The sequence below is a fragment of the Salmo salar genome, chromosome 01 (assembly GCF_965601325.2).
Source record: "Salmo salar chromosome 01, fSalSal1, whole genome shotgun sequence".
Taxonomy (NCBI): Eukaryota; Metazoa; Chordata; class Actinopteri; order Salmoniformes; family Salmonidae; genus Salmo; species Salmo salar.
In genome coordinates this window covers 164966249-165038337 of record NC_138291.1, presented here as the reverse complement: position 1 = coordinate 165038337, position 72089 = coordinate 164966249, and the positions used below count along the sequence as shown (strand labels likewise).

Sequence of the window (72089 nt, the reverse complement as noted above, 5' to 3'; positions counted from 1 at the left end):
GAACTGCCGGTCTGCGGCCAACAAGGCAGAGTTCATCTCAGCCTATGCTACCCTCCAGTCCCCCGACTTCTTGGCGCTGACGGAAACATGGATTACCACAGAAAACACTGCTACTCCTACTGCTCTCTCGTCTGACCACGTGTTCTCGCATACCCCGAGAGCATCTGGTCAGCGGGGTGGCGGGACCGGAATCCTCATCTCTCCCAAGTGGACATTCTCTCTTTCTCCCCTGACCCATCTGTCTTTCTCCTCCTTTGAATTCCATGCTGTCACAATCACTAGCCCATTCAAGCTTAACATCCTTATCATTTATCGCCCTCCAGGTTCCCTTGGAGAGTTCATCAATGAGCTTGACGCCTTAATAAGTTCCTTTCCTGAGGATGGCTCACCCCTCACAATTCTGGGTGACTTTAACCTCCCTACGTCTACCTTTGACAAATTTCTCTCTGCCTCCTTCTTTCCACTCCTCTCCTCTTTTGGCCTCACCCTCTCACCGTCCCCCCCTACTCACAAGGCAGGCAATACGCTTGACCTCATCTTTACTAGATGCTGTTCTTCTACCAATCTCACTGCAACTCCCCTCCAAGTCTCCGACCACTACCTTGTATCCTTTTCCCTCTTGCTCTCCTCCAACACTACTCACTCTGCCCCTACTCAGATGGTATTGCGCCGTCGCAACCTTCGCTCTCTCTATCCTGCTACTCCCTCCTCTTCCATCCTATCATCTCTTCCCTCTGCTCAATCCTTCTCCAACCAATCTCCTGATTCTGCCTCCTCAACCCTCCTCTCCTCCCTTTCTGCATCCTTTGACTCTCTATGTCCCCTATCCTCCCGGCCGGCTCGGTCCTCCCCTCCTGCTCCGTGGCTTGACGACTCATTGCGAGCTCACAGAACAGGGCTCCGGGCAGCCGAGCGGAAATGGAGGAAAACTAGCCTCCCTGCGGACCTGGCATCTATTCATTCCCTCCTCTCCACATTTTCTTCCTCTGTTTCTGCTGCTAAAGCCACTTTCTACCACTCTAAATTCCAAGCATCTGCCTTTAACCCTAGGAAGCTCTTTGCCACCTTCTCCTCCCTCCTGAATCCTCCTCCCCCTCCCCCCTCCTCCCTCTCTGCGGACGACTTTGTCAACCATTTTGAAAAGAAGGTTGATAACATCCGATCCTCGTTTGTTAAGTCAAACGACACCGCTGGTCCTGCTCACATTGCCCTACCCTATGCTTTGACCTCTTTCTCCCCTCTCTCTCCAAATGAAATCTTGCGACTTGTGACAGCCGGCCGCCCAACAACCTGCCCGCTTGACCCTATCCCCTCCTCTCTTCTCCAGACCATTTCCGGAGACCTTCTCCCTTACCTCACCTCGCTCATCAACTCATCCTTGACCGCTGGCTACGTCCCTTCCGTCTTCAAGAGAGCGAGAGTTGCATCCCTTCTCAAAAAACCTACACTCGATCCCTCCGATGTCAACAACTACAGACCAGTATCCCTTCTTTCTTTCCTCTCCAAAACTTGAGCGTGCCGTCCTTGGCCAGCCCCCTTGCTATCTCTCAGAATGCCCTTTTTGATCCAAATCAGTCAGGTTTCAAGACTGGTCATTCAACTGAGACTGCTCTTCTCTGTGTCACGGAGGCTCTCCGCACTGCTAAAGCTAACTCTCTCTCCTCTGCTCTCATCCTTCTAGACCTATCTGCTGCCTTTGATACTGTGAGCCATCAGATCCTCCTCTCCACCCTCTCCGAGTTGGGCATCTCCGGCGCGGCTCACTCTTGGATTGTGTCCTACCTGACAGGTCGCTCCTACCAGGTGGCATGGCGAGAATCCGTCTCCGCACCACATGCTCTCACCACTGGTGTCCCCCAGGGCTCAGTTCTAGGCCCTCTCCTATTCTCGCTATACACCAAGTCACTTGGCTCTGTCATATCCTCACATGGTCTCTCCTATCATTGTTACGCAGACGACACACAATTAATCTTCTCCTTTCCCCCTTCTGATAACCAGGTGGCGAATCGCATCTCTGCATGTCTGGCAGACATATCAGTGTGGATGACGGATCACCACCTCAAGCTGAACCTCGGCAAGACGGAGCTGCTCTTCCTCCCGGGGAAGGACTGCCCATTCCATGATATCGCCATCACGGTTGACAACTCCATTGTGTCCTCCTCCCAGAGTGCTAAGAGCCTTGGCGTGACCCTGGACAACACCCTGTCGTTCTCCGCTAACATCAAGGCGGTGACCCGATCCTGTAGGTTCATGCTCTACAACATTCGCAGAGTATGACCCTGCCTCACACAGGAAGTGGCGCAGGTCCTAATCCAGGCACTTGTCATCTCCCATCTGGATTATTGCAACTCGCTGTTGGCGGGGCTCCCTGCCTGTGCCATCAAACCCCTACAACTCATCCAGAACGCCGCAGCCCGTCTGGTGTTCAACCTTCCCAAGTTCTCTCACGTCACCCCGCTCCTCCGCACACTCCACTGGCTTCCAGTTGAAGCTCGCATCTGCTACAAGACCATGGTGCTTGCCTACGGAGCTGTGAGGGGAATGGCACCTCTGTACCTTCAGGCTCTGATCAGTCCCTACACCCAAAGAAGGGCACTGTGTTCATCCACCTCTGGCCTGCTGGCCCCCCTAACTCTGCGGAAGCACAGTTCCCGCTCAGCCCAGTCAAAACTGTTCACTGCTCTGGTACCCCAATGGTGGAACAAGCTCCCTCACGACGCCAAGACAGCGGAGTCAATCACCACCTTCCGGAGACACCTGAAACCCCACCTCTTTAAGGAATACCTGGGATAGGATTAAGTAATCCTTCTAACCCCCCCTTACCCTCCCCCCCAAAAAAGATATAGATGTACTATTGTAAAGTGGTTGTTCCACTGGATATCATAAGGTGAATGCACCAATTTGTAAGTCGCTCTGGATAAGAGCGTCTGCTAAATGACGTAAATGTGACAAAGCAAGATCTTAGGCTGTATTTTAAGCCTTATCCAAAAATGAGATTTATGCAAAAAATTAAAGCAATTGTCTGAGGATGGTGCTGGATCATCTGACATAAAAAGGAAAGGGGACGGAGAGTTTTTTGAAAAAGCTACAAAGGTCAAAATCCAGGCATGTCACATGATTGGGCAAAACACAGGACAAAAGTCTTGTTGCTAGACTGGTTGCTATGCAACAACCACAGGCTAGCTAGCAAGCTTACAGTAAATGTATGCAAAAAACGAGCATTAGCGCCACTTCTAGAGTGACTAACACATGCCAATTATTTATTAATGTTTATCTGAATGTTGCCATTTATTGTGCACGAATGAAAAAATTGTCCCATGTTATTGTTTCTGGAAGTATGTTATTATTATTATTGTTATTGGAAGTATGCTTGGGGTCATTGTCCATTAGGACGACCCATTTGCGACCACGCTTTAACTTCCTGACTGATGTCTTGAGATGTTGCTTCAATATATCCACATAATTTCCCTTCCCTGTAGCTCAGTTGGTAGAGCATGGTGTTTGCAACACCAGGGTTGTGGGTTCGATTCCCACGGGGGGCCAGCACAGAAAAAAAAAATATGTATGAAATGTATGCATTCACTACTGTAAGTCGCTCTGGATAAGAGCGTCTGCTAAATGACTAAAATGTAAATGTCATGATGCCATCTATTTTGTGAAGTGCACCAGTCCCTCCTGCAGCAAAGCACCCCACAACATGATGCTGCCACCCTATTCTTCACGGTTGGGATGGTGTTCTTCGGCTTGCAAGCATCCCCCTTTTTCCTCCAAACATAACAATGGTCATTATGGCCAAACAGTTCTATTTTTGTTTCATCAGACCAGAGGACATTTCTCCAAAAAGTACGATCTTTGTCCCCATGCGGAGTTGCAAACCGTAGTCTGGCTTTTTTATGGCAATTTTGGAGCAGTGGCTTCTTCCTTGCTGAGTGGCCTTTCAGGTTATGTTGATATAGGACTAATTTTACTGTGGATATAGATACTTTTGTACATGTTTCCACCAGCATCTTCACAAGGTCCTTTGCTGTTGTTCTGGGATTGATTTGCACTTTTCGCACCAAAGTACGTTCATTTCTAGGAGACAGAAAGCGTCTCCTTCCTGAGTGGTATGACGGCTGTGTGGTCCCATGGTGTTTATACTTGCGTACTATTGTTTGTGCAGATGAACGTGGTACCTTCAGGCATTTGGAAATTGCTCCCAATGATGAACTAGACTTGTGGAGGTCTACAATTTTTTTCTGAGGTCTTGGCTGATTTCTTTTGATTTTCCCGTGATGTCAAGCAAAGAGGCACTGAGTTTGAAGGTAGGCCTTGAAATACATCCACAGGAACAACTCCAATTGACTGAAATTATGTCAATTAGCCTATCAGAAGCTTCTAAAGCCATGACATCATTTTCTGGAATTTTCCAAGCTGTTTAAAGGCACAGTCAACTTAGTGTATGTAAACTTCTGACCCACTGGAATTGTGATACAGTGAATTATAAGTGAAATAATCTGTCTGTAAACAATTGTTGGAAAAATGACTTGTGTCATGCACAAAGTAGATGTCCTAACTGACTTGCCCAAACTATAGTTTGTTAACAAGACATTTGTGGAGTGGTTGAAAAATGAGTTTTAATGACTCAAACCTAAGTGTATGCAAACTTCCGACTTCAACTGTAAGATCCCACAGTTGACAGTGCATGTCAGAGCAAAAATCAAGCCATGAGGCTGAAGGAATTGTCCATTGAGCTCCGAGACAGGAGTGTGTCGAGGCACAGATCTGGGGAAGGGTACCAAAACATTTCTGCATCATTGAAGGTCTCCAACAACATTCCATAATTCTTTAATCGAAGCAGCATTCTTAAATGGAAGACTCTTCATAGAGCTGGCCACAAGGCCAAACTGAGCAATCGGGAGAGAAGGGCCTTGGTCAGGGAGGTGACCAAGAACCCGATGGTCATTCTGTCAGAGCTCCAGAGTTCCTCTGTGGAGATGGGAGAAGCTTCCAGAAGGATAACCATCTCTGCAGCACTCCACCAATCAGACCTTTATGTAGAGTAGCCAGACAGAATCCATTTTTCAGTAAATGGCACATGACAGCCCGCGTGGAGTTTGCCAAAAGGCACCTAAAGGACTCTCAGACCATGAGAAACAAGATTATCTGGTCTGATGAAACCAAGATTGAACTCTTTGGCCTGAATGCCAAGCGTCACATCTGGAGGAAACCTGGCACCATCCCTACGGTAAAGCATGGTGGTGGTAACATCATGCGGTGGGGATGTTTTTCTTTTCAGTGGCAGTGATTGGGGGACTAGTCAGGATCGAGGGAAAGATGAACGGAGCAAAGTACAGAGAGATCCTTGACAAAAACCTGCTCCAGAGCACTCAGCACCTCAGACTGGGATGAAGGTTCACCTTCCAACTGGAGAATGAATCTAAGCACATAGCCAAGACAACGCAGGAGTGACTTCGAGACAAGTCTCTGAATATCCTTAAGTGGCCCAGCCAGAGCCTAGACTTGAACCCAATCGAACATCTCTGGACAGACCTGAAAATAGCTGTGCAGCGACACTCCCCATCCAACCTGACAGAGCGTGGGAAGATCTGCAAAGAAGAATGGGAGAAACTCCACAAATACAGGTGAGCCAAGCTTGTAGCATCATCCCCAAGAAGACATGAGACTGTAATCCCTAGCTCTTAAATGTAATGCAAAAATGTTGATTTCAGCCTAAATAGACATTCCCAAATGTAACTGCTGTTCATGTGTAATTACATGATTCTGACATGCAAACACTTGGTATACTTGTAAAGAAGACATCTGGGAGATTATGAGGAAATTATCAGAAGATAGATAGGAGCTACATAGTTCAGAATATACAAGATCAAGCACACACAAAATAACCATATTTTTGTATTATTTAAAAAAAAATCTTTCATTAACAAATGATACATGAATTAGTGCTGACTAGAGCTGGAAACACATCAGATGGCTTCCACAACAAGTGAAAAATATCAGGAAAAAAATGGGATTGATAGACCTAACAACTAGAAATGGGGAGATGTTTTAGTAAGTGGTGTCAGGTGTGATCACTGAACATTTCCAAGTCTCTGAGCCAGGTAGCGAATAGTTTGCATTACACATAAAAGGTTCTAGGCCCAGGTCAACTCCATATCCCTTATCTCATTAGCTACAAGACTGTCAAGGTGCCATAGTAGCCAATCCTCTTTGTAATGGATGCCTACAGCGCATAAGCAGGCAACATCATATTTTTGATGCGCAAATATATAGTCACTCAGTGGACATTCGATGTTGCCATTAAGTCATACATCATCAGATAACATTGGCAATAGGCTATATGTGTTCCTACCAACCTAAGGATTCATTTCCTGTTTGGTGAAAACGTTGTGTAAAATAAACATTTTGACTCTCGGGGCTGGTGATTAATAACTGTAGGTCACAGGCAGACAAATAAGATATCATATCCTCATGATCTGTGGAGTTCTGGCTTTCGGTGTGTATCAACGTATTCTGTGTTTATTTCATTTCTGCTTCACAACGCTCACCGGAATGTAGGTAGCAGCCATCTTGAAATGAGGTCATCGGCTCAGCCTGCCCTTATAAATTCGTATGCCCATGTATGGTAGCAAGTCACACCATAGATTTGAAGGCCAAGATCAATAGCCAAGATACTCAGCTTTCCGCAGACACCCTGCTTTTGTAGATAGAGGCTACTGTTCTCATACCAGACTGCATTGAATAACAAAAATCAAATAGGATCCCCAAATATGGGGACTTTACATTTAAGAGGTTTTAACAAAGTACTGAGTAAATGATCTGAATACTTATTTAAATGTGATTTTTCAATTTTTTTTTTTTATGAATTTGAAAATGTTTCTAAAACCTGTTTTTGCTTTGTCATTATGGGGTATTGCGTGTAAATTGACAATGTCACGTCCTGACCATATAGAGCCTTTCTATTTCTCTATTTGGTCAGGTCAGGGTGTGATTTGGGTGGGCAATCTAGTTTTCTTATTTCTTTGTTTGGCCGGGTATGGTCCCCAATCAGAGGCAGCTGTCTATCGTTGTCTGTGATTGGGGATCATACTTATGCAGCCCTTTTCCCACCTGTGATTATGAGATCTTGTCTTTTGGATGGTTGCCTGTGAGCACGCCATTTGCGTCACGATTCGGTTGTGCTTTATTGTTTTGTTTGGTGAGTTTCAATTTATTAAACTATTTGGAACTCTACGCACGCTGCGCCTTGGTCTCCTTCTTACGACGAACGTGACAGATAAGGGGGAAAAAATTATTTAATCCATTTTAGAATGAAGCGTAACAATATTCGAGTGATAGGCTGTTTTCATCTTTACAATAAAAAAATAAAGTGACCCTGGAAAGCCAGATGGAGATGTGTAAATTAGAAGCATCTTCAGTCCTTATATAACTGTAGCATAGGCTATGCTGCAGAAACTTTCAGCCTATCTGTGACGAGTAAAAAAAGATGTGCTGTCTGTTCCTACCCTGAGCATTGATGATTGGTCATGCAGATCTCAGAGAGAAGTCCGTAGAAAAGCCACATTTAAACATCATATATCATTTAACAGTTCAAGTTCACGTCATGCTGTTCATAGAAATAATTTATTATACTTTACCGGTTTCTCTCAGTTATCGCAAAAAAATGGAGTGGGTTTGGGCAGTAAATCTCAGTAATTCTTGGTAACCACTATTCAACCCTAGCGTAACTCATAATAACCAACATGGTGATGGGTCATAACTCATTCATAGCTCATGTGTCCATAACTTCATGAAAGGCCAAATGTTCAGTTCAGAGTGTTACATAATCTCCATCGTTGATCCTGTATCATTAAATGATCCCAGGGACTTGCTTTTATTTCTTCAAGTTAGTAGCACCTGCGATACTAAAAAGAGGGTCAACGGAGCTAACCTGATCTAAAGGGTCAATGGAGATCACCTGATCTAAAGGGTCAATGGAGATCACCTGATCTAAAGGGTCAATGGAGATCACCTGATCTAAAGGGTAAATGGAGATCACCTGATCTAAAGGGTCAATGGAGATCACCTGATCTAAAGGGTCAATGGAGATCACCTGATCTAAAGGGTCAATGGAGATCACCTGATCTAAAGGGTCAATGGAGATCACCTGATCTAAAGGGCCAATGGAGATCACCTGATCTAAAGGGTCAATGGAGATCACCTGATCTAAAGGGTCAATGGAGATCACCTGATCTAAAGGGTCAATGGTACTAACCTTGTCTAAAGTCTCAATGGTACTAACCTTGTCTAAAGCCTCAATGGTACTAACCTTGTCTAAAGGGTCAATGGTGCTAACCTTGTCTAAAGTCTCAATGGTACTAACCTTGTCTAAAGTCTCAATGGTACTAACCTTGGCTAAAGCCTCAATGGTGCTAACCTTGTCTAAAGGGTCAATGGTGTCTTCTGATCCCTCCTGTCTCAGCCTCCAGTATTTATGCTGCAGTAGTTTATGTGTCGGGGGGCTAGGGTCAGTCTGTTACATCTGGAGTATTTCTCTTGTCTTATCCGGTGTCCTGTGTGTATTTAAATATGCTCTCTCTAATTCTCTCTTTCTCTCTTTCTGTCTTTCTCTCGGAGGACCTGAGCCCTAGGACCATGCCTCAGGACTACCTGGTATGATGACTCCTTGCTGTCCCCAGTCCACCTGGCCGTGCTGCTGCTCCAGTTTCAACTGTTCTGCCTGCGGCTATGGAACCCTGACCTGTTCACCGGACGTGCTTGTTGCACCCTCGACAACTACTATGATTATTATTATTTGACCATGCTGGTCATTTATGAACATTTTAACATTTTAACATTTTGACCATGTTCTGTTATAATATCCACCCTGCACAGCCAGAAGAGGACTGGCCACCCCTCATAGCCTGGTTCCTCTCTAGGTTTCTTCCTAGGTTTTTGGCCTTTCTAGGGAGTTTTTCCTAGGGAGTTTTTCCTAGCCACCGTGCTTCTTTCACATGCTTTGCTTGCTGTTTGGGGTTTTAGGCTGGGTTTCTGTACAGCACTTTGAGAATATCAGCTGATGTACGAAGGGCTATATAAAAATAAATTTGAAATTTGAATGGTGCTAACCTTGTCTAAAGGGTCAATGGTACTAACCTTGTCTAAAGGGTCAATGGTACTAACCTTGTCTAAAGGGTTAATGGTACTAACCTTGTCTAAAGCCTCAATGGTGCTAACCTTGTCTAAAGGGTCAATGGTGCTAACCTTGTCTAAAGTCTCAATGGTACTAACCTTGTCTAAAGTCTCAATGGTACTAACCTTGTCTAAAGCCTCAATGGTACTAACCTTGTCTAAAGGGTCAATGGTACTAACCTTGTCTAAAGGGTCAATGGTACTAACCTTGTCTAAAGTCTCAATGGTACTAACCTTGTCTAAAGGGTCAATGGTACTAACCTTGTCTAAAGGGTCAATGGTACTAACCTTGCCTAAAGGGTCAATGGTGCTAACCTTGTCTAAAGGGTCAATGGTACTAACCTTGTCTAAAGGGTCAATGGTACTAACCTTGTCTAAAGTCTCAATGGTGCTAACCTTGTCTAAAGGGTCAATGGTGCTAACCTTGCCTAAAGGGTCAATGGTGCTAACCTTGTCTAAAGTCTCAATGGTACTAACCTTGCCTAAAGGGTCAATGGTACTAACCTTGTCTAAAGCCTCAATGGTACTAACCTTGTCTAAAGGGTCAATGGTACTAACCTTGTCTAAAGGGTTAATGGTACTAACCTTGTCTAAAGGGTCAATGGTACTAACCTTGCCTAAAGGGTCAATGATACTAACCTTGTCTAAAGGGTTAATGGTACTAACCTTGTCTAAAGGGTCAATGGTACTAACCTTGTCTAAAGGGTCAATGGTACTAACCTTGCCTAAAGGGTCAATGGTACTAACCTTGTCTAAAGTCTCAATGGTGCTAACCTTGTCTAAAGCCTAAATGGTGCTAACCTTGTCTAAAGCCTCAATGGCACTAACCTTGTCTAAAGCCTCAATGGTGCTAACCTTGTCTAAAGCCTCAATGGCACTAACCTTGTCTAAAGGGTCAATGCCAAATGCCAAATGTCCTTGCATTTAACTGGAATTGCCAGATATCCAGCATAAACTGTAAACGTTATGTACCTCAAACACAAAATATTACTGCTTCCACCAATCTGTTCACTGCAGGTTTCATCGTGGTGTGTCATCCACAACAGGCTTTACTGGTTCCTCTGTGGCACTATGTGTTAATTGGTCAAAGTCCACTGGGAATACTGGCACAGTTTTGATGTGGGCAAGGGTGTGAAATCTCCTGTGTGCACAGATGGCATGCATTTTGTCACCACAGCTTGTGTTTTGAGCATGGACGTGTGTACACGCATGCTCACACACACATACACACACACACACAACTTGACCCTTGGTAGAGTGCCACGGAAATTGTCACAGCGGACCGCTGGTTTAGTACAAGCCTGTCGTCTCCACATGTGAGTATTTGAGTGTGGAAGTATGTGTACTGTATGCATGATAAAGCACAGTCATGGTCACTCATATGTACACAACACACACAAGCACCCACGCAGGGGCACACACACGCACACACACACCAAACACACACAATCAAGTACACACACATACAAATTGTCAGCAGGCACACACAATCTATAATGCAAAATAGCATATGCAAGAATGGATAAGACACAAATACACACACACTCCCATGGCCGCGGAAGTAGGGGTGATGTGGGTGCTGCAGCAAATTAGGCTATAAAAAAATATTTTCCCCCAAATTATATTACTCCTGTCTGAACAGACATAAGTAAAATCATTCAATATACTACACCAGAGAGCATCATTTAGCCACAGAGGATCAATAGCTAAAAAAAATTGCTGTGGATTAAGTTTAATCAGAAGCACTTACAGTTGGAAAGTCTACAATGTGGGCAGTATGTGCGCCAAAAATAGAACAGCTTGTTGCGTTGTGGCCATAGATGTAAACCATAGAAGGACTTTGGAACCTCTAACCCTGGCACTTTGACTGTTAAACTCATGGGTACACTAGCAATGGCTGCCAGACCTGACTTGAATGGGAACTACCGTCTATGGATTATTTTTTTATGGTTGGTTGCGGCTGTCAATTTACCTTTGACAAATTTCTCAATACAATTGCGAGAAAAACGTAGGCCTACCATTTGGAAAGCAAATGCCTACTGCTAAAAAGAGAAGACTAATCTGTCTGTAGAAGAAAAAAGAACACACCTTTTGTTAGATTCTGAGCGAACAGCACTGATTTTCAAAGTTTAGATATTGGCACAAGCACATCAGCCTTCACCGGTGAGTAGCCTATGCTGCATCTTCATCATTGGGTGAGTCAGTGTCACTGGAAAGTTTATTTTGTAGCCTACAATAGCCTATACTATATATATAGGCCTACTATATATCAGGGTTTCTGTTAGGAAAATTAGGCGCCGGACAAGTGACTGAGAAGATTTTACTTTATCGGACATTTGATAAATGTAATGGTCAAATATACATTGGGTGCATAACCCATTAGGGTGTTCACCCACGCAGCCAGCACCATCGATAAACAAGGGATATTCCTTGTGTTTTGATGTGTAGCATATGCAAAACTTTATATTCTATTGTTTTATTGTTTTTTACTTTCCTAAAACAATAATTGTTCACTTCACTGTTCAGTTGATTTGAGCAGAGGTGGGACCAAGTCAATATTATCAAGTCACAAGGTCCAAGTCTCCTGTCGAGTCTCAAAAAAATCTCTACAGGCAATGAGTTGTTCAATTACAGATCTTTGTCTATGTATTGAGGCTACCAGACACCCCTTTTCATTATTTTAACACATTTTTCATTATGTAATAATTTATTTTTATAGAAAGTTCCAAATGCAAACTAAACCAAAAGAACAGTAGGCCTATGCTAGTAATTGTTGCTTTCTGCCCTGTTGCTCGTGAGCTCGCATAATAAACGGTTCATATTCTTGATCAACAAAACATTGTATTTGATAACATTCCACTTACCACGAGCAGGTCCTCCTCCTACCAGCTCTCACAGTCCCACGTCAGAATTAGACGTTCATCCATGATTCTCAAACATCAAATTTCAAAGTTGTTCCAAACGTCAAATTTCAAGTGTTTAAGGTTAAATTAGGCATTAATTCCAAAATGTTAAAGTTAGGGAAAGTTCAGGCATTAAATCCAAATTCTTGAGGTTAGGCAATAACTCCGAATGGTTAAGGTTTGGAATAGGCTTAAAACAAAAATATAAAAAACAACTTTCTATTACTGGATTCGAATGTACAACCTTTGGACTCAGAGGCAGATGCTTTCAGAGGCAGATGCTTATGTCTATCCGCCATCCCCATCCATAACCCCCTTGCAAAACTTAAACCAACTTGAAGGTAACAGCATTTACTGTTGCCCCTAGTGGCTAGTTTCCACGTAATCTCCTGACGTCCTCAGACGTGGATGGATGTCAAATACTGACTTGTATCATAGATGACCTGACTGCCTTCCCAATTAAGGTGCAGTTTACCTCCTGTGCTAGGGACATCATGTCATATCATCACTTCTCTGGTGTCTAAAGCCTGCAGGATCATATGGCCTACCTGTAGGCAGCGGAGGTTTCAGCATCGGATGGAAAGTATGATCTGTCTGTAGCCTTTTTCTTCCTCACAAATATATTCATCCCATTAGTATTGAAGGTAGTGCATTGAAGGTAGTGCAATGTAACAGTTATCTTTAGACATATATCCAATACCACCACTGAGGTATGTAATTATGAACCATCCAAACTAGGCCTATCTGAAATATGAAAATGATCAATGAAATCACCAGGTTGTGGCAAAGGTGCATCTGTAGTAGATTGCAAAATTGTACTTTATATGGACAATATTAACTTTGGTAAAACTACTCTGTTTTGCCAGGCAAAACTGGAGAAAATTAAACAAGAGGTTTCTGGTCGCTAATCTGGAAATGTGCTGATGACTGGTCATTGGTCAACAGTTAAGATGTGCAACTTTTTGGTTATGAAGCACAGATTAGATGTTTTTTAAACAAGAATTTAATGCAATGCGGTAGGCCTATGTTAGTGACCAGATCGAATAAGCAAAGGTATACATATAAAATACAAATGGTAGGCTATATTTAGCCTATTCAAATATATATGAAAATATTTTTCCCAGTCAGTTTCACAGACGCAACCCCCCAAAACCTTTTCACGGCACTAGCTCACACGACTTGTGTCGATTGACAGTTTGCTGGTCCAATCCGAGGGCCAAGTATGCGTTTCACCAACAGATCAGTTTTTTTGACTCTCTGCCACAAAATGAGTGACAAAATGTTACAAAACCCGGCCAGATCATTTAAAGTCTCAAAACAAAGTCGAGTCCCGAGTCTTGAGCTTCCAGGTCCAAATCAAGTCTCAAGTTATTATTTTTTACTTCAATTCGAGTCTCAAGTCATCAATATTGTGACTGGAGTCAGACTCGAGTCCAAGTCATGTGACTCTAGTACACACCTCTGGATTTGAGCACTAAATGCATCAGGGCATTGCATGCATAGGCTTATAGGCCTAGGCGTCCACTGTACGATATTAATATTTAAAAAATAAATATAAAGGAAGATAAGCTTAGGCCTAGCTCCAGAGAGTGAGAGATATGCCGGCAGCATGCTACGATACCAACATACACTTCTTCATCCTTGTCAGATAGGCTACTGCTTCTGTAACAGTGCATTCAGAAAGTTTTCAGACACCTTCCCTTTTTCCACATTTAGTTACGTTACAGCCGTATTCTAAAATTGATTAAATAAATGTTTTTCCTACCCCATAATGACAAAGCAAAAACATTTTTTTTTTACTAAAAAAATATATATATATAATAAATATTCAGGCCCTTTGCTATTAGACTCAAAATTGAACTCAGGTGCATCCTGTTTCCATTGATCATCCTTGAGATGTTTCTGGAACCTGATTGGAGTCCACCTGTGGTAAATTCAATTGATTGGACATGATTTGGAAAGGCACACACCTGTCTATATAAGGTCCCACAGTTGACAGTGCATGTCAGAGCAAAAACCAAGCCATGAGGTCAAAGGAATTGTCTGTAGAGCTCCGAGACAGGATTGTGTTGAAGCACAGATATGGGGAAGGGTACCAAAATATTTCTGCAGCATTGAAGGTCCACAAGAACACAGTGGCCTCCATCATTCTTAAATGGAAGAAGTTTGGAACCACAAAGACTCTTCATAGAGCTGGATGACAAAATGAGCAATCGGAGGAGAAGGACCTTGGTCAGGGAGGTGACCAAGAACCTGAGGGTAATTCTGACAGAGCTCCAGGGTTCCTCTGTGGAGATGGGAGAACCTTCCAGAAGGACAACCATCTTTACAGCACTCCACCAATCAGGCCTTTTTGGTAGAAGGCATATGACAGCCCTCTTGGAGTTTGCAAAAACGCATCTAAAAGACTCTCAGACCATGAGCAACAAGATTCTCTGGTCTGATGAAACCAAGATTGTTCTCTTTGGCCTGAATGCCAAGCTTCACGTCTGGAGGACACCTGGCACCATCCCTACGGTGAAGCATGGTAGTGGCAGTATCATGCAATGGGGATGTTTTTCAGTGGCAGGGACTGGGAGGCTAGTCAGGATCAAGGGAAAGATGAACAGAGCAAAGTACAGAGAGATCCTTGATGAAAACCTGCACAGGACCTCAGACTGAGTGAAGGTTCACCTTCCAACAGGACAACAACCCTAAGCACTGTCATCGACGTGTGTGTCGGTGGCAAGGAAGTCAGGCGCAGGAGAAACCAACTTGGTATAACTGGAGATGTTTAATAAATAATAAACAAACACGAACTCCAAAACCAACGTACATGAAAATAACATGGGTAAAAATACCCATAGCTCACCAATACAAAAATATACAAAATCAATAACAAAACAATCTCGGACAAAGACATGAGGGAAAACAGAGGGTTAAATACACAACATGTAATGAATGGGATTGGAAACAGGTGTGTAGGAAAACAATACAAAACCAATGGAAAATGTAAAATGGATCAGTGATGGCTAGAAGACGGGTGGCTTCGATCGCCGAGCACCACCCGAACAAGGAGGGGCATCGACTTCGGCAGAAGTCGTGACAAGCACACAGCCAAGACAACACAGGAGTTGTTACAGGACAAGTCTCTTAATGTCCTTGAGTGGCCCAGCCAGAGCCTGGACTTGAACCCAATCAAACATCTCTGGAGAGACCTGAAAATAGCTGGATGGAACGCTCCCCATCCAACCTGACAGAGCTTGAGAAGATCTGAAGAGAGTAATGGGAGAAACTCCCCAAATACAGGTGTGCCAAGCTTGTAGCGTCATACCCAAGAAGACTTGAGGCTGTAATCGCTGCCAAAGATGCTTCAGCAAAGTTCTGAGTAAAGGGTCTGAATACTTATGTAAATGTGATATTACATTTTTTTATGCTGAATAAGTTTGCAAACATTTCTAAGAATCTGTTTTTGCTTAGTCATTATCCTGTTGGGGCTAGGGGGCAGTATTTTCACGGCCGGATGAAAAACGTACCCAATTTGAACAGGTTACTACTCTGGCCCAGAAACTGGAATATGCATATTATTAGTAGATTTGGATAGAACACACTCTGAAGTTTCTAAAACTGTTTGAATGGTGTCTGTGAGTATAACAGAACTCATATGGCAGGCAAAAACCTGAGAAAATGTCAAGCAGGAAGTGGAAAATCTGAGGTTGTAGTTTTTTCAAGTGATTGCCTTGACTGTATACAGTGACTTAGGGTTCATTTTGCACTTCCTAAAGATTCCACTAGATGTTAACAGTCTTTAGAATGGTGTTTGAAGATTCTATGGTGAATTTGATGGGAATAACAGCACAAGGAAGTAGGTGTCCCATTATAAGGCATGGGCTCAGTCACGCGCAAGGACTTGGGAGCGAGCTGAGTTCATATTCACTCCCAAAGAGAACGGATAGGTCCGGTTGGAATTTTATTCAAGATATATGATAAAAACAACCTAAAGATTTATTCTATACATCGTTTGACATGTTTCTACAAACTGTAGTATAACTTTTTTGACTTTTCGTCTGGACTAAGTAAGCATGCGCGTTGTGGATTTGGATAGTGCACCTAACGGCGAACAAAATGGATTATTTGGACATAAATATGAACTTTATCGAAGATTTATTGTGGAGCTGGGGTTCCTGGTGAAGTTGGGGTTTCTGATGAAGATAATCGAAGGTAAGTGAATATTTATAATGTAATTTCTTAGTTTTATTGACTCCAAGATATCGGGTTTCAGTTTGCTTGTTATTGGTCTCTTCTGGGCTGTACTCAGATTATTGCAAATTGTGCTTTCGCCGTGAACCTTTTTTGAAATCTGACAAAGCGGTTACATTTAGGAGAAGTGTATCTATAATTCTGTGCATAACACTTCTATATTGATCAAAGTTTATGATGAGTATTTCTGTAATATGTGTGCTCATTGTGCTCATTCACCGACAGGTTTGGAGGGAAAACATTTCTCAACATTACGCGCCAATGTAAAATGCTGTTTTTGGATATAAATATGAACTTTATCGAGCAAAACATACATGTATTGTGTAACATAATGTCCTAGGAGTGTCATCTGATGATGATCGTCAAAGGTTAGTGCATAATTTTAGCTGAATTTCTGGTATTTGTAGCGCCTGTTCTTGCTAGGAAAATGGCTGTGTGGTTTTTCTTGTGTTGGAACTGTCCAAACATAATCTAATTTTATGCTTTCGCCGTAAAGCCTTTTTGAAATCGGACAATGTGGTTGGATTAATGAGAAGTTTATTTTTAAAATGGTGTAAAATAGTTGATTGTTTGAGAAAATGGAATGATGAGATTTTAGCTGTTTTGAATTTGGCGCTCTGATTTTCCACTGGCTGTTGTCAAAATCAATCCCGTTAACGGGATAAGAACGGGAAGGGGTCCCCTAGAGGTTATGGGGTATTTTGTGTAGATGGATGTGAAATGTGAAAAATGTCAAAGGGTCTGAATAATTTCTGAAGGCATTGTATACAGTCATTGGGTTTAAACTATACTTATTATATAAGTAACAGGAAATGGAAAATAACTTAAAACGTTTTACCTTAGTGTGTGTGTGTCCTATTCTTGACAATCAAGCTGTTATTTAGTCTGAAACTATTCTCTCTGTGGATATGTCTGAGAAAATGCTAATTGGGAGGCAGACATTTTGTTTGGTTTGGGTAGCAGATGTTTGAAGTGCTGACAAGGACACATTCTTAATGAAATCAGTGCAGAGAGAATACCAACAGGGACGCTTGAGTTCTCCTTACTTCCCCTTTTTATGGCACCGTAATTAAAATGAATTGATTTTTATGGGTGTTTTTCTCCCAGTACTCTAGCGTTACGGCTCTATTAATTTATCATAGACTGTTATTCCAATCCATGCTGGGGTTGTAATAGTTTAGCTCTGGAAGATCCCCACCGAGTACAAATGGAGTCATAGAGCTGAAGCCTTTATTATTTCTGCTTTCGTTCTGCTGCTCTAAAATTGATGAAATTCAATAGGAAAGGAAAGTAGCCTTGACAACGGAACTAAACAGTGAAATTGGTTCTCAGCCTGTGTGTGTCATCCTTTATTAACAGTGAAAGGAGTCGTAGTAATTGGTAGAGAGCTGCTGATGGAGCAGCTTTAAGACTGTAGGAATCAATGACTGTTTTGGTTCTCTTTACGGCATTAGGATCATTAACCTTTTATAGAACTTAAAGAAATGACTGAGTAAGTTTGAAGACTACAAAGCAGGGGAGAGAGAGTATGCTTTCAACTCGGCCTGTCAGATTAAAACAGACGAAATGAAAGGAGAGGAGACCCGGGACCTGGGACCCGTGCCTGAACCGGGAGTTGTCTGTCTAGCACCAGACCTCCCTGAACAGCAACCCCTGAGAAGGATCCAATACCTTCTTCTTTTTAGAACTGTGTAGACAACAGCCCCTGACAAGCCCCTGCAGCTGTATGTCCCTCAGTATGTTCAGCACCATGGACAACAGCCCCTGACAAGCCCCTGGAGCCGTATGTCCCTCAGTATGTTCAGCACCATGGACAACAGCACCATGGCCAACAGCCCCTGACAAACCACTGCAGCCGTATGTCCCTTAGTATGTTCAGCACCATGGCCAACAGCCCCTGACAAGCCACTATAGCCGTATGTCCCTTAGAATTAGAAGCTACAGTAGGTACTAGCTAGTGTGTACTAGTTTTTATGTACTAGCTAGCTGCACAAGCAACAGTGATTAACATAATGTGCGTAGCACACTGACACACTGGAACAAAGCTATTGACTCATGCGATACACGAGACCAACAAACATCTACAGGTTACGTGCATATACCATTTGAGAAGCAAAAATACCATCAGACTGACGCCCATGCGCTTCGAGGTTCGCAGAAGACTCGGTGTCAGCGCGTATAATCTTCAGCTGGATGCTTCTCTCCGTATGGCCCTCAGTATGGACAGCTCTCCAAAATAAATCCTAAAAGCTGCTTCTCACTCTAATATATAATTTATAGCTGCAGAATGATTTATTTGTCCCTGCATGCACACACACACGTGAACACGCACGCACACACCACTTCTTCATAGATTTCAGTAAATGTCACCACTAAGTGTCTTAGCACTCAGGGGATTATGAAACTTGCTAAACATGGGCATACAGGCCAGGGTCCTTCTCTCTCCACTACTTCCTATCAACTCTACTTCCTCTCTCCTCTCCTCTCTTTCCTTTCCTCCCCTCTCCTTCCCCTATCCTCTCCTCTCCTTCCCCTCTCCTCTCTTTCTCCTCTCCTCTCTTTCTCCTCTCTTACTCATTCTCCTCTCCTCTACTTTCCCTCTCTTACTCATTCTCCTCTCCTCTCCTCTCCTCTCCTCTCCTCTCCTCTCCTCTCCTCTCCTCTCCTCTCCTCTCCTCTCCTCTCCTCTCCTCTCTCCTCTCCTTCCTCTCTCCTTTACTTCTCATCTCCTTCCTCTCTCCACTCCTCTCTCCTTTACTTCTCCCCTCCTTCCTCTCTCCACTCCTCTCTCCTTTACTTCTCCCCTCCTTCCTCTCTCCACTCCTCTCTCCTTTACTTCTCATCTCCTTCCTCTCTCCACTCCTCTCTCCTTTACTTCTCATCTCCTTCCTCTCTCCACTCCTCTCTCCTTTACTTCTCCCCTCCTTCCTCTCACCACTCCTCTCTCCTTTACTTCTCATCTCCTTCCTCTCTTCATTCCTCTCTCCTTTACTTCTCCCCTCCTTCCTCTCTCCTCTCCTCTCCTCTTTACGTCTCATCTCTCCTCTCCGCTCCTTCCTCTCTCCTCTCCTTTCTCTCCTTTACTTCTCTTCTCCTCTACTTCCCCTCTCCGCTTCATCCTCTCCGTCCCCTCTCCTCCTCTCCTCTCCTCTCCTCTCCTCTCCTCTCCTCTCCTCTCCTCTCCTCTCCTCTCCTCTCCTCTCCTCTCCTCTCCTCTCCTCTCCTCTCCTCTCCTCTCCTCTCCTCTCCTCTCCTCTCCTCTCCTCTCTTCTATTCTTTCCTTCTCCTCTCCTTCTACTCTCCTCTGCTTTGTTTGATTGTGCTCCTGGTAAAGTCACAACACATATCTGATGCTTCTCATTTGCGGTAGGCTTTTAACTGTTGAAAAATAACTAGCAAGCGGCATAGCTAGAGGAATCTGGCATACCCAGACAATATGATACAGGAATAGATACAGAACACAAACATGACATATAATTATAAAATTAAATGCAACTGTCAGAGTGCTAGGGGGTATGCTGTGTGTGAGAGAGATGGGGGTAGAGAATGTTGGGGGGTAGATGGAGGGGTGTGGTGCGTCTCAGTGTGTCTGCCAATCACATTCTAAAACATGGTAATGTATTACATTCTTGATTGACAGCACATTGTAACACATACTCAGAGGCCTTGTTCAGAACATGTACTATATATATCTTTCTCCTTCTCACCATCTTTCTCCATCTCTATATGTGTCCTTGTGGAGACCAAGGCTGCATGTATTGGCTATACACTCTCACTGAAAATAGAAGCAAATATTTATTTATTCATTGATTGAAACATCAGAGGACCAAGAGAGAGTGAGAGAGAGTGAGAGAGAGGAAGAATGCCTGAAGGATGGGGACGGAGAAAGAGGGGACAGGAAGAGGGAGGGGAGTGACAGTGCAAGGGTTAAACAGGGAGAGAAGAGAGAGGTAAGACAAAAGGAGAGAGGGAGAGAGGAGAGAAATGGAACAAGATTGGGAGAGTGAGAAGAGTTTGATACAATCAGAGAGGGAAAGATATAGGTGGACATAGAGAAGTCATATCTATTTTAAAGGCAATGTTGCAAGAAAATTTGCCAATATAAACAGAATATTACAAAAAAATTGTTTATTTTTCCCCCAGGGCTGCTAAAGAAAAAAATGGAGGCTAGAAATCCAGGGCTTAAAAACAAAGAAGTCATTGTACGCTGATCGTTCATATTTACTTTAAAATCCACAATTTGGATCCTTCGACAGCCTCATAGATGATCTAGATAATTTTCCTAACCTCTCTTGATTCCAACCAAATTGTGATAAATGTAATATATTACATATTAGATCACAAAAAAATACAACTTTCATATTACCTGGTAGTTTACACATAAAATGGTCTGACGGTGAAGTGGACATACTCGGTATTTATATCCCGAAAGAAAGGAATGATATCATTACCATACATTTTAATAGAAAGTTAACAAAAACCTGGAATCCAGCCTCACCTACGTGTCGGAGGAAACACTGTACAACTGGCGATCAAAGTCAGTGTGCATGCGCCCGGCCTGCAACAAGGAATCGCTAGAGCATGATGGAACAAGGACATCCTGGCCGGCCAAACCCTCCTCTAACGAGGGTCTCCTTGTCACAGCCGGCTGCAACACAGCCTGGGATTGAACCTGTAGTGAATCCTCAAGCACTGTGATGCAGTGCCTTAGACCACTGCACCACTTGGGAGGCTAGGTGTGCATATTTCTATCAGCTCTGTTGGGTTTGCTCTAGTTACCACAGCCACAAAGTCAAAATTGTCCAAATCGTAAAAATGTATGAAAACAAAGTAGATTTTTGGTCTTAATTTAAGGTTAGGTATAAAGTTATCAGTGTGGTTAGGTTAGGCTTAGGTTTAAAATCAGATTTTAAGAAGAGAAATTGTGGAAATAGGCAGGATGTATGACTTTGTCAGCAGGAACATTTATTTTATTTAACCTTTTATTTAACTAGGCATGTCAGTTAAGAACAAATTCTTATTTACAATGACAGGCTTCGCCGGCCAAACCCTCCCCTAACCCTGGCAACGGTGGGCCAATTGTGCACCGCCCTACGGGACACCTGATCACAGCTGGTTGTGGTAGAGCCCAGGATCAAACTCAGGTCTGTAGTAACACCTCTAGCACTGCAATGCAGTGGCTTATCCCGCTGTGACACTCAGGATCATAGATAAGATCTTGCTACTGTGGAAAGGAAAATACCTGTCTACTTCTGGAAAAATTACCCTGATGAACTCTTTAGTCATATCCCAGTTTACTTATTTTCTTATGGCCTTGCCTACACCTAGCGATTTGTTTTTAAATTACACTACCGGTCAAAAGTTTGGACACACCTACTCATTCAAGGGTTTTTCTTTATTTTTACTATTTTCTACATTGTAGAATAATAGTGAAGACATCAAAGCGATGAAATAACACATGTAGTTAACCAAAAAAGTGTTAAACAAATCAAAATATATGTTATATTTGAGACTCTTCAAATAGCCACCCTTTGCCTTGATGACAGCTTTGAACACTCTTGGCATTCTCTCAACCAGCTTCATGAGGTAGTCACCTGGAATGCATTTCAATTAACAGGTGTGCCTTCTTAAAAGGTAATTTGTGGAATTTATTTCCTTCTTAATTCATTTGAGCCAATCAGTTGTTGTGACAAGGTGGGGGGGGATAGCCCTATTCGGTAAAAGACCAAGTCCATATTATGGCAAGAACAGCTCAAATAAGCAAAGAGAAATGACAGTCCATCATTACTTTAAGACATGAAGGTCAGTCAATACGGAACATTTGAAGAACTTTTAAAGTTTATTCAAGTGCAGTCACAAAAACCATCAAGCGCTATGGTGAAACTAGCTCTCATGAGGACCGCCACAGGAATGGAAGACCCAGAGCTACTTCTGATGCTGAGGATAAGTTCAGTAGAGTTACCAGCCTCAGAAATTGCAGCCCAAATAAATGCCCTCTCTGGCGCTCGAGGGCGCCAGGCTACCCTTCTTTACACGCACCTGTCACCATCATTACGCACAGCAGCACTCATTGGACTCATCTGGACACCTTCACATTGTTGATTACCCCCGGTATATCTGTCTGTTCCTCAGTGGTGTTCCCTGTGCCCGCATTAATTGTTGTTAAGTGTTCCTGTCCAGACGCAGTTCCTGTTCCATTTCATGTCCGTCAGCTATTAAACCTTCACTCCCTGTACCTGCTGCTCATCTCCTGGGTCGACCCTTACATGATTGACTCAAATGCATTAAGAAGAAAGTAAATTCCACAAGTTAACTTTTAACAAGGCACACCTGTTAATTGATATGCATTCCAGGTGACTACCTCATAAAGCTGATTGAGAGAATGCCAAGAGTGTGCAACGCTGCCATCAAGGCAAAAGGTGTCTACTTTGAAGAATCTCAATTATAAAATATATTTTTATTTGTTTAACACTTTTTGATTACTACATGATTCCATATGTGTTATTTAATAGTTTTGATGTCTTCACTATTATTCTACAATGTAGAAAATAGTAAAAATAAAGAAAAACCCTTGAATGAGCAGTTGTGTCCAAACTTTTGATTGGAACTGCATATATATATGATTTGATGTGGGGAAAAAAGCAATTGATGTGAAGGGAAAACGATTAGCTATATTTGCTAAGCTATCCCATCTGAAAAGTTGATAAAATAAAAATGCCATTAGCTAGCTAGATTGAAATTGCTGGAGGAAAGTTGGCTAACATTACCATACTCCCACTATCAGTCTGAGTTCACTACCTTAGCTAGCTAAATGAACTGTAGCTAGGTTTCTTGAAAATAACAACTATATATTTGCTAGCTATAATACTGACTATTGTGAAACTACTTCATAGCCCTGCCTGTTTATTGATGCACTGTTCACTGAAAACGTTGGCAAGAAAAATGCCCCTCTTGATTTCATTGCAAATAGGCTGTTGTTTTGGTACAATTGGGCTGAATAGGCTTGTGCACATTTACATTAGTGTTTCATTAGTTAACTAAGTTACTGACTGACTAGGCTAATTCTTATTCATGTTTTTGGTGTTGTTGCATTTCAGATGAAGAGGGAAATAGATCACTAGAAAGCAGTATTCACAAAGAATCTCAAAGTAGGAGTATTGATTTAGGAGCAGTATTGCCTTTTATATCACAATGATTGATTACATTGACAAAAGGGAGCTGGTCGTAGATCACTAGTCCTACTCTGAAGAAGCTTTGTGAATACGGGCCCGGGAAGAAAACTGTTGCCCAATACCTTACACAGCAGTCTTGATCACAGGACCCTCGAGGTATTATAGTCAATGCTTATGAACTGAATATTGTATGTGAATTTCCACTAACAAAAGTATTGAATAGTTCAGCAACATGTGCAGTGAACATGGCCCAGGCCACTACATGCTGTGACATGGGCTTGGATGGTGACACACATCTTCTTCAAGCTTCCTGACTGAATACTGGGGTCTCAGTGGTTCCGGAAGCACTGTAGTTCTGTCCTTGAGCTGTTCTTGTCTTTTAATGTTCTGTATTATGTCATGTTTCATGTGTTCCCCAGGAAGAGTAGCTGCTGCTTTTACAACAGCTAATGGGGATCCTAATGAAATACGAAGGGCCTTACCTGAGAGTACAGAAACAGTCTCTCTGTCTTGCAGCCATTCTGTCAACATGTATTGTATGTAACCACTCAAATTCATATAAAGATGCTACGGACGCAAGCACCAACTTATATTCACTTTGTGCCATTCTTTACTCATGTGGGATATATATTTTAGTTGAGACACCTGTATTATATACCTTAATAAAAAAGAATTCACTCTAAACATGAGACTTGCATTTTCTTTAGACGTTTTAAATCATACGCTCTAAGTGTATTTGTCTTGATGTTTAAGTTATCTCAGAAGTTAGTAAAAAATGTAACACCAACATGACAAATGCTATGAAAAAGCTATTGTTTAGTAATCTTACAATAAAAAATTGAATTGTTAATATCAAACTTTATTGCATTTGGTCATCCCCAAAATGTGTTAATTGAAAGTCTGCAGATAGCTGACAACAGGATGGCAGGTGTTTTAATGTGCTCTCTCTAGAGTTCCATAGCCCAACAAACTCACCTAGAGGAAAGAGGGATGGACACATGTTAGTTTTGAATAAACTCTGGGACTTTTACAGGAAGGAGAGAGCATGAGTTTGAGTGAGTACAGTAAATCCAATCCAACCATTGGTCCTGGATAATGCGTTAGCATCACACAAGCAGACTGCCATAGTGAAGGAGGTTTACACAGTGCATCAAGCATACCAAATATGATTGGAGCTTACTTCTCTGTGTTCTGGAGAGATCGCAGGTAGTTGGTCAGAAGGCTCTGGAGCTCAGAAGGCAATTGGCCCAGCGTCGTCCGGGTTAGGGGAGGGTTTGGTCAGCCAGGATGTCCTTGTCCCATCGTGCTCTAGCGACTCCTTGTGGCGGGCCGGGTGCATGCACGCTGACTTCGGTCGCCAGTTGTACAGTGTTTCCTCCGACACGTTGGTGAGGCTGGCTTCTGGGTAAGCGATCAGTGTGTCAAGAAGCAATGCAGCTTGGCAGGATTGTGTTTCAGAGGACGCATGGCTCTCAACCTTTGCCTCTCCTGAGTCCGTACGGGAGTTGCAGTGATGAGACAAGACTGTAACTAGTGATTGGATGTCACAAAAAAATGGTTTTGATGTATAGTATGTATAAGTTGGAAGTAGAAGCCTAAGAGTTGTTGTCCATTAGTTTACTCCAATTAAGGGAGGGATGGTAGGGTTAGGGGAAAATAATAAAGGAAAATCCATGTGAATGTATAGCTAAGCTATTATTTATATTATAGCACTATGTATCATTTCACTAACATTTTCTACTTTGACTTATTCTATCATGACATCAATGACAAGATGTTCCTTATTTGACTGTAGTTAGCTGCAGATGCAGCCTGTGATTGAGGCTGCATCAGGCTAAGCCAAACTGCGTCCAATAGGGTGATTAGCCTAGGGAGCTGGCTAGCTAAATGATAACACTATTAATTCTAGAAGTATTGACTATTGCTTAAATCAGAAAGTAGGCTTCACCTCTGAGTTACATCTGCAAGCATTAACTCGCTAGCTACTGTCGTGGAAATATTATAGTCAATAATATTTCACAAATACCGGAGCCTGTGAGTTCAAATAGACTTTTACTACGACATAATAAATGCTGAGCTGGTTCATGAAAACAACTAACTTTCCAATCTTGGCACACACTTCTTATACATTTTCCTCATTACGTCACACACAGTAACTCCTCTTAATGACTCATCCCCTCTGGCATTTAGCCACCGTTATCTTTTTGCCTTGCACTAATTTTAGTTTGGTTTCATATTAGGGCATGGAAACTTTAGAGCCACACCAATAGTTCCAAAATACAGACATGTTCTCGCCTAAGACAGGTGCATGCACTCATCTTGCGGACTATCCTGAAATGTATAATGGCCACACATGTTCTGGAAAAATTCCAATACTATGTGAGCTAACTAGCCAACATACATTGTTTTTGACATGCCACAACCCTGCTTACTTGACAGACATTCGACAGATATTTAGCTACTGTAGCTAGTTACAAAATAATGGTTTATGATAATTGCAGTTAGTTCATTATCTAGCTAGCTAACTAAACTCAGCCAAAAAATAAATGTCCTCTCACTGTGAACTGCGTTTATTTTCAGCAAAATGAACATGTGTAAATATTTGTATGAACATAACAAGATTCAACAACTGAGACATAAACTGAACAAGTTCCACAGACATGTGGCTAACACAAATGGAATAATGTGTCCCCGAACAAGGGGGGGGGGGGGGGGGGGGGGGGGGGTCAAAATCAAAGTAATAGTCAGTATCTGGTGTGGCCACCAGCTGCATTAAGTACTGCAGTGCATCTCCTCCTCATGGACTGCACCAGATTTGCCAGTTCTTGCTGTGAGATGTTACCCCACTCTTCCACCAAGGCACCTGCAAGTTCCCGGACATTTCTGGGGGGAATGGCCCTAGCCCTCACCCTCTGATCCAACAGGTCCCAGACGTGCTCAATGGGATTTAGATCCGGGCTCTTCGCTGGCCATGGCAGAACACTGACATTCCTGTCCTGGAGGAAATCACACACAGAACGAGCAGTATGGCTGGTGGCATTGTTATGCTGGAGGGTAATGTCAGGATGAGTCTGCAGGAAGGGTACCACATGAGGGAGGAGGATGTCTTTCCTGTAACACACAGCGTTGAGATTCCCTGCATTGACAACAAGCTCAGTCCGATGATGCTGTGACACACCGCCCCAGACCATGATTGACCCTCCACCTCCAAATCGATCCCGCTCCAGAGTACAAGCCTCGGTGTACCGCTCATGTTGTAGACGATAAATGCGGATCCAACCATCACCCCAGGTGAGACAAAACCGCGACTCGTCAGTGAAGAGCACTTTTAGCCAGTCCTGTCTGGTCCAGCGACGTTGTTGCAGGTGATGTCTGGTGAGGGCCTGCCTTACAACAAGCATCCAAGCCCTCAGTCCAGCCTGTCTCAGCCTATTGCGGACAGTCTTAGCACTGATGGAGGGATTGTGCCTTCCTGGTGTAACTCGGGCAGCTGTTGTTGCCCTCCTGTACCTGTCCTGCAGGTGTGATGTTCGGATGTACCGATCCTGTGCAGGTGTTGTTACACGTGGTCTGCCACTGCGAGGATGATCAGCTGTCCATCCTGTCTCCCTGTAGTGCTGTCTTAGGCGTCTCACAGTACGGACATTGTAATTTATTGCCCTGCCACATCTGCAGTCCTCGTGCCTCCTTGCAGCATGCCTAAGGCACGTTCACGCAGATGAGCAGGGACCCTGGGCATCTTTCTTTTGGTCAGTAGAAAGGCCTCTTTAGTGTCCTAAGTTTTCATAACTGTAACCTTAATTGCCTACCGTCTATAAGCTGTTAGTGTCTTAGCCACCGTTCCACAGGTGCATATTCATTAATTGTTTATGGTACTGTCACAACTTCCGCCGAAGTCGGTCCCTCTCCTTGTTCGGGCGGCGTTAGGCGGTCGACATCACCGGCTTTCTAGCCACCGCCGATCCACTTTTCATTTTCCATTTGTTCTGTCTTTGTCTTATACACCTGGCTTCACTCAACCAATTACTTGTTTATTATTTAACCCTCTGTTCCCCATGTTGTGTTTGTGAGTGATTGTTTATTGTAATTCAGTCCGTCTTTGTGGGCTCGTGATGTTACTTCGTAAATTTGTCTTTTTGAGTAAAGTACGTTGATTACTCATATTTGCTGTCCTGCACCTGACTCTCTACACCAGCTACACACAGGACCCTTACAGGTTCATTGAACAAGCATGGGAAACAGTGTTTAAACCCTTTACAATGAAGATCTGTGAAGTTATTTGGATTTTTAAAAATTATCTTTGAAAGACAGGGTCCTGAAAAAGGGACGTTTCTTTTGTTGCTGAGTTAAGCTAACAAAGTGAAAAACACAGCTAGCTAGCTAGCTAACCTACTAGGCCATTAACAAAGACAGTTTTCTGACCAACTAGACAATACGACTTATTTTTGCCTACTCCCTTCTATAGGTCTTTTTCTAGGTTCAAAATGATATGACTGTCGTCCGATTGAAAAATAGTGGTAGTGTTGTGGTGAATCGAAGGACCATGAATTTAATAAGAAATCTCAGCCAAATACATTTAACCTGATGGGGATAGGGGGCAGTATTTGCACGGCCGGATAAAAAACGTACCCGATTTAATCTGGTTACTACTTCTGCTCAGTAACTAGAATATGCATATAATTATTGGCTTTGGATAGAAAACACCCTAAAGTTTCTAAAACTGTTTGAATGGTGTCTGTGAGTATAAAATAACTCATATGGCAGGCAAAAACCTGAGAAGATTCCTTACAGGAAGTGGCCTGTCTGACCATTCCTTGAGCTTCTTTACTCTGTTTATTGAAGACTGAGGATCTTTGCTGTAACGTGACACTTCCTACGGCTCCCATAGGCTCTCAGAAGGCGGGAAAAAGCTGAATGATGTAATTCCAGCCCCAGGCTGAAACACATTAGCGCTTTTGGCAAGTGCTCTATCAGAGGACAATGGGCGCGTGCACGAGTCGACCCCATGTTTTTATTTTCGTTCGTCTCTGAACCTAAACAGAGATTCCCGGTCGGAATATTATCGCTTTTTTACGAGAAAAATGGCATAAAAATTGATTTTAAACAGCGGTTGACATGCTTCGAACTACGGTAATGGAATATTTAGAATTTTTTTGTCACGTAATGCGTCGTGCTCGTAACCCTTATTTACCCTTTCGGATAGTGTCTTGAACGGACAAACAAAACGCCGCTATTTGGATATAACTATGGATTATTTGGGACGAAACCAACATTTGTTATTGAAGTAGAAGTCCTGGGACTGCATTCTGACGAAGAACAGCAAAGGTAATAACATTTTTCTTATAGTAAATCTGACTTTGGTGAGTGCTATACTTGCTGGGTGTCTAAATAGCTAGCCTGTGATGGCTGGGCTATCTACTCAGAATATTGCAAAATGTGCTTTCACCGAAAAGCTATTTTAAAATCGGACATATCGAGTGCATAGAGGAGTTCTGTATCTATAATTCTTAAAATAATTGTTATGCTTTTTGTGAACGTTTATCGTGAGTAATTTAGTAAATGTTTAGTAAATTCACCGGAAGTTTCCGGGGGGTATGCTAGTTCTGAACGTCACATGCTAATGTAAAAAGCTGGTTTTTGATATAAATATGAACTTGATTGAACAAAACATGCATGTATTGTATAACATAATGTCCTAGGTGTGTCATCTGATGAAGATCATCAAAGGTTAGTGCTGCATTTAGCTGTGGTTTGGGTTTATGTGACATTATATGCTAGCTTGAAAAATGGGTGTCTGATTATTTCTGGCTGGGTACTCTGCTGACATAATCTAATGTTTTTCTTTCGTTGTAAAGCCTTTTTGAAATCGGACAGTGTGGTTAGATTAACGAGATTCTTGTCTTTAAAATGGTGTAAAATAGTCATATGTTTGAGAAATTGAAGTAATAGCATTTCTAAGGTATTTGAATAACGCGCCACAGGATTCCACTGGCTGTTACGTAGGTGGGACGATTTCGTCCCGCCGACCCTAGAGAGGTTAAACTCAGTTTTCAACTGTAAAAAAAATCCCTGTCTTAGGTCAGTTAGTATTACCACTTTGTTTTAAGAATGTGAAATGTCAGAATAATAGTAGAGAGAAGGATTTATTTCAGATTTCATTTATTTCATCACATTCCCAGTGGGTCAGAAGTTTACATACACTCAATTAGCATTTGGTAGCATTGCCTTTAAATTGTTTAACTTCTATGGGCTACGTGGGACGCTAGCATCCCACCTGCGGGACACAGCCAGTGAAATATCAGGGCGGCAAATTCAAAAACAACAAAATGTCATAATTCAACTTTCTCAAACATACAACTATTTTACACCATTTTAAAGATACACTTCTCCTTGATGTAACCACATTGTCCGATTTCAAAAAGGCTTTACAGCGAAAACAAAACATTAGATTATGTTAGGCGAGTACATAGACAAAAATAATCACAGCCATTTTCCAAGCAAGCATATATGTCACAAAAACCCAAAACACAGCTAAATGAAGCACTAACCTTTGATAATCTTCATCAGATGACACTCCTAGGACATTATGTTATACAATACATGCATGTTTTGTTCAATCAAGTTCATATTTATATCCAAAAACAGCTTTTTACATTGGCATGTGATGTTCAGAACATGCATTCCCACCCAAAACGTCAGGTGAATTTACTAAATTACTAATCATAAAGGTTGACAAAATACATAACAATTATTTTAAGAATTATTGATACAGAACTCCTTTATGCAATCGCTATGTCAGATTTTAAAATAGCTTTTCGGCGAAAGCACATTTTGCAATTTTCTGAGTACATAGCTCAGCCATCACGGCTAGCTATTTTGACACCCGCCAAGTTCGGAGCTCACTAAACTCAGAATTACTATTAGAACATTTTTATTACCTTTGCACATCTTCGTCAGAATGCACTCCCAGGACTGCTACTTCCACAAGAAATGTTGTTTTTGTTCCAAATAATACATAGTTATGTCCAAATACCTCCGTTTTGTTCGTGCGTTCAGGTCACTATCCAAAGGGTAACGCGCAAGCGCATTTCGAGACCAAAAAATGCAAAATGTTCCATGACCGTACTTAGAAGCATGTCAAACGCTGTTTAAAATACATTTTTATGGTATTTTTCTCATAAAATAGCGATAATATTCCAACTGGACAATAGTGTATTCATTCAAAGAGGAAAAGAAAAAACATCGTGCTCACGTGAAGGCGCATATCCAATCTCTTTGTCACCAGGCAGACCACTGACAAACTGAGCTACTATACTCTGCCCAGAGACAGAAGATGCCTCAATCCGCTTTCTGAAAGCTTTAGAGAGCCAATGGAAGCCTTAGAAAGTGCAACGTAACCCCACAGATACTGTAGTTTCGATAGAGAATCAAAAGAAGAATTACAAATTCTCAGACAGGCCACTTCCTGCTTGGAATTTTCTCAGGTTTTTGCCTGCCATATGAGTTCTGTTATACTCAAAGACACCATTCAAATAGATTTAGAAACTTCAGAGTGTTTTCTATCCAAATCTACTAATAATATGCATATTCTAGTTTCTGGGCAAGAGTAGTAACCAGTTTAATTCGGGTACGTTTTTTCATCCGGCCGTGAAAATACTGCCCCCTATCCCAAACAGGTTTTAACTTGGGTCAAACATTTTGGGTAGCCTTCCACAAGCTTCGCGCAATAAATTGGGTGAATTCTGGTCCATTCCTTAAGATAGAGCTGGTGTAACTGAGTCAGGTTTGTAGGCCTCCTTGCTTGCACACGCTTTCAGTTCTGCCCACAAATTGTCTATAGGATTCAGTTCAGGGCTTTGTGATGGCCACTCCAATACCTTGACTTTGTTGTCCTAAAGCCATTTTGCCACAACTTTGGAAGTATGCTTGGGGTCATTGTCCATTTGGAAGACCTATTTGCGACCAAGCTTTAACTTCCTGACTGAGGTTTTGAGATGTTGCTTCAATATATCCATATAATTTTCCCTCCTTATGATGCCATCTATTTTGTGAAGTGCACCAGTCCCTCCTGCAGCAAAGCACCCCCACAACATGATGCTGCCACCCCTGTGCTTCACGGTTGGGATGGTGTTCTTCGGCTTGCAAGCATCCCCCTTTCTCCTCCAAACATAATGATGGTCATTATTGCCAAACAGTTCTATTTTTGCTTCATCAGACCAGACGACATTTCTCCAAAAAGTAAAATGTTTGTCCCCATGCGCAGTTGCAAACCGTAGTCTGGCTTTTTTTTATGGCGGTGTTGGAGCAGTGGCTTCTTCCTTGCAGAGAGCCCATTCAGGTTATGTTGATATAGGACTTTTACTGTGGATATAGATACTTTTGTACCTGTTTCCTCCAGCATCTTCACAAGGTCCTTTGCTGTTGTTCTGGGATTGATTTGGACTTTTCGCACCAAAGTACATTCATCTCTTGGAGACAGAAAGCGTCTCCTTCCTGAGCGGTATGACGGCTGCGTGGTCCCATGGTGTTTATACTTGCGTACTATTGTTTGTACAGATGAACGTGGTACCTTCAGGCGTTTCGAAATTGCTCCCAATGATAAACCAGACTTGTGGAGGTCTACAATTTTTTTCTGAGGTCTTGGCTGATTTCTTTTGATTTTCCCATGATGTCAAGCAAAGAAGCACTGAGTTTGAAGGTTTGCCTTGAAATACATCCACAGGTACACCTCCAACTGACTCAAATGATGTCAATTAGCCTATCAGAAGCTTCTAAAGCCATGGCATAATTTTCTGGAATTTTCAAAGCTGTTTAAAGGCATAGTCAACTTAGTGTATGTAAACTTCTGACTCACTGGAATTGTGATACAGTGAATTATAAGTGAAATAATCTGTCTGTAAACTATTGTTGGGAAAATTACTTGTGTCATGCACAAAGTAGATGTCCTAACTGACTTGCCAAAACTATAGTTTGTTAACAAGAAATTTGTGGAGTGGTTGAAAAATGAGTTTTAATGACTCCAACCTAAGTGTATGTAAACGTCAGACTTCAACTGTATATATATATATAAAAATAGCATAGCACCATAATTAAATCATGCTAATAAATGGCTAATCGCTAACAGTCATGCTAAAATGCTCATGCATTCCCATGCAAAATGCTAACACTAGCGGGAGCGCGAGCCAGCTGTGACGACCCTCCCACTCTGTCTGCCGTATTCTCTCTCTTTGCTCTTGTTTCCTTATTAGGATGCCGGTGGGCGGAGTTGGGAGGGTCGTCAGCTACATGGGAAACACCTGGGCCTGGGTGTGTCCCAGGATAAATAGATCTCTGCCACATTCATTGAGGAGACACTCTCCATGCAGACACTATGGTGTATTTCTATATAGGTTACTTTAGTTAATAAATATATATTTTGTTATTCCTTGTCTCCACATTGTCTCCCTTTTGTTACGAGCTTTGAGCCGGTTCGTGACACAGCTAACAAGCTCAACACACGGTGATTGTACACAATAAACCACCAAAATTAGCTCCACATTATATGACACAGATCTCAAGGCACTTACGTTGAGATGCACGAACATTTGAATATCAGACTATCGGGACCAGAGGAGGAAAAGATAAGCAGGAGGGAAAACTGTGGAAGTGCTCATCGTGATGGGGAAAGCAGGTTTCTGACCACACAGACTACACAACTAACTGAAACTGAAGTCCCGGGAATCAAGGCCACTGACAGGCTGAAGGAGATGTGGTGATAAGTACTTGGCGTGACCTTGACCAATAAGACACTAACAAAAGTGTGGGTCCTCTGAATGTGGGGGTCCTGCCCGACTAGAACTAACCAGAAGGGATGGCTAGAATCGGCTGACTGAAACTGTCTGTTTTAACACTGGTGCTTCATTGTCAAAAGAAACCCACTTGCACACTTCCATCTGGTGCAGCCAGGAAGTCCAAAAGTGTTCGCCGGAATCTACGTCAAGCCTGGATAACATTCTATTTCATATTTTTATGGTGCGCATGCAGCCCAGAAGTATATAATCGATTACATCTCCAATTTACAATGTTGGATTGAAAAAATAAGTGACATATCAGATTCTTAAATACATGCACTATTCATTATTGTTTGGGTGGTTTTAAAGTGAAACATGGGCTTTAAACCAAAGCCAAGCGTTGGGATTCTTTAATCTACAGGAAGAGAACATTGATTCTACTTGACCCAGGAGGCTCCACAGATGGTACTGAGAAAACATGACCACCACCAATCCCCATCAGTCTCTCTGAAAGTTTGATCACATAGAATGAATCACTATAATTTATTGTTGCAACAATAATAATAATAATTTGAAAGGGAAATGGCCTTTGAAGTTTTCTGGAATGGTTGGGAACCCACTGTGAGATAAAGAAAATGTTTTTAAAGATGCTTAAAATGAGGTCTATTTTTAATGGGTTACATTGTGCTTTGTGATGTTTGATGTTAGACATACTTTATTATAACACAATTATGACACATACCGGTAATGATGTGTGGCAGATTAGTATTATAAAATACTTGTGTTTTCCTACTGTGTATTTAATGTGACCGACAGGCAAGCAGCTAGTGCATATGAAGAGTAATAATCCTCTATTCTGCATCACTTATCCACATACAGGGAGTTATCAACACGAGGCAATGTATATCCAGGGAGCTATCAACACGAGGTAATGTATATCTAGGGAGCTATCAACACGAGGTAATGTATATCCAGGGAGCTATCAACACGAGGTAATGTATATCCAGGGAGCTATCAACACGAGGTAATGTATATCCAGGGAGCTATCAACACGAGGTAATGTATATCCAGGGAGCTATCAACACGAGGTAGTGTATATCCAGGGAGCTATCAACACGAGGTAATGTATATCCAGGGAGCTATCAACACGAGGTAATGTATATCCAGGGAGTAATGAAGTAATCTCTCTCTCTCATCTGAAGCAGAATGAACTCATGAAAAGACATGACCTCTCAGTATTATTCTTAGTAAGACCCATGATGTGGTCTTATGGTCAGTCAAGCACACACACAAACAAAGACACACACAACAGCCTGATCCTGACAGACACATGCGCTGTTACCATAACCAGGAGTCTGCAACCTGTGGTTCTACTGTAGAGCCCCGTGGGGCTCTTTAACTGCCCCTTTGTGGCTCCATGACGATCAATAATTCAAACTGCGCGAGGAATGAGCTTAGAACAAAGATTCTCTGTTTATTGACACAAATCATTAACTATCTCATCTCAGGTACAACACACGTCCAGCAAAAGCACAAAAAGAGTGAAAAGCCATTGTCCTCTGCAAGGTTTTTTTTTACATTTAAACAGCATTATCCTTTGCTAGGTGAGTGGGAGGGGGAGATACATTTAACAGCATTACCCTCGACTATAAGGGATACTTTAGTTAACAGAATAGGGTGATGATAATTCAGTTGAAGAGAGAAGAGCTGTAGGACTGAACCCAGGTCTCCAGGATACATTACTTGATATATTATATTGTTTTGTAGTCTTCTGAAAGAAATGAGCTGGATATGAGATAGGTTCCTCCCACACGGTCCAACTAAACATAGACAGAGAAGCAAAGCCGGTGCCAACAGCAAGGGGGTGATACAAGAACATTAAAAAAAGCCTCCGACTGGAAAAATAAACGTTCTAAAAACAAACAAGTGAAAAATCTACAATTTTTGCAACCACCCCACATCCCTCTCTTTTATAGGTACAGCATCATATAGCAAAAAGACATTCAGAAGGTAGCAGACCAGAATGGTAAAAAACACTCATGCAAATCAAGGCTGTTTTACACAGTCACAAACAACAGGAAAGTCTTTGGCCGGGATTCAATCCAAGAGGCACGCTGTGGCGCAGTTGACAACGTGGCTTTTAAAGTCAATGTTCCCGCGTTTGCAGAGATTGCATTCACTGAAAACGCTGCCGATATTGACTCAATTGGAAATTCCCTTTAAATGTCAAGTGCGCTACTACACAGCTTTGATTGAATACCGACCTACTTCTCGTACAGTACAACAGTGTGCCCCAACAGTCACTGCCTTCAGGGAGCGTATTCAAAAATCGTCTCAGGGTAAGAGTGCTGATCTCGGATCCGATTTGCCCTTTAAGTCATAATAAATAAGAGGGGGGACCTGATCCTAAATCAGTAGTCCTACTCTGAGACACTTTGTGAACACAGGCCCAGGTCTTCTCATGGATGTTGATGATGTTGTTGTTTACTTGTTTACAGACTTCTTTATTTGCTACTGAAGGGATAAAAGGGATAGAATGTGTGTGTGTGTGACAGACGGTGGTTGTAGGCTCTGTGGTCTTCTGCACACCATATGCTGGTTCACCCCACCATTCTCCAAATAATGTCCCAGTTCTCCCTGTTTTACAAGGTTCTCCCAATTTTTCCCCTTATCTATCGAGGTTCTCCCTCTCTCTGTCCGGGGGCCAATGGGGGTTCCTGCTTGGCAAACAGTTTATAACCAATCTCATAGTCCTTTGCTAGGACCCCACTGATCCCCATAGAGTAAAGTCCAGGAGAGAGAAGGGAGAAGGGAGGAGGGCGTGACAGTACTTCCAGAGACAGACAGAGGCACAGAGACAATCTTCCATGATGGTTACTATCCATTATTTAAAAAAGAAAGGCGTGATATTTTTTTGGCATCTGTTATTTTCAGTCCAATATATAGTTTTGAACTCTAGATGTATCAGGTTCCCTTCCTTTTTAGTAAACAGTTCTCTTTTTAATTTCAATCGATGTGCACATGAATTCACGTTGTAGTTCCAGTCATGGTTGATGTAATCTCTCTAAAGACAGTCTTACGATATTACATACTACATATACTGCTCTTTCCATAAAGTCTTTCTCTTATAGATATACAGTATATTCAAATATAGGATGATCTCTCTCTCTCTCTATTCTCTATATAGTATATTGTATATAGTCCTGTCTCCATGGTTACAATTCCTGTGAGCTGATGACATGGAACAGTGTGACATTGTACAGAACCTGGTGTCCGTTGTTCCAGGCGTAGAGCGCACGGTCCCGAGGGTTGTAGTCAAGCATGGAGATATGGGAGTACTTGTTCTGGAAGGCGATGTCTATGTACTCGTACGTGGAGGAGTTAGTGCTGTAGGCGTAGTACACCTTGGTCCCGCCAGAGTAACCGTTGGTAACATAGAGAGTACCACAGATCATGAAGGCTTCGCCAGCGCTCCTCTTGGGGTGGTTGGTAGTCCAGCTCTTGATGATCTGAAGCGTGCTGGGGTTGAGCTTGCTGATGACGATGTTTCCAGCATTCTGATTGGTGGCATAGACAGCCCAGAGCCCACCCTCGTCCACCATGAGGTCGATGTCGGAGTGGCCGCCCCAGGCATAGTGATACATGTTGTTGTAACCAGCGTTGTCCAGCTGGCGTGACTTGCTAATGGCGGAGGTCTTGAAGTCGAACTTGATGATGATGTGGCTCTGGAATTTGTTGAAGTAAATGGAGCCGTTGTAGACCACCTGACCTGTCCCGGACCACGGGTGGGGGAGGCGGTGAGACGTGAAGTTGTCCGTCATCATGAAGTCCGCCATGGACTTGTACTCCCGCACGAAGCGGTTGTTGTGGTAACCGTCCATGTACCACACCTAACAGCCAGAGATACAGATGAGTAGAGAGTAAATATTAACTCAGAGTCAGTAGCAACTTTATAATACAAACAAGATAAAACACACCCTGCAGTCCTGTTAAAACCCTCCTATCAAACTCCTCAATGCACCATTATGTAGATGGGCGCTATATACATGTGGATCACGCATCATTTCACACTGTAAATCAAATCACGCTGTCAACAGAAAGCCTAATTAAATGGGATGCTTGACTCGGAGCAGAGCAGGGAGCAGAGCTCCTGCCTTCTGCTTCAGAATACAAACAGTCAGGAATGACAGGCAGGTGCAGGCAGGCCGGGGTTGGGGATGAGCCCAGCCCCACAGGGATAATGCGGATCATTCCGGATAAAAGGCTCATCTTTTTTCACCTGTGGCTTTGGCATTAAGGAAGCTTCCAGGGTACCTGCCTAGACCATTTCCTCATTTATTTATTTATTTTTAACTAGGGAAGTCAGTTCTTATTTTCAATGACAGCCTACGAACAGTGGGTTAACTGCCTTGTTCTGGGGCAGAACAACAGATTTTTTTACCTTGTCAGCTCAGGGATTCGATCCGACAACCTTTCAGTTACAAGTCCAATGCTCTAACCACGAGGCTACCTGCTGCCCCATTTCCTCCATCCCCTCATCCTCCATCTCTCCAAGTTCTGACACACCTCAACCTTCCCATTCCCTCTCCAGACAATCTGATTGGCTAATGGATCTTTGAGAGCCCGGATGTAAGGGCCTTAAGGGTCCAGGAAACACCATCGACAACCTTTAATGTTCTCCTCTTACAGAGAGAGAGACCCACACAAACAGACCCCATGGAGCCCCAGTCCTAACCAAATTATGAGAAAGCAAAAAGAGAACTATTTGACACTGGAAAGAATCAACCAAGAAACAGAGCAAACTGTAATGCTATCTGGCTCTAAACAGAGAGTACACAGTGGCAGAATACCTGACCACCGGGACTGACCCCAAGTTAATAAATCCTTGACTATGTTCAGACTCAGTGAGCATAGCCTTGTTAATGAGAAAGGCCGCCATAGGCTCTCAAGAGAAGACAGGCTATGTCCACACTGCCCACAAAATGAGGTGGAACCTGAGCTACACTTCCTAACCTCCTGACAAATATATGACCACATTAGAGATAAATATTTCCCACAGATCACACAGACCCACAAAGAATTGAAAAAAAATTAAACATTGATAAACTCCCATATCTGCAGCAAGATTTGTGGCCCGTTGCCATGAGAAAAGGGCAACAAGTGGAGCACAAACAACATTGAATATACAACCTATATTTATCTGTCTTCCTGGTACCATTAGAACACATTAGACATGGTCTCATGGATACATAGTTTACATGCATAGCACATATTTTACCGTCCAGCTTAGCTACCTTGCCTTTAAATTATTATCTTGCCTTACTGTACACTCTCAGACACTCTCACACTACCTTGTATCTCACAAGCAGCATGGTCCAACGTTACACAGAGAAACCAGAAGTATAGAGCAATACCAGGGAGACCCACATATGTGGCGTGCAGTTTTCCATCGATGTACAGATGATATTATGACTATGACGGTCATGTATGTTTATGTTTGCGTATGCTTTATGTATTTGTGCTATAACCTCTAAACCCCAGATCTGCATACAGATCCATGTGTACGTTTTAAAGCCATATAAACATCTTGGCTGACACCCTCCCTTCATTAACGACCTTGCTGTTGGGGCTCGGGTGTAAACCATGCATTTATTCTCTGCATTTGCATTTGAATGTGTTTTAGTAATGAAAGCTTCGTCTGTCTATTCCTCCAACAGATGCCCAGCCCAGGAGAGCTAACTCAGACATGGCCGTTTAGTAGGACGGACGGACGGACGGACGGACGGACAGACAGACAGTAGAGTAAACACATGAACATTAATCAAAGCTTCTATTAAGGTCAGATTCTGAAGAGGCAACTCTATTATGGGTGTGTCAGGACTCTTAACAGCCTGGCCTCTTCAACTGAGTACCATTAGTCATGTCATCTGAGTAATATAGGGTGCATCCCAAAGGGCATTTTGATCTGAGCCCTATGGGCCATGGTCAAAAGTAATGATCTATATATGAATAGGGTGCCATTTGGGATACAGCGAATGAGTATAATGTAAAGCACTTAGTGTGATCTTCCAGTAGCTACCGCCGTAAAACACAGTGCCAAGGTCAGGAAATCATTACCTTAATGTAGCTGGGCTTTAGACGCTACCGAGGTAAGGAAATCATTACCTTAATGTAGCTGGGCTTTAGACACTACCGAGGTAAGGAAATCATTACCTTAATGTAGCTGGGCTTTAGACACTACCGAGGTAAGGAAATCATTACCTTATTAATGTAGCTGGGCTTTAGACATTACCGAGGTAAGGAAATCATTACCTTATTAATGTAGCTGGGCTTTAGACACTACCGAGGTAAGGAAATCATTACCTTAATGTAGCTGGGCTTTAGACACTACCGAGGTAAGGAAATCATTACCTTAATGTAGCTGGGCTTTAGACACTACCGAGGTAAGGAAATCATTACCTTAATGTAGCTGGGCTTTAGACGCTACCGAGCTCAGGAAATCATTACCTTAATGTAGCTGGGCTTTAGACGCTACAAAGCTCAGGAAATCATTACCTTATTAATGTAGTTGGGCTTTAGACGCTACCGAGCTCAGGAAATCATTACCTTAACGTATCTGGGCTTTACATACTACCGAAGTAAGGAAATCATTACCTTAACGTAGCTTTAGACGCTACCGGAGCGTTAAAGAGGGGTAATTGTATTTTCTCCATGTTCATGGACGGCTGAAATGTGTGTGTGTGTGTATACCCTGGTATCTCCTTCCGGTGCTGCAGGGTCAGTCATCCAGGATCCGAATCGGGATCCAGACGTCTTGATGGTGACAGGATCACTGATGCCCGTCAACTTCCCACATGCTGTGAACGAATAATCAACATAGAAATACCTCTCATAGATACTGCATATAATTCTCATAGATTAAACACTGCATCTGTATGATTCATATTGTCTAACATGCTGTAATAAAGAAATCATATTGTACTTACACATAATAACATAATTTACAAAACATTCACTCAGCCTTCATTCACAAAAGAACAATAGCATGTGTGTATTGTTGTTTGTGTCTATGTCTCCATCTGTCTGTCCTCCTCAGAGTATAAAGGTAATGGTCTTGGGTATTCTGTGCATTATGTTTGTCTGAGTGATGAGAGAGAGAGAGAGAGAGAGAGAGAGAGAGAGAGAGAGAGAGAGAGAGAGAGAGAGAGAGAGAGAGAGAGAGAGAGAGAGAGAGAGAGAGATGATTGTTGTTCCAGGTTATGTAGGATCCACTGAGCTCATGCTGCTGCTGCTACTTGTTCTAGGCTGTTTGAGCTGAGCGTATCGTTAATTAGGCTTGATTGAGGTGTTGATATGAAGTTGACATATCTAGCGCTGAATGCTTAGCTGCGCCTTGTTCCCTGATGACAGCCAGGTAGTTTGATTAATGGGTTTATCATTATGAACAGATGGTTAACAACCTCGTTCTTGTTGTTAGATCTTAATGTTAACTAACGAACAAACAGCTTCAGTCCCGTCCCCCATTATACTCTCTCTTCCTCTCTATGCTTCTCTCTCTCTTCATGCGATTCTCCCTCTTTCTCTCATTATCTCTCTGGCACTAATGTGGTTGTGAAACTCAATTATGGGACGGAGTCATAGAATCCAGATTTGATTGATTTCTGATTCTTATTTTCCTGTCACTCTTTCTCTCATATCTATCTTCACCCCTCACTCTTTCTCTCATATCTATCTTCACCCCTCACTCTTTCTCTCATATCTATCTTCACCCCTCACTCTTTCTCTCATGTGTATCTATCTTCACCCCTCACTCTTTCTCTCATGTGTATCCATCTTCACCCCTCACTCTTTCTCTCATGTCTATCTATCTTCACCCCTCACTCTTTCTCTCATGTGTATCTATCTTCACCCCTCACTCTTTCTCTCATGTCAATCTTTCTTCACCCCTCACTCTTTCTCTCATGTCTATTCATCTTCACCCCTCACTCTTTCTCTCATGTGTATCTATCTTCACCCCTCACTCTTTCTCTCATGTGTATCTATCTTCACCCCTCACTCTTTCTCTCATGTGTATCTATCTTCACCCCTCACTCTTTCTCTCATGTCTATCTATCTTCACCCCTCACTCTTTCTCTCATGTGTATCTATCTTCACCCCTCACTCTTTCTCTCATGTGTATCTATCTTCACCCCTCACTCTTTCTCTCATGTCTATCTATCTTCACCCCTCACTCTTTCTCTCATGTGTATCCATTTTCACCCCTCACTCTTTCTCTCATGTCAATCTATCTTCACCCCTCACTCTTTCTCTCATGTCTATCTATCTTCACCCCTCACTCTTTCTCTCATGTCTATCTATCTTCACCCCTCACTCTTTCTCTCATGTCTATCTATCTTCACCCCTCACTCTTTCTCTCATGTGTGTCTATCTTCACCCCTCACTCTTTCTCTCATGTGTATCTATCTTCACCCCTCACTCTTTCTCTCATGTCTATCTATCTTCACCCCTCACTCTTTCTCTCATGTGTATCTATCTTCACCCCTCACTCTTTCTCTCATGTCTATCTATCTTCACCCCTCACTCTTTCTCTCATGTGTATCTATCTTCACCCCTCACTCTTTCTCTCATGTCAATCTTTCTTCACCCCTCACTCTTTCTCTCATGTCTATTCATCTTCACCCCTCACTCTTTCTCTCATGTGTATCTATCTTCACCCCTCACTCTTTCTCTCATGTGTATCTATCTTCACCCCTCACTCTTTCTCTCATGTGTATCTATCTTCACCCCTCACTCTTTCTCTCATGTCTATCTATCTTCACCCCTCACTCTTTCTCTCATGTGTATCTATCTTCACCCCTCACTCTTTCTCTCATGTGTATCTATCTTCACCCCTCACTCTTTCTCTCATGTCTATCTATCTTCACCCCTCACTCTTTCTCTCATGTGTATCCATTTTCACCCCTCACTCTTTCTCTCATGTCAATCTATCTTCACCCCTCACTCTTTCTCTCATGTCTATCTATCTTCACCCCTCACTCTTTCTCTCATGTCTATCTATCTTCACCCCTCACTCTTTCTCTCATGTGTATCTATCTTCACCCCTCACTCTTTCTCTCATGTGTATCTATCTTCACCCCTCACTCTTTCTCTCATGTGTATCTATCTTCACCCCTCACTCTTTCTCTCATGTCTATCTATCTTCACCCCTCACTCTTTCTCTCATGTGTATCTATCTTCACCCCTCACTCTTTCTCTCATTTCTATCTATCTTCACCCCTCACTCTTTCTCTCATGTCTATCTATCTTCACCCCTCACTCTTTCTCTCATGTCAATCTATCTTCACCCCTCACTCTTTCTCTCATTTCTATCTATCTTCACCCCTCACTCTTTCTCTCATGTCTATCTATCTTCACCCCTCACTCTTTCTCTCATGTGTATCTTTCTTCACCCCTCACTCTTTCTCTCATGTGTATCTTTCTTCACCCCTCACTCTTTCTCTCATGTGTATCTTTCTTCACCCCTCACTCTTTCTCTCATGTCTATCTATCTTCACCCCTCACTCTTTCTCTCATGTGTATCTATCTTCACCCCTCACTCTTTCTCTCATATCTATCTTCACCCCTCACTCTTTCTCTCATGTCTATCTATCTTCACCCCTCACTCTTTCTCTCATGTGTATCTTTCTTCACCCCTCACTCTTTCTCTCATGTCTATCTATCTTCACCCCTCACTCTTTCTCTCATGTGTATCTATCTTCACCCCTCACTCTTTCTCTCATATCTATCTTCACCCCTCACTCTTTCTCTCATGTCTATCTATCTTCACCCCTCACTCTTTCTCTCATGTGTATCTATCTTCACCCCTCACTCTTTCTCTCATGTCTATCTATCTTCACCCCTCACTCTTTCTCTCATGTCTATCTATCTTCACCCCTCACTCTTTCTCTCATGTGTGTCTATCTTCACCCCTCACTCTTTCTCTCATGTGTATCTATCTTCACCCCTCACTCTTTCTCTCATGTCTATCTATCTTCACCCCTCACTCTTTCTCTCATGTGTATCTATCTTCACCCCTCACTCTTTCTCTCATGTCTATCTATCTTCACCCCTCACTCTTTCTCTCATGTGTATCTATCTTCACCCCTCACTCTTTCTCTCATGTCAATCTTTCTTCACCCCTCACTCTTTCTCTCATGTCTATTCATCTTCACCCCTCACTCTTTCTCTCATGTGTATCTATCTTCACCCCTCACTCTTTCTCTCATGTGTATCTATCTTCACCCCTCACTCTTTCTCTCATGTCTATCTATCTTCACCCCTCACTCTTTCTCTCATGTGTATCTATCTTCACCCCTCACTCTTTCTCTCATGTGTATCTATCTTCACCCCTCACTCTTTCTCTCATGTCTATCTATCTTCACCCCTCACTCTTTCTCTCATGTGTATCCATTTTCACCCCTCACTCTTTCTCTCATGTCAATCTATCTTCACCCCTCACTCTTTCTCTCATGTCTATCTATCTTCACCCCTCACTCTTTCTCTCATGTCTATCTATCTTCACCCCTCACTCTTTCTCTCATGTGTATCTATCTTCACCCCTCACTCTTTCTCTCATGTGTATCTATCTTCACCCCTCACTCTTTCTCTCATGTGTATCTATCTTCACCCCTCACTCTTTCTCTCATGTCTATCTATCTTCACCCCTCACTCTTTCTCTCATGTGTATCTATCTTCACCCCTCACTCTTTCTCTCATTTCTATCTATCTTCACCCCTCACTCTTTCTCTCATGTCTATCTATCTTCACCCCTCACTCTTTCTCTCATGTCAATCTATCTTCACCCCTCACTCTTTCTCTCATTTCTATCTATCTTCACCCCTCACTCTTTCTCTCATGTCTATCTATCTTCACCCCTCACTCTTTCTCTCATGTGTATCTTTCTTCACCCCTCACTCTTTCTCTCATGTGTATCTTTCTTCACCCCTCACTCTTTCTCTCATGTGTATCTTTCTTCACCCCTCACTCTTTCTCTCATGTCTATCTATCTTCACCCCTCACTCTTTCTCTCATGTGTATCTATCTTCACCCCTCACTCTTTCTCTCATATCTATCTTCACCCCTCACTCTTTCTCTCATGTCTATCTATCTTCACCCCTCACTCTTTCTCTCATGTGTATCTTTCTTCACCCCTCACTCTTTCTCTCATGTCTATCTATCTTCACCCCTCACTCTTTCTCTCATGTGTATCTATCTTCACCCCTCACTCTTTCTCTCATATCTATCTTCACCCCTCACTCTTTCTCTCATGTCTATCTATCTTCACCCCTCACTCTTTCTCTCATGTGTATCTATCTTCACCCCTCACTCTTTCTCTCATGTCTATCTAGCTTCACCCCTCACTCTTTCTCTCATGTCTATCTAGCTTCACTCTTTCTACTAAAACTGTATTATTCTCTCATATTTTGACAGTTTTGAAAGTTAAAACTACAACATTTGTGTGTTTAGCACACTTTGATTCTGGTTTAAATTAAATTAAATATATCAAGCTGTGACTATGAGACTTCAGCAGGTTAACAGCAGCGAGGCAACCACAACATCACATGCGCAAACAAAAACCACTACTATCAGCACCTTACATAATACCTCCGTGGGATTACAGACTATAGTAATAATCTGTGTTTATTTATTTATTTCCTCTAATCACCATGTTCCTATCTTTGGATTATGGTCGGTCTGGACCTCGGGGAGAGAGAGAGAGACGCACATGAGGTCTAATCTAATCTCCTATTGGCCTGAATATGGCTCCAGCCAACCAGAGCTAGACTACAGGGAAATCTAACCCCAAAACCATCAGTCAGTCATTCTGGAATGGAATGATGATTTGAGGATTATGGAATCAGTGAATAAATGTAGAGACATTAGAGAGGGATCAGCCTGATCCTAGTGTGAATGTAGAGACATTAGAGAGGGATCAGCCTGATCTTAGTGTGAATGTAGACACATTAGAGAGGGAGCAGCCTGATCCTAGTGTGAATGTAGAGACATTAGAGAGGGATCAGCCTGATCTTAGTGTGAATGTAGACACATTAGAGAGGGAGCAGCCTGATCCTAGTGTGAATGTAGACACATTAGAGAGGGATCAGCCTGATCCTAGTGTGAATGTTGACACATTAGAGAGGGATCAGCCTGATCCTAGTGTGAATGTAGACACATTAGAGAGGGATCAGCCTGATCCTAGTGTGAATGTAGACACAATAGAGAGGGATCAGCCTGATCCTAGTGCGAATGTTGACACATTAGATGGGGATCAGCCTGATCCTAGTGTGAATGTTGACACATTAGAGAGGGATCAGCCTGATCCTAGTGTGAATGTTGACACATTAGAGAGGGATCAGCCTGATCCTAGTGTGAATGTAGACACATTAGAGAGGGATCAGCCTGATCCTAGTGTGAATGTAGACACATTAGAGAGGGATCAGCCTGATCCTAGTGTGAATGTAGACACAATAGAGAGGGATCAGCCTGATCCTAGTGTGAATGTTGACACAATAGAGAGGGATCAGCCTGATCCTAGTGTGAATGTTGACACATTAGAGAGGGATCAGCCTGATCCTAGTGTGAATGTAGACACAATAGAGAGGGATCAGCCTGATCCTAGTGTGAATGTTGACACATTAGAGAGGGATCAGCCTGATCCTAGTGTGAATGTTGACACATTAGAGAGGGATCAGCCTGATCCTAGTGTGAATGTTGACACATTAGAGAGGGATCAGCCTGATCCTAGTGTGAATGTTGACACATTAGAGAGGGATCAGCCTGATCCTAGTGTGAATGTAGACACATTAGAGAGGGAAGGGGACAGATACATATTTCAGGTGTTACATAGAGAGCTGGGCTCAGAGAGAAGAACTATAGGATAGAGAAGGAGGAATGTTTACTGAGATATAAATAAGAGAAGGAGGGAAAGGGAGAGGACAGCAGTGATGAAGTAGAACATAGCAATGATGTGACTATCCTCTCGTTTATCTCATCTGATCTCTAAACTCTGTGAACTCCCTCCTGCTGAGTGATCTCTGACCTCTCCTTTATCTCATCTGATCTCTAAACTCTGTGAACTGTCTCCTGCTGAGTGACCTCTGACCTCTCCTTTATCTCATCTGATCTCTAAACTCTGTGAACTCTCACCTGCTGAGTGACCTCTGACCTCTCCTTTATCGCATCTGATCTCTAAACTCTGTGAACTGTCTCCTGCTGAGTGACCTCTGACCTCTCCTTTATCTCATCTGATCTCTAAACTCTGTGAACTGTCTCCTGCTGAGTGACCTCTGACCTCTCCTTTATCTCATCTGATCTCTAAACTCTGTGAACTGTCTCCTGCTGAGGGACCTCTGACCTCTCCTTTATCTCATCTGATCTCTAAACTCTGTGAACTGTCTCCTGCTGAGTGACCTCTGACCTCTCCTTTATCTCATCTGATCTCTAAACTCTGTGAACTGTCTCCTGCTGAGTGACCTCTGACCTCTCCTTTATCTCATCTGATCTCTAAACTCTGTGAACTGTTTCCTGCTGTGTATGAATGAGTGAGGGGGGGGGGGGGGACGACTACTTACCATGCTCTCCAACTACTTACCATGCTCTGTGTTTGACTGATGGCAGAATTGTGTATGTGTGTGTGTGTATGTGTGTGTGTTTGTGTGTCTGTGTGTTTGTGAATTTCTGTTTGTGTGTGTATGTGTGTACGTGCGTGTGTGTGTGTGCATGCGTGTGTACGTGCGTGCGTGCGTGTGTGTGTGTACGTGCGTGTTTGTAGGTCAGACAGTGTGCGTGTCCCTGCATTCATAGCAGAGTAATTCAGCAGGCTATTGAAATGCAAACTCTACTACTGCTCTGAGCAGTGTTTTCCACCAGCAGCCACTAGACAACCTTGTGAGACTACATCGGAGGTGTGCAGTGCATTTATTAGCACTGTAATAAATCACTAGGATGTTGTAGACAGATGAGGTGGTTGTATAGAGTTGAGAGGGTGACGAAGAATTAGACCTCAAATTGGTTAGCTTGAACATACAACTCACCTACGTATGTGTCACAGGCGGCAGGCGGCACCTTAATTGGGGAGAACGGGCTTGTGGTAATGGCTGGAGAGGAATAAGTGGAATGGTATCAAATACATCAAACACATGGTTTCCATGGTTTCCACGCCATTCCATTTACTCCGTTCCAGCCATTATTATGAGCCGTCCTCCCCTCAGCACCCTCCACTGGTATGTGTTAAATTATCAAATTCACCTTTGACACATTGGCTAAACAGAGAAAGGCAAAAATATGCGATCATATTTTTTTCTCAGTGTAAATTGGGATTAAGCAAAGGTCGGACTGTATAATATTGAGAAACAGGTGTTTTGAAACAATTGTGAGACATACATGTAATACATATTTAACTGATAGACTGTGTAGTATTATGTCTGCTCATGACATCTGGAAAGAAGCTACGGTGTGTTCCAGTGTGTTGAGAAAGGATTGTGTTTTTCTTTTCAGGTGTTTCATGTGTGTATGTAGTGCACCTTGATGTAGAATGTTTCTGTGGTGTGTACTACATGTGCCTGAAGCTTTCACTCTGGTCTAACCCCATACAGAAGTTATCCATGAACAATGTGTACAAGTGTGTGTGTGTGTGTGTGTGTGTGTGTGTGTGTGTGTGTGTGTGTGTGTGTGTGTGTGTGTGTGTGTGTGTGTGTGTGTGTGTGTGTGTGTGTGTGTGGGTTAGAGTGTGTGTCAGAAACTTTCTCAGCCTACCTAATTTTTGCATGCATGCTCGGAGTCTCTCCTCAAGACCTGACACTCGGTTGTGGAGTTCCTCGTAGTCATAGGCTCCCATCTCCTCCTGGAGCTCGCTTAGAACTGACGTCAGATTCTGGACCTCCTCCTTAAACTGCAATACCAATTTGGCATCGGCTTTGTACTCCTCCAACACTGGTATCAACGGCCTAATCTCCTCCATTTTCGATTTTATGGCCTGAAAGGATTAAAATAAGCTGGGTTCAGTGTCATGCGTGGAGACAAAAAGAAAAGACTCCCAAAAAGGTTTTTTTTTTTAAGGAGAAAACACCTATCTGGCCCTGACTACTCTAGCCTGGCCTACACTGACATTCTCTCACAGTAACACAAAAGCCCTGTGTGTTAGTGTGTGTGTGTGTATACAGTGTGTACAGTGTGTTTGTGTGTGTCTGAGCAAACAAATCCTGTGTGTGTTCCACCGTATTGGCGAGCAAGCAGAGGCTCCGTCCTGATGCAGACGAGCCGGTACGTTAAACACAAGCCCTCAGTACACCAGGAAACAATTGGGAAAGCTCTTTATTGGTCATCATCGTTTAAAATGCAACAGAGTTACATGCTTTTACATGTCACACACAACAAAGGGTTTCAGATTTTATTATCACTAATGTTTATAGGTACGTAGTAGTCTTTAGTAACCAAGTATGCATAGACAAAAACCAAAAGTAAAAATAATAATAATAACTATAAACAACTAATTGTTTTCTTTTGAAAAAGCCTTTTGATGGAAATGTTCTATCAGTAACATGCAGAAATAGATCTGTGGTAGGTAGGTAGGTAGGTAGGTAGGTAGGTAGGTACACTCTTAGAAAAAAAGGTGCTATCTAGAACCTTAAAGGGAACTTTGGGTGTCCCAATAGGAGAACCCTTTGAAGAACCATTTTTGGTTGCAGGTAAAATGCTTTGGGGTTCAATGTAGAACCATTTCTACAGAGGGTTCCCTTTTGGAACCCTTTTTTCTAAGAATGTAGGTAGGTAGGTAAGGTAGGGAAGGTAGGTAGGGTTGGCGGGTTGGTTATTTGGGAAAGGGGTAGGTGGGGTTTCAGGTAGGTAGAGTTGGCTGGTTGGTTATTTGGAAAGGGGTAGGTGGGGTTTCAGGTAGGTAGAGCTGGCTGGTTGGTTATTTGGAAAGGGGTAGGTGGGGTTTCAGGTAGGTAGAGCTGGCTGGTTGGTTATTTGGGAAAGGGGTAGGTGGGGTTTCTTAGTAGTAGTACTAATGGTGCGAAAGGTAAATCATGAACGCTCGTAAATCTCGCAGTACTGTGGTAGCCCAGTTCAGGTGGAACATGGGATTGACCTGCCTCTTCTTCTCTCTTTACATGTCCTAAAGTTAGCCCTGCAAGCAAGAAAATAACATACTGTTGACATCTAGCTCACTAACCTATCAAACAGACACAGAACAACACACACTGGATTAGAGAGTATGTTAAGCATGCTTTGATTTTGCACTCATGATATGAACGTGGAAGGCATGCATTGGAAAGGTAGACAGTCAGTCAGGGATGCAGGGGGTGTAAATAGTTGTTTTGTCATTGATACTGCTGTTAATGTTGAGACTACAATACATGCTGAGGTTCAGTCTATCATCATTAGACAGGTAACTGGAGAGGAGTGGGAAAATGGATCTACAGTATTTGTCTGAGTGCCAGGAAACTTACATCAATGTGCATGTAGCTTCTGACTATGGGTGTGTTCGTAAATTTAATCTGGAGCGCCAGAGTGCGCTCAGAGTGCGCTCTGGGCGTTCATAAATTCAGAGCGTTGTCAGATTGTACATTAGTAAATTCAGAGCGTTTCGCTCTCGGAGCGTTCAGAGCGCACACTGGATGCACTGGTCGAGGAGTAGGGTTGATCCGAGCGTTCTGACCACACAACGGCAGTCAAGCACCCAAGCTAACTGGCTAACGTTGGCTAGCTTGATAGCTACTTCCAGACATGAACAAGTCAACACCTCACTCTGACCATTTTACTCCCCCTAGCAGAGCTGGTTAGGCTGTTTTCATGTTATCTAGAGTGTTGGTGACTGTAACTGTGCTGCTGGCATCAATTTAATTACGCTTTTTTGCCGACGTTTACTGACACCAGCCATATTCAAAGGGTGTTGAGCGTTCGTAAATTCATCAGTTATTCTGCACACTGGCGAGGTGCTCTAAATCGGAGTAGATAGCCAGAGTGAATTTACGAATGCATCCTATGTGGTTTTAAAAGTTAGCTGTGACTTACTGGTGAATCTACTACCCTCTCTCATTGATTAGTTCAATCAATCAATCAACCAATCAACCGATCAACCAATCAATCAATCAAAAAAATGTGTGGTGCTAAATTGTCATTGGTGATAATCATTTTAAAGGGAGGAGAGGGAGGAGGAGGAGGAGGAAAGGAGGAAGGGAGGAAGGAAGGTGAGCCAAGCAATGAATTAATATCTGGTTGATGATAGTTTTTGCATGCGCCCACTGAATTGTCCAATATCCCTCCAGCTCGTACACCAGAATGAATTATGGTTCCTAATGTTATTAGTAGAAGTACTAGTGTTAGTGGAAATGGTAGTTGCAGTTGTAATAACGGTTACAAGCAGATTTTGTTGTGGAGGAAGAAGACTATTTAGATATTGAATCCAAAACCTTCCTATCAAAAGTCCTAAATCCGGGGCTTTAGTTAATTTTGATACAGTCCTGATACATTAAACTCAGAGCTGTTCCTAGACACTATAGAAAACACTCTGGGTGAGGTTGGTGATGCTGAACCATAGAAAAGGAAATGGTTCAATCCAATGGTTCAATCTCAACACTCATTCATTAACCAGTAATTAAATATAGATAATAGATAAGTATTGAAATTGCATTTTTTGTTGTTGATAATCTGTTGATAATCTGGGAGGATCCAGCACCTAAGTATCTTTTTGAATAACTTTAGAATAAGAATGTTGTTGTTTATCATGTGATGCTGGACCATATCCTGAGTGGGCCGTGGGCACACACATAAACCCATCCATGGAGGGTGGAGGTGGTTGTGTCAGATGAGTGGCGGTGGTCATGGTGATAGCCCCATAGCCCCAGCAGGGTGGGTTTAGGTGTGCTGGGCTGCTGCTGTACCTTGTATTGCTTGGCGATGTTCTGCTTGTGGTTCTCCTCCACCTGTCTGAACTTGGTCTCCAGACCTCTCAGCTGCACCTCCATCTTCTCCACGTACTGCAGGTCTCTCTGGGTCCGCTGGTCCAGCACCTGGATGGACTGGGTCATGTTCTGGACCTATCACAGGGGAGATCAGGGAGACATGGAAATGGGCATGCATACACTCAATATGGCCACCGATTCATCCATCACAGAACATTGACTTGAATGGGGATGCCCATTCTAGAAATTATATTTCTATAGCATGGGCTCAGAGTCTGTGGTGTTGAACAGGTTGAGGCAGGGTGCTGCTCCTGTAGCTTGTCTGGGGATGCTGTCCATGTGTCTGTGTTTGTGTGCATGCATGATTGGGCTGCTGTCCAGGATGGGGGGGTGATCTGCAGTCTGTGAGGTAAGACGTGGCAGGTCATTAGTGTTGCTGTGGACATTATGTCACCATAGTTACCTTCTCCAGTAGTTGCCTCAGCTGTTTGGTGCGGGCGTCTCGTGAACACATGGACTGCTGCGGTGCCACCACGGTGCACACACACCTCCCCTCACTGTCCTGGGCAGAACTGTACACCTGCCATGACTCCTCTGGGTTCGCTGGCAACACCTGGAAGAGAGAGATGGAGAGAAGGATGGACAGAGAAAGGGAGAAAGATAGAGAGAGTCAGAAGCAAGAAAGAAAGTGATGTTACATAAAGTGGGAAAGAAGAGGACGAAAGAGAGAGAAAACAGGAGAGTGTTTGAGAGAGGTAAGAGCGGTAAGGAAGGGATAAAAAGAGATGAGGGGATGAAAGGAAAAAAATAAGAGAAAACAGATGAGACAAGAGAATAACAAAAGCATTCATCCTATAATCCAATTGTCAGGGATTTGTTGAATAAAGTATTGTACCCCATCCCTTCTCGCCTGCTCTCTGACTGAATAGGCTTATCTTAGCAGTACGTTTCAATCACACGGTGTAGGCTTGTGGTGACGTGTCGCACCCGTTGGAGTGGTGGAGTGGAGTCGTGCGTTAAACCCTCACTACTACATAGATACAGCCAGCGCTTACATAATGTCAGTCTGTCTGTGGGATGCACACGCACGCAGGATTGCGCACGGCGCCATCTGGCCACGATGAGAACCGTTAAACTCCTCCCGCTCCATCAAATTATAACATGCCATCAGAGGGGAACGGCAGCCTATCGAACTGGTCGAGACTTGTCCAAATACTCATCGATGTACATTATCAAAGTTATTGGTGTCCAATTATAAAACAACACGAATAGAAGGTGTGAGATTGTCAAGACTAAACAATCAACACAGTCCAATCAATCCACATTGAGACTGGGCTAAGACTGGCCACAGTGGCACTTCCCTCCTATTCAGTCTCTTTAAACAGAATATCTGCCTGATTCATCTGAAATATTAGCACTTCCATTACCACAGTACATAAAAGCCAGCAGCATCCTGATCCTGAATCGACACACTCGTCCACAATCTATCGTTTCACTGTAGCCTGCATCATGACCATCCTATTTCAGTAGTGAACATTGATCTATGTGCATTATGATGTGTCTGGCACACTACTGAGAGTCAATGGATCGAGTGCTTGGATCTGTTTAAGTCAGTACTGTACATACTATCCTATAAGTTCACCAAAAATGTCACGAATAATGTACTTCAAATTGGGTAAATGAATTGAAAATAAAACTATGTGAATGTTTAGAACCAACTGGCAACCTTGCCATATTCCCTTCACAGGGGCATTGACTGAATATAGTGACAAGGTGGATGCTGGATTACCTGGTACAGTATGTACTGTAGTACTCTACTACTACACTAGTTTATCCAGTCATTAGGACTATATCACCATGAAAGGCAAGTTCGTTTGGAGGAATCTTTTATCAATAATCCCGCGGGAGTACAGATCAGAGAGAGCAAAGCACTCCACCCGATTGATCTTTATTACTATGTAATAACGCAACATTTTGTCCATCTGATCATCACATAATAAACTGAAATTACTATGCAGGCACAGGGATCTTTATTCATTACAGTGCAGCCTTTACATTGAAATAGATAGTATTGTTTTAAAAATGACTCTATTGAAATTGTATATGTTGTAATCCAATAGCTTTTTGCCATAAATGTAACCCATGAAGGCGTGGGTTTTATGAATGGTTTCATAGTCAACCTTAATACGTAAAATCTCTCACAAAGTATGAGACGATTTATATTTCATAATAATCATAACAATTTACTTTGATTAACCAAAAAGTCAGATTGTGCTTGACAAAGAGACAAGAAGACAAGAAGTAATATGCCCCGCGTAATAAAATGACCATTTTTTTCTCTGGTGCGCCCTTTATTCGATAATCAGACCCCGCTGAACTGAGGGTGCCTGGCTGCCGGGGACAAAGAGGAACCCATCTGACTTCACTGGAAAGGTCTGGATGCGAAATTTCATTTTCACAAAATGTTTACCTTGCAGCGTTTTATCAATGGCAGCATCCAACAACAAAAAACATTGTCTCTCTCAATCTCCACCGCGCGCCCTTGTTCTCCTCCACCTCTCACAACGCAGCGCGCTCCCACGCCCCTCCTCGAAAATACAGTAACATATAACAAGACTATCTCGCTCTCCGTCTCTATATCTATCCCGCGAGTGATCAACCTGAGAGATATTAATCATGCCTCTGAAATTCCATTTTCTCTAAGATCTGACAAGCAACCAGGCGCTGAAAACATAGGCAGCACAACATAAATACTAGTGACTCTGTCAAGTAACAAATATGAGATTTTGGAGGAGGCAATAGCCTAATAGGCCTAAATAAACTTTTAATAATTCATTAACCAACAATGCGAGCGAATAAAATAAAATCCTCCAGCTAGGTAAATAATGGTAGCAAAACCCGTTATTTTTTATGCAGACAAAATGAACCCGCGGGAAGCGTAAAGTAGCAGTGCCACTTACTCCGGTGCTCCTGTCCGGGTAGCCTGCCCTCTCCGCGGTGAGCTTGGTGGTGTTGAGCCCCACTAGAGAGGGCAGAGTCTGCGACATCCAGTTCGTGATCATCGCCATGGTGCTCAGCACAACGCCGATCTTCAGCAAAGGCACCGACATCTCTGCACTCTGCGTTTAACCCAAACCAGCTTCATTCTATTGCAGCACAATCCGGCGAGAAACGAGCAAGGCAATCCATGTTGCCTAGTGAAGCCATAGCCTTCTGGTGTAACACCCGTAGCCCCGGTTTGGTCGGTTGTTCCTTGGACATCACTGGTGAACGGCTAAAGGGTTCGGAGTTTGGAAAAAGCCCGCAGGAGCAGGTTTGCAGGTTTGGATCAAACCCTCGATGCCGAATCTGACAGTCCCGAAAGCCGGGAGAAAGTGAGATTGAGGAGCGGTTTAGAGAGAAAATAAAATGTATCTGGATGGGGGTATCTCTTTCTCTCTCTGTGCTGTCCCGCGCTCTGGTGGCTTTCCCGTTCTCCGTTCCTCTTTAGTTCACGCCCTCCGTCCGCCTCCTGCCTCGCGCGCTCCTTGATTAAGTGCAGTGAATACACACAGGATGTTCCAAAAGGCGGAGGAGGGAGGAAAAGCCTACGGATCTATAGCAGCACGAGCTACGCGCAACGGTGATGTCAGCCAGGTTCGTCTTGCCTGCTGCTCGAGACGCCCTTCCCGGTGTCACCGGGGGTCCGTGGCTGCCTTGCTGGTATTATCTCGGATTGCGAGTTATTATCCCCGGGGGGATTGGGCAAAGAGCAGTCTCGGATAAGGTCGCGCCACTCGTCCGGTCGCAAGAAGCTGAGTGCTTAATTTTCCAGGCCAGGGCAGGTGATATTTTTCTCACCCCACCCCCGTGGAGCGCGAGCTGTTGGGGTACCGAGAATAACTCAACTTGACGTTAATTTAATGAACAGCCCCATGTATTAAAGTCCGTTATTATTTTATTTAATGAAGGTGAGCTAGGCAATAAGGATCATATATAGATATATATGGGGCGACAGGTAGCCTGGAGGTTAGCCTAGTGGTTAGATCGTTGGGCCAGTAACCGAAAGGTTGGTGCATCGAATCCCCGAACTGACAAGGTAAAAATCTGTCGTTCTTACCCTGAACAAGGAAGTTAACCTACTGTAGGCCGTCATTGTAAATAATAATTTGTTCTTAACTGACTTGCCTAGTTAAATAAAAAATATATACGCATAATAGGGCAATTTTATGTCTTTATTTAAAAAATCCCGACAGCGCGCACCTGTCATCATCAGCACTGCATTCGAGTATAAAATAAAATTGAAGAGATGTAGGGCCTATGTGAAAGACTCTGGCGCCATCGTGTAGCTGCTTTCGGTATTGCTGGTAAATCAAACTATCTTAAAGGGACAGTAGTCATAATATTGTTCGTTAAATAGCCGCGCGACATCACATGAATGTCACAACCCAATTGAAGTTTGTTGTTTGAATAAATGCGTCACCAACGGCCTTCTGACGGTGTTACACGCAAACATAACAACATTCATGTTCAGCTGGATTATGGATCTCTCTCTCTCAACCCACCCATGAGTTTCTGTATTATACACGGTTAGGAGGTTATCTACTGGATGAACACCAGAGAGTGAGAGAGAGACCATGAGAGACTGGACGAAAGAAGATCAAGAAGAAAAATCACAAGTGAACTCATACCCCTTTAAGAAATCTACCTCACCATAATTGCCACAACACCAATATGACACACCAGGGCCCATATTTACAAAGCACTCAAGAGTATGAGTGTTGATCCAAGATTACATGGACAGGGATACCTGGCCCTAGGTCAGCACTCATACTCTGAGACGCTTTATGAATACGGGCCCATATTGTAGGCCCAATACCTGTCCACTTCTTTTCTCTCATCACCTTGTGAATATTTTGAATCCTCCCTTTAATTATTTGAATAATTTTACTCAATAAATATTTAAATTACAAAGCAAAGCAAATCTGTCTCGTGTAAACATTGTGAAGACTCAGAGCCCTGAGCAGTGCACTGAGCAGAGCATTACAATACTTGTTTTGTTCTCCACCTATAGGCTTAGCTGTAATACAGTAAGTTATTACATCAAGACCCCAAATATCCTCAGTGCTATATGGGCTACTTCTGTCCTCGCAGTAATGCAATATGCTGATATAAATAAAAGACTCACTCTCCCATTCTCTCTCACCTTCACTCTATTTCCCCTTCCCTTTCCCGCTCTCCCCCTCTGTATCTGTCTCTTTCTTTCTCTGAGTTTCTCTGTCTCTCTCTCCGTCCCCCTTCTCTCTCGACCTTTCTCAGTGAACAGAACACAGCAGTTGTGACTCTGCAGGACAATTTGAGGTATCAGAGGGGGTCAGTTCACCACTGTGCCTGCCCTCTACTGCCCTGCCCTGTCCATCCCAGCTCAATCCAACCCATCCCTTTCCTGCCCTGACCTCTCCTCCCCTGCCCAGCTCTGCTCACCCCAGCCCAGGGCCATCTCAATTCTACCAGTCAGTTAGCATATCAGAACTAAGCACTAATACTCTACACTAACACTCTCTGGGACGATTTCCCCAACAGAAATTAAGCCTAGACCTTCAGCATAGTTTTTAGTCCATGACTAAGCTTAATCTGTGTCCGGGAAACCTTCCCCCTGACCCTCCCCATGGACAGATCAGCTAATAGGGGATAAACCAGTGGACCAGATCGGTCAGTGGTGGACTGCTCAGTCTTGTCACTCCTGGCTGACTATTTCACAGAGAGAGAGACATGTTTATAGGATTAATGTAAAAGGACAATATGGCCATTTCAGATCGTCTACAACTGAGAAAGTACAGTTTAACATATGTACACTGTACAACTCTGTGATGATAACTAACTTTCAGAGTTTCACTTACATTGATTTATGAATAAATCAAATCCAAGTTGTCAATCACAGCATAATGCAATGCAGCTGAAGACACTCCATCTTTCTCTCCATCTTTCTCTCTTTCACAAGAACTGAATTGATTATAGTGTAAACTTTTCATTATAAACACCTCTTTCTCTCTCTCTTCTAGTGGGTGTAGCGGGCTTGAAGCCTTCACAGAGCTGCCACGGGAACAGCTGGCCCTTCTCTGCATAACTGACAACATAAACCAACAACAACAACAAACACTCACTATAGTATTTCTGCTTCAAAAACATGTTCATTAAGAAACACAACAAATACTTCCCACACTAGCTATGCTTCAAACATGAAGGAATTCTGGAATAAATACTGCCCAGATCGTCAATAAGGTCTGACTGCGGCCCAAGACTGGGATAACTCCTGGGATGAACCGCCCAGGGAAGAACCGCTCAGGGAAACCAATCCCCCTCTTTGCCGCCATCAGACCCTTCTCCACATACTAGCTATGCTCTGAATACATGTTAATTAAAAAACTCTGGCATACATACTGCTCTCGGGGTCTGACGTGTATGCTAATATAATGACTAAAGGATGTGGTGGATCATCTGATGTGTTATGGTAGAACATCTGATGTGTTATGGTAGATCATCTGATGTGTTATGGTAGAACATCTGATGTGTTATGGTAGAACATCTGATGTGTTATGGTAGAACATCTGATGTGTTATGGTAGAACATCTGATGTGTTATGGTAGAACATCTGATGTGTTATGGTAGAACATCTGATGTGTTATGGTAGATCATCTGATGTGTTATGGTAGATCATCTGATGTGTTATGGTAGAACATCTGATGTGTTATGGTAGATCATCTGATGTGTTATGGTAGATCATCTGATGTGTTATGGTAGAACATCTGATGTGTTATGGTAGATCATCTGATGTGTTATGGTAGATCATCTGATGTGTTATGGTAGAACATCTGTCAAGATGTGAGGACGGATGTTGGTTATATTGCCTGAAGAATTGACAGCCAGTGTGTGTGTGTGTGTGTGTGTGTGTGGTGTGTGTGTGTGTGTGTGTGTGTGTGTGTGTGCGTGCGTGCGTGTGTCTGTGTGCCTGTCTGTCTGTCTGTGTCTTTGTGTGCCTGTCTGTCTGTGTCTTTGTGTGCCTGTCTGTCTGTGTCTTTGTGTGTGTGTCTTTGTGTGTGTGTGCGTGCGTGCGTGTGTCTGTGTGCCTGTCTGTCTGTCTGTGTCTTTGTGTGCCTGTCTGTCTGTGTCTTTGTGTGTGTGTCTTTGTGTGTGTGTCTTCGTGTGGCTGAGAGAAAGTGAGTGTGTACATGAGTGTGATAGAGAGAGATAAAACGACAGAGAGACAGATAGATGATGTCCATCATTGTGACTTGTTGTTCTGCTCCAGACCACAGCACCTGACACAAATCATCCTCCACGGATTACAGAAGAAATAATCCATTTCATTTCAGTGCATACTGCAGACCATGTCTCTCCAATCTGCTCCTGCAGAGCTATAGTCTTGTTGGTTTTCACTTCAACCCTAATCTAGTCCATCTGATTCTAATAATTAGCCGGTTGATAAGCTGAATCAGGATACAACTGGGGCTGGAGGGAAAATCTACAGGAGGGAAGCTCTCCAGGAAGAGGGTTAGAGAGTCCTGCTGTAGACTAAGGACAGTGAAATAACACAGATGAATATGTACACTGGCTACCTCAGTGACATCTGCTAAATACTTTTACGGTCCTCTCTAAAATAAAACAATAGCCTGCAGAGGCAATGCTTTCAGAAAGACATCTGTATCTTGTATCTGTCCAGGCTGTAGGGGTAAAAGTGAAGTGGGGTGACATAAATCATCACCTCTAGAGCAAGTTATGTTGAAACAGAATCTTTCCAATAAAGGTGAGTCTGGCTTTGTTCTCTGTTCTCTTTCTCTTTTGCACTCTCTCTCTCTCTCCCTCTCTCCCTCTCGCTCTCTCTCTCCCTCTCCCTCTCAATCTCCAACCCATATTTCTCTGTCTTTGTCCCCAATCTCTCTCACTCCAACTCTTTCCAAAACACCCACTTTCCCTCTACCTCGGCATCCTTGAGTGTGATGTGTGTGGTGTTTGATGTTGTAAGGTCTCTGTTGTCGGTTAAGCTATAAATAGTGCTCCACGGTGAGTATTATAGTGGTTCTGATAATGCTGGAGGCAGGTGGGGGTTACGCTGTGGCCACGGTGAGTATTATAGTGGTTCTGATAATGCTGGAGGCAGGTGGGGGTTAGGCTGTGGCCACGGTGAGTATTATAGTGGTTCTGATAATGCTGGAGGCAGGTGGGGGTTAGGCTGTGGCCACGGTGAGTATTATAGTGGTTCTGATAATGCTGGAGGCCGGTGGGGGTTAGGCTGTGGCCACGGTGAGTATTATAGTGGTTCTGATAATGCTGGAGGCCAGTGGGGGTTAGGCTGTGGCCACGGTGAGTATTATAGGGGTTCTGATAATGCTGGAGGCCGGTGGGGGTTGAGGCTGTGGCCACGGTGAGTATTATAGTGGTTCTGATAATGCTGGAGGCCGGTGGGGGTTAGGCTGTGGCCACGGTGAGTATTATAGTGGTTCTGATAATGCTGGAGGCCGGTGGGGGTTAGGCTGTGGCCACGGTGAGTATTATAGGGGTTCTGATAATGCTGGAGGCCGGTGGGGGTTAGGCTGTGGCCACGGTGAGTATTATAGTGGTTCTGATAATGCTGGAGGCAGGTGGGGGTTAGGCTGTGGCCACGGTGAGTATTATAGTGGTTCTGATAATGCTGGAGGCCGGTGGGGGTTAGGCTGTGGCCACGGTGAGTATTATAGTGGTTCTGATAATGCTGGAGGCCGGTGGGGGTTAGGCTGTGGCCACGGTGAGTATTATAGTGGTTCTGATAATGCTGGAGGCCGGTGGGGGTTAGGCTGTGGCCACGGTGAGTATTATAGTGGTTCTGATAATGCTGGAGGCAGGTGGGGGTTAGGCTGTGGCCACGGTGAGTATTATAGTGGTTCTGATAATGCTGGAGGCAGGTGGGGGTTAGGCTGTGGCCACGGTGAGTATTATAGTGGTTCTGATAATGCTGGAGGCAGGTGGGGGTTAGGCTGTGGCCACGGTGAGTATTATAGTGGTTCTGATAACGCTGGAGGCAGGTGGGGGTTAGGCTGTGGCCACGGTGAGTATTATAGTGGTTCTGATAATGCTGGAGGCCGGTGGGGTTAGGCTGTGGCCACGGTGAGTATTATAGTGGTTCTGATAATGCTGGAGGCCGGTGGGGGTTGAGGCTGTGGCCACGGTGAGTATTATAGTGGTTCTGATAATGCTGGAGGCAGGTGGGGGTTGAGGCTGTGGCCACGGTGAGTATTATAGTGGTTCTGATAATGCTGGAGGCAGGTGGGGGTTAGGCTGTGGCCACGGTGAGTATTATAGTGGTTCTGATAATGCTGGAGGCAGGTGGGGGTTAGGCTGTGGCCACGGTGAGTATTATAGTGGTTCTGATAATGCTGGAGGCAGGTGGGGGTTAGCCTGTGGCCACGGTGAGTATTATAGTGGTTCTGATAATGCTGGAGGCCGGTGGGGGTTAGGCTGTGGCCACGGTGAGTATTATAGTGGTTCTGATAATGCTGGAGGCCGGTGGGGGTTAGGCTGTGGCCACGGTGAGTATTATAGGGGTTCTGATAATGCTGGAGGCCGGTGGGGGTTGAGGCTGTGGCCACAGTGAGTATTATAGTAGTTCTGATAATGCTGAAGGCCGGTGGGGGTTAGGCTGTGGTCACGGTGAGTATTATAGGGGTTCTGATAATGCTGGAGGCCGGTGGGGGTTAGGCTGTGGCCACGGTGAGTATTATAGTGGTTCTGATAATGCTGGAGGCAGGTGGGGGTTAGGCTGTGGCCACGGTGAGTATTATAGTGGTTCTGATAATGCTGGAGGCCGGTGGGGGTTAGGCTGTGGCCACGGTGAGTATTATAGTGGTTCTGATAATGCTGGAGGCCGGTGGGGGTTAGGCTGTGGCCACGGTGAGTATTATAGTGGTTCTGATAATGCTGGAGGCCGGTGGGGGTTAGGCTGTGGCCACGGTGAGTATTATAGTGGTTCTGATAATGCTGGAGGCAGGTGGGGGTTAGGCTGTGGCCACGGTGAGTATTATAGTGGTTCTGATAATGCTGGAGGCCGGTGGGGGTTAGGCTGTGGCCACGGTGAGTATTATAGTGGTTCTGATAATGCTGGAGGCCGGTGGGGGTTGAGGCTGTGGCCACGGTGAGTATTATAGTGGTTCTGATAATGCTGGAGGCAGGTGGGGGTTAGGCTGTGGCCACGGTGAGTATTATAGTGGTTCTGATAATGCTGGAGGCAGGTGGGGGTTAGGCTGTGGCCACAGTGAGTATTATAGTGGTTCTGATAATGCTGGAGGTCGGTGGGGGTATTATAGTGATTCTGATAATGCTGGAGGCCGGTGGGGGTTGCGGCTGTGGCCACGGTGAGAATTATAGTGGTTCTGATAATGCTGGAGGCCGATGGGGGTATTATAGTGATTCTGATAATGCTGGAGGCCGGTGGGGGTTGAGGCTGTGGCCACGGTGAGTATTATAGTGTTTCTGATAATGATGGAGGCCAGTGGGGGTTGAGGCTGTGGCCACGGTGAGTATTATAGTGTTTCTGATAATGCTGGAGGCCAGTGGGGGTTGAGGCTGTGGCCACGGTGAGTATTATAGTGGTTCTGATAATGATGGAGGCCAGTGGGGGTTGAGGCTGTGGCCACGGTGAGTATTATAGTGGTTCTGATAATGCTGGAGGTCGGTGGGGGTTAGGCTGTGGCCAGATATTGACTGACCTTGTTACAAATGACATCCATCCAAAATGCTCACGAACAGTCACACACTCAAACACACGCATGCAATCATATAAACACACGAAAGCACACGCATGCATGTACACACACACCAAGGCCATCCAGGGCCACAAACTACAGTGTCAACACAGCCCCTTACAGACACCACAACATGCAGCACCCAAACTGTATAATGCAGGATGAAGTCCAACCTCGTATGCCTTTTCCTCTTCAATCAAGGAGATCAGAAGGGCAACATGTACAACAGAGTCAGCATTACTGAGAGCTCAGCGCAGTGTTTGTGTCACAGTGTTATAGGGAGACTCCAGTGATGTGTTGGTCATGGTGAAAGATGCATGGGAGAGATGAGGGCAGCAGAGTGTCTATGTGTTTTGTGGGGTCAGCTATTTCTCTCTGAGGCTGTGTGATGTAGAAAACACACACACACACCTCACTTGGCATTGACGTCAGTCCAACAACGTCCTCTGAGTGAGATTTGACAGAGCTGTCCATTAACATTACTCCAATCTGAAATGAAGTAAATGTTGAGCCCTGGGGTTGAATTTGGATTAAAAGGGTTTAAAAGAAATAGATAGAATATTGTGTGGTTGATGATTGTACATTGAGAAATAGATTTCCGCATAATGGACATGTTGACCGAATGATTATGTTGAACTAACGCCAATTTGGTTTGGTAGCCTGAAGTTAGCTTGTTTATGCACAGGGGGACAGGACAGTGTACGTCTGTGGGAATGAACAGATACACCTGTAGTTTAGTGAGACAGAAAATAATGTAAAAAATATCTGAGCAACCCTTTACGTAAACATTTGTGCTACACTTTTGGGAATGAACTTTGAACTGTAGGGTTAACTGTGCACACCATCGTCTCACAGATTGACAAATGCTGTGCTGGTGATTAAGACATTTGACAATAGAACAGCACTTGACTATATTCTTCAATTACATGATCAACCATTATGGCCTTGGATACTTCTTAGGTGATTGGATTGATATGTTGGGGTGGATAATCGTTTATGCCAGACCAATAACATTTTATTTTGTTGGTTAGAACAAAGACCTCCTTTCTCGTCTCCATAGTCAAGTTCTCAAGCTCCTCAGTCACTTCTCCTTCGGTCTTATTCAAAGCACCATGCTGTGTGCTGTGCTACTTGAAATGCAATGATATTGACTGCTTGTTATTCGAAACAAACGACACATGCAGAATAGCGATACATATATCAGACACATCACACTGATTCGATTTTAGAATGAAAAACAATAACCATGCTGACATAACCCTAACCCTCACACAGATGATTTGGTTGGATGGGTTGATTTGTCATTCACTCATTACATTTGCTTATAATTTATAAGTGTGTGATATATTTGTATATTTACACATTTGTGTGCATGTAGGATTTTGTCCATCTATCCCTGCGCATTACACAGCGCCCGGTTAGAGTTAGGCAATGTGACATTCATTGGGCGCTGCTGGCGCTATCAGCCCCGGTGTAGCACAATGTATCCACATCTTCGCCATGTAATCCCACCCGTTAATCTCTTCAAGCGCGGAAACTGGCTAATTCACTTTAGGTCTGTCTAGGCTACCGAGCAGGCACCGGGTACTAATATTTTATCGGATCTCGAGCCAAGTAAGCGCTCACCACAGCGTAGCTTTAATACAGCGGGGAAAATGGCGTGTGTTTAAACCTACTTGAGTGAGTTCTGTGCCCATCAACACGAGGACGATAAGACTCAGGATCTTGCTCGAGGGCTGCATCTCTTTCCTCCGGGTGTGTGGAACCAACGCTCTCACATGCAGATCAGTCCCTTTGCGTCACCCGCACGGAAGTCCTCTCCTCTCAGCTCCCTCGTAGCGCTGCGGTCGCTCGCTCGCTCGCTCTTATCCCTCAGCAACCAAATAGTAGAAAGCGAGAAATCGGTATTACGGAATCAGAGTCTCTTGGCATATTTATTTCATCTCGGCTCCTCCGTCTTGGTGTTTCTGTTCTTTCTTCTTTTCTTTCTTCCACTCTAATTGCCACAAAGGGTTCTGATAAACATTTGCGAAGGGAAACGTTGGTTTAAAATACGGGAAGCAGCACTGGTTACTCAGATATTGCCAAAACTTTGCCTCCCTGCCTGGAGTCGCCGAATAAGCGATGGGTGTAAAATGAGAGCGCGCGGAGCTGTCCACCGTGCTGAAACAGGAAGTGATGTGGCAGAGCGTGGGAAATTCAAGCAGGACAATATAGAGATAGCAATAATATTGAATGATTTTTATGATTGAAAAAACATGACCCTTTTTCAATTCTAGTATTTATACTGAACAAAAATATAAACGCAACATGTCAAAGTGTTGGTCCCATGTTTCATAAACTGAAATAAAAGATCCAAAAAATGTTCCATACGCACAAAAAGCTTATTTCTCTCAAATGTGGTGCACAAATGTGTTTACATCCCTGTTAGTGAGCATTTCCCCTTTGCCAAGATAATCCATCCACCTGACAGGTGTGGCATATCAAGAAGCTGATTAAACAGCGTGGTCATTACATGGACTATTTACATTGCCCCCCCTTGTTTGTTTTTACACTGATGCTACTGGCTGTTTATTATCTATGCATAGTCACTTTGAAAATTACCTCGACTAACATGTAGACACACTCATTAACTCAGTACTGGTACCCCCTGTATATAGCCTCGTTTTTGTTATGTAATTTTCTTGTTACTTTTTTTACTTTATAAATGTTTTTTACTTTAGTTTATTTAGTAAATATTTTCTTAACTCTATTTCTTGAACTGCATTGTTGGTTAAGGGCTTGTAAGTAAGCATTTCACGGTAAGGTCTACACACCTATTGCATTCGGCACATGTGACAAATAACATTTGATTTGAGATGCACATTGTACTGGGGACAATAAAAGGCCATTCTAAAGTTTTGTTACACAACACAATACCACAGATATCTCAAGTTTTAGCATGCTGACTGAAGGAATGTCCAACAGAGCTGTTGCTAGAGCACTGAATTTTCATTTCTCTACCATAAGCCAATGTAGTTTTAGAGACTTTGGCAGTAGGTCCGACCAGCCTCACAACCACAGACTGCATGTAACCACGCCAGCCCAGGACCTCCACATCCGGTTTAGTGTGAGACCAGCCTCACAACCACAGACTGCATGTAACCACGCTAGCCCAGAACCTCCACATCCGGTTTAGTGTGAGACCAGCCTCACAACCACAGACTGCATGTAACCACGCCAGCCCAGGACCTCCACATCCGGTTTAGTGTGAAACCAGCCTCACAACCACAGACTGCATGTAACCACGCCAGCCCAGGACCTCCACATCCGGTTTAGTGTGAGACCAGCCTCACAACCACAGACTGCATGTAACCACGCCAGCCCAGAACCTCCACATCCGGTTTAGTGTGAGACCAGCCACACAACCACAGACTGCATGTAACCACGCCAGCCCAGAACCTCCATATCCGGTTTAGTGTGAGACCAGCCTCACAACCACAGACTGCATGTAACCACGCCAGCCCAGAACCTCCACATCCGGTTTAGTGTGAGACCAGCCACACAACCACAGACTGCATGTAACCACGCCAGCCCAGAACCTCCACATCCGGTTTAGTGAGACCAGCCACACAACCACAGACTGCATGTAACCACACCAGCCCAGAACCTCCACATCCGGTTTAGTGTGAGACCAGCCACACAACCACAGACTGCATGTAACCACGCCAGCCCAGGACCTCCACATCCGGTTTAGTGTGAGACCAGCCACACAGACAGCTGATGAAACTATGTGTTTGCACAGCTGAAGAATTTCTGCACAAACTGTCAGAAACCATCTCAGGAAAGCTCATCTGTGTGTTCTTAGTCCTCACCACGGTCTTGACCTGACTACTGTTCGAAACTTCAGTGGGCAAATGCTCACCTTCAATGGCCACTACCACGCTGGAGAAGTGTGCTCTTCACGGATGAATCCCGGTTTCAACTGTACGGGGCAGATGGCAGACAGCGTGTATGGCGTCATGTGGGTGAGCGGTTTGCTGATGTCAACGTTGTGAACATGGTGTCGGTGGGGTTATGGTATGGGCAGGCATAAGCTACAGACAACAAACACAATTGCATTTTATCGATGGAAATTTAAATGCACAGAGATACCATTGATGAGATCCTGAAGCCCATTGTTTTGCCAGTCATTCGCTGCCATCACCTCATGTTTCAGCATGATAATGCACAATTGTCAAAAAAAATGTTGCAAGGATCTGTCATGCTTCCTGGGAGATAAACATGTCCCAGTTCTTCCATAGCCTGCATACTCACCAGTCATGTCACCTATTGAGCATGTTTGGGATGCTCTCGATCGATGTGTACGACAGCATGTTCCAGTTCCTGTCAAAAATCCAACATCGCACAGCCACGTAGAAAAAGTTTGGTAGACAGAAGGTGCTCTTTGGTAAAAAGGGTACATTGGCCATCAAAAAGAAAGGAGGACCAAGGCACTCTTCATATAATTAATGAAAATACTTTATTTGTATGGCATGTTCAATGGAAACAAAGTTTAAAAACTCTGATGCGTTTTGGCTGCATGGCCTTTGTCAGGGAGGAACATCGCACAGCCATTGAAGGAGTGGTACAACATTCCACAGGCCGCAATCAACAGCCTGGTCAACTCTATGCAACGGAGATGTGTCGTGCTGCATGAGGCAAATGGTGGTCACACCAGATACTGACTGGTTTTCTGATCCACGCACCTACCTTTTTTTTAAAGGTATCTGTCACCAACAGATGCATATATCTGCATTCCCAGTCATGTGAAATCCATATTAGAGCCTAATTTGTTTATTTCAATTGCCTGATTTCCTTATATGAACTGTAACTCAGTAATGAAATTGGGGCATGTTGGGTTAAAATTTTTGTTTAGTGTAATTTATTTGTTGGTCACAGCCCTGTTAAAATACATCTGGCCTGTTTGTGTTCTAGACTAGAGAGCATATTTAGTCCATTGAGAGTATGTTCTTTGATTTGACTCAAATTCCACATTTATTGTATTTATTTGACATTCACATACACCTCTGTTCATTGACGATAAAATAATACATGATATATGATGATAGTCAATAAGGCTGGAATGGTGTAATGGTTTCCAAATGGAGAAATTGATCAGCCACTAATGGCAGTAATAGTGGCTTCATCCTGTGTGGTATATACCTAAGCAATAAGGCCTGAGGAGGTGTGATATATGGCCTGGACACAGCCGTGGTATATTAGGAATATATTGCAAACCCCCAAGGTGCCTTATTGCTATTATAAACTGGTTACCAACATAATTAGAGCAGAAAATTAAGTGTTTTGTCATACCCATAGTATATGGTCTAATATACCACGGCTGTCAGCTAATCAGCATTCAGGGCTCGAACTACCCAGTTTATAATTAGCTACAACTACAGCCTGTTCTTGATATGCTTTACCCCACAGCACAATCCAGGGATATCTACGTTTATGAAGTTGACAGCAACCTTAGTTGGGTTTGAAAGTGTACATTTTTCATTTGAGTGTCCTCCTCTCCCTGCCCACATGTGCTATACAGTGATATACAGTGATATACAGTGCTACACAGTGCTGTACAGTGATATACAGTGATATACAGTGCTATAAAGTGATATACAGTGCTACACAGTGCTACACAGTGATACACAGTGATACACAGTGATATACAGTGCTACACAGTGCTACACAGTGATATACAGTGCTACACAGTGCTACACAGTGCCATACAGTGATATACAGTGATATACAGTGCTATGCAGTGCTATGCAGTGCTATGCAGTGATACGCAGTGCTACGCAGTGCTACACAGTGCTATACAGTGATATACAGTGCTACACAGTGCTATACAGTGCTATACAGTGCTATACAGTGATATACAGTGCTACACAGTGCTATACAGTGCTACACAGTGCTATACAGTGCATTACAGTGCTATACAGTGCTACACAGTGATATACAGTGCTATACAGTGATATCATGTACAGTGATATTCAGTGCTTTACAGTGATATACAGTGATATACAGTGCTATACAGTCATATTGTCACGTCCTGACCAGTTTAGGGGTTATTTGATATTGTAGTTTGGTCAGGACGTGGCAGGGGGTGTTTGATTTATGTGGTTCAGGGTGTGTTTTGTGTATGTGTTTAGGTAGAAGGGTATTTGATTTATTAGTCCGGGGTTTGATAGATTGTTCTATGTTAGTATATTTTCTATGTTCTATCTAGTCTTGTGTATTTCTATGTTTAGTTAATTGGGGTTGGACCTTCAATTGGAGGCAGCTGGTTATTGTTGCCTCTGATTGAGGGTCCTATAAGTAGAGTTTGTTTTTCATGGTTTTTTGTGGGAGATTGTGCTGTGCTGTGCATAGCTTTGTGCCTTACCGGCCTGTTATTTGTCGTTGTGTTTTGTATACATGTTTGTTTCGGGTTTTTTCCTTCTTTGTCCGTAATAAAGAAGATGAGTATACATATTCCCGCTGCGTTTTGGTCCTCTACACCCTACGACACCCGTGACAGATATCATTTACCGTGATATACAGTGCTATACAGTGCTTTACAGTGATATACAGTGTGTTATCATGCTGTATAAAACATATGTGGCAGCTTGGAAAGGGTTTTACAGAACCTGTCACTGGAACCTGGTTTACGTCTTCCCCCAAACTTAGTTGAAAATATGTTGGTGGTGTGTGTGTGTATGTGTGTGTGTGTTTGTGTGCTGTGCACAGACACAGTCAAGTGTGTGTAACTGAGTTACTGTGCTACAATATAATGCAAAGAGAAAATATAACTACACTGAGTGTAAAACACATTAAGGACACCTGCTCTTTCCTTGACATAGACTGACCAGGTAAATCCAGGTGAAAGCTATGACCCCCTTAATAATGTCACTTGTTTCAATCAGTGTACAGTTAATTCGGAAATTATTCAGACCCCTTCCCTTTTTCCACATTTTTTCTTACGTTACAGCCTTATTCTAAAATGAATTAAATAAATGTTTTCCCTCATCAATCTACACACAATACCCAATAATGACAAAGTGAAAAAAGGTTTTTAGAAATGTTTGTACATTTATTAAAAATAAAAAACAAAATACGTTATTTACATAAGTATTCCGACACTCACTGCTAAGAGACTCGAATTTGAGCTCAGGTGCATCCTGTTGTACTGAATACGAGGGGAGACTGAGAGCTGGTTTCAAGCTCAGGGCGCAGCAGGTGTTTATTGTAAAGGACAACAAGAGGAGGCAGGTAGCTGGGTCCAGAGGCAGGCAGAAGGTCATACAGAGGGGGTCCAAAAGGGCTAAAGTACAGGCAGGGAATAGGAAAAGGTGTCATTAGTGAGGCAGGCAAAAACTATCATACATGGGAGGAGTAAATCACGGGAAACCCAGAGCTCTGAAAGACGTGTGTCTCAAAACAAACAATACCTCACAGTGATGGGGTGCAAAGAACTGAACAAAATAGTGTGTGATAATGACATACAGGTGTGTGAACAGGTGATTAGAATTGAGGTGATTAGGATCTGGAGAGTGAGCTGCGTTCAGGGGATCTAGGTGTTTGAGAGTGTGAGCTGGAAAGTGGGCTGGAAAGTGAGCTGCTTTCAGGGGATCTAAGTGTTTGAGGGTGTGAGTTGGAAGCAGACGTTAAACCTGTTTCTATTGATCATCCTTGAGATGTTTCTACAACTTGATTGGAGTCCACCTCTGGTAAATTCAATTAATTGGACATGATTTGGAAAGGCACACACCTGTCTACATAACGTCCCACAGTTGACAGTGCATGTCAGAGCAAAAACCAAGCCACGAGGTCAAAGAAATTGTCCGTAGAACCCCGAGATATGATTGTGTCGAGGCACAGATCTGGGGAAGGGTACCAAAAAATGTCTGCAGCATTGAAGGTCCCCAAGAACACAGTGAACTCTATCATCCTTCAATATAAGAAGTTTGGAACCACCAAGACTCTTCCTAGAGCTGGGCAACTGACCAAACTGAGCAATCGGGGGAGAAGGGCCTTGGTCAGAAATTGACCAAGAACCTGATGGTTACTCAGACAGAGCTCCAGAGTTCCTCTGTGGAGATGGGAGAACCTTCCAGAAGGACAACCATATAGGACAACCATATATGCAGCACTCCACCAATCAGGCCTTTGTGGTAGAGTGGCCAGACGGAAGCCACTCTTCAGTAAAAGGCAAATGACAGCCCCTTTGAGTTTGCTAGTCCTTTGTAAAGGACTCTCAGACCATGAGAAACAAGATTCTCTGGTCTGATGAAACAAAGATTGAACACTTTGGCCTGAATTCCAAGCGTCACGTCTGGAGGAAACCTGGCACCATCTCTACGGGGAAGCATGGTGGTGGCAGCATCATGCTGTGGGGATTTTTTCAGCAGTAGGGACTGGGAGACTAGTCAGGGCTGGGGGAAAGATGAATGGAGCAGAGTACAGAGAGATCTTTGATGAAAAACTGCTCCAGAGCGCTCAGGACCTCAGACTGGGGGCGAAGGTTCCCCTTCCAACAGGACAACGACGCTAACCACACAGCCAAAACAACACAGGAGTGGCTTCGGGACAAGTCTCTGACTCTCCTTGAGTGGCCCAGCCAGAGCCCGGTCTTGAACCCCATCAAACATCTCTGGAAAGACCTAAAAATAGCTGTGCAGCAACACTCCCCATCCAACGTGATAGAGCTTGAGAGGATCTGCAGAGAAGAATTGGAAAATCTCCCCAAATACAGGTGTGCCAAGCTTATGGTGTCATACCCAAGAAGACTCGTGGCTGTAATCACTGCCATAGGTCCTTCAACAAAGCACTGAGTAAAGGGTCTGAATACGTACATTACCAGTGAAACGTTTGGACAAACCTTCTCATTCAAGGGCTTTTCTTTATTTGTACTATTTTCTACATTGTACAACTATGAAATAACACATATGGAATCATGTAGTAACCAAAAAAGTGTTAAACAAATGAAAATATATTTTATATTTCAGATTCTTCAAAGTAGCCACCCTTTGCCTTAATGACAGCTTTGCACACTCTTGGCATTCTCTCAACCAGTTTCCCCTGGAATGCTTTTCCAACCATCTTGAAGGAGTTTCCACATAGGCTGAGTTGGCTGCTTTTCCTTCACTTTGCGATCCAACTCATCCCAAATTCGGTTGAAGTAAGGTGATTGTGGAGAACAGGTCATCTGATGCAGCACTCCATCCCTCTCCTTCTTGGTCAAATAGCCCTTACACAGCCTGGGGGTGTTTTGGGTATTTGTCCTGTTGAAAAACAAATGATAGTCCCACTAAGCGTAAACCAGATGGGATGGCATATCGCTGCAGAATGCTATGGTAGCCATGCTGGTTAAGTGTGCCTTGAATTCTAAATAAATCACAGACAGTGTCACCAGCAAAGCACCCCCACACCATAACACCTCCTCCTCCATGCTTTACGGTGGGAACCACACATGCGGGGATCATCCGTTCACCTACTCTGAGTCTCACAAAGACATGAAAATAACATTTATCAGACCAAAGGACAGATTTCCACCAGTCTAATGTCCATTGCTCGTGTTTCTTGGCCCAAGCAAGTCTCTTATTATTATTGGTGTCCTTTAGTAGTGGTTTCTTTGCAGCAATTCGACCACGAAGGCCTAATTCACGCAGTCTCCTCTGAACAGTTGATGTTGAGATGTGTATGTTACTTGAACTCTGTGAAGTATTTGGGCTGCAATTTCTGAGGCTGATAACTCTAATGAACTTATTCTTTGCAGCAGAGGTAACTTTGGGTCTTCCTGTCCTGTGGCAGTCCTCATGAGAGCCAGTTTCATTATAGAGCTTGATGTTTTTTGCGACTGAAAAATTGACTGACCTTCATGTCTTAACGTATTTACTGACCTTCATGTCTTAAAGTAATGATGGACTGTCGTTTCTCTTTGCTTATTTCAGCTGTTCTTGCCATCATACGGACTTGGTCTTTCACTAAGTAGGGCTATCTTCTGTATACAAACCCTACCATGTCACAACACAACCGATTGGCTGAAATGCATTAAGAAGGATTAAGAATGCATGAAATGCATTAAGAAGGATTGAAATGCATTAAGAAGAATAAGTTCCACAAATTAACTTTT

The 72089-nt window shown here is 43.4% G+C and overlaps 1 protein-coding gene across 2 annotated transcripts; it reads right to left on the bottom strand.

The window, feature by feature from the left end:
* Positions 1–34704: 34704 nt before the first annotated feature.
* Positions 34705–64112, bottom strand: LOC106568818 (noelin). 2 transcript variants are annotated; one of them, XM_014139509.3, is made up of 6 exons: positions 63631–64112; positions 51664–51813; positions 51180–51335; positions 48049–48268; positions 40006–40112; positions 34705–37145 (listed from the first exon to the last, which is right to left on the bottom strand). In XM_014139509.3, exons 1-6 carry the CDS (start codon positions 63694–63696, stop codon positions 36471–36473), a joined length of 1374 nt encoding a protein of 457 aa, XP_013994984.1. In that variant the 5' UTR covers positions 63697–64112; the 3' UTR covers positions 34705–36470. The 2 variants fall into 2 exon arrangements, with proteins under 2 accessions (XP_013994984.1, XP_013994976.1); XM_014139501.3 differs by lacking the exon at positions 63631–64112 and adding an exon at positions 54161–54989.
* Positions 64113–72089: the final 7977 nt, after the last annotated feature.

Coding starts and splice junctions, on each gene's coding strand:
- LOC106568818 (XM_014139501.3), bottom strand. CDS start 54,310: ATGTCGGTGCCTTTGCTGAAGATCGGCGTTGTGCTGAGCACCATGGCG. Junction 48,269..51,179: donor ACATCGCCAAGCAATACAAG/GTACAGCAGCAG, acceptor TAATCCTTTCAG/GCCATAAAATCGAAAATGGA. Junction 37,146..40,005: donor CACCGGAAGGAGATACCAGG/GTATACACACAC, acceptor TCTGGCTGTTAG/GTGTGGTACATGGACGGTTA.